Genomic DNA, 72,089 nt, shown 5'->3' with positions numbered 1-72,089 from the left:
GATACCCGCAGGCTCGACACATCACACGCGCGGATATACACAGGTTTGGCATAGTGCAGGTGCGGATACTCGCAGGCTCGACACAGCGCTAGCATGGATATACGTGGGTTTGACATAGCTCAGGTGTGGATACCCGCAGGCTCGACACAGCGGAGGCGCAGATACCCACAGGTTAAGGAAGTGAATACTGCATACGTACGTAGGTTTCTATTGGTGAAGTTGCGAACTTTTCTTGAAATATGTTTTAGCTGCTTTTGTCTATTACTGCAGTGTTTAGGGTTCTGAATTGGTGTCTGCTTACTGGTACTGTGTTCTGAGAAGTTATTGATTCAGTATTTGTACAAGGAAGTTGGTCGATTGCAGATCTATTTGATGTTTGATTGATATTCATGGATCCAGTTTGAAAATTTATGAAACGTGGTCCCTGGAAGAAAAGATAAGTCTTCTGTAGGTCAGCACCTACGTAATAGTACCTCAGCTAGTACAAGAGCTAAGGGGGTTGTAGCTCCCTTCCCGAAGAGTCTGGAGAACGAGAGAAGGTTGTAGCCTTCTGTAGGTTGAAGCCTGCATACTGGCATAAGACTGCACCAGTACAGAATCATTGTAAAAAGAAGCTTCTAATTGAAAGAAGAGAGAGACATATTGTAGCAGGTGGTTTTCACCCACATTGGGTTTCCACCTTATATCTTGTGTTCTTTTGTGTGACTATCTGCTCTACTTTTATGTTCCTACTTACTGTTATATGGTTCTGACACACAGATTAATGATCAACATCTGAAGAATAAATTAAATTATAAGTCTAGGTGGTATACACAAGTTTCATTAGTCAGATCTACAAATCTTTGTATAAATTGAAAATTAGATAATACTGATTCACCCCCCCTCTTAGTATTAATATCAATAGTTTGAAATGTATAGCCAAGGTGTACTAACTGGTTTTGCATTCTGCATATTAAATATTTCAAACACCTTTTCTATGTACTCACTCTGAGACAATGTTAATTTGCGATTTTTCCTATCTCTAGTTATTCTCACACCAAGAATTTCTTTTGCGGTACCCAAATCCTTCATTACAAATTAATTTTCCAATTTTCCTTTGAGCACATTTATTTCCTACATGTTGGACCCTGCAACAGGCATTTCATATATATACAGTAGCAATATAATAAATCTTCCATCATTTTGTTTCTTAAGATAAACACAATGGTTAGAGTGACATCTAGTATAACCTTGTTTAGATGTAAATCTATCAAATTTTAGATACCATTGCCTTGGAGCTTTTTTTAAGCCATACAATCTCTTCTTCAATTTTCACACTAACTTCTCCTTCCATTTGACCTCATACCCTTGTGGCTATTTCATATATATTTCTTCCTTCAAATCCCCATGGAGAAAGGTTGTCGTTACATCTAACTGCTTAAGATGGAAATATTTTGCTACCACTAGACTTAAAATAGTTCTGATTGAAGTCATTTTAACAACAAGAGAAAAAAAATTCATCAAAGTCTATACCTTTATTTTCTACAAACCCCTTCACCACAAGTCTAGCCTTATACTTCTATTTACCTCCATTTTCTTCCTTCAACTTGTAAACCAATTTATTTTGCAATGTTGTTTTACCTGCTGGAAACTTGACTAAGTACTACGTCTAGTTATGCATCAAGGAGTCCATCTCTTCTTCCATGGCTTGCTCCCAATTCTTCCTAGTTTCTATCTACATTGCTTCTTCATATCTTTTCGATTCACTGGAATCAGTCAAAAATACATTATATAATACTTATTCTGGTAGATCTTCTAGCACCACTTTCAAGTGTTTGAGGTGCATGTGGTTGTTTTTGTTGTTGTTGTTGTGGTTGTTGATCATTATGATTTTCAGACACCTTTATATTTTCTGTGATCTCATCAAGCACTGTGTATTCTTTGTTTTGGTTTTCTTGTTTCTTTCCTTGCATTTGATCCTTATACAAGACCTTTTCATTGAATATGACATCTATGGTCCTAATGATTTTGTGGTTTTCATAATCATATAAGCGATAACCAAAATCATTAACACTGTATCCAATAAAGGTACATTTCTTTTATTTTGATTCAAGCTTTGTTCTATTTTCTTTATTAATGTGAACAAAGGCTTCACAACCAAAAGTATTTAAAATTGAGTAGTTTACATTTTTACCTGTCCATGCATCCTTTGGAATACCACCATCCAAGGAACTTGAAGGCCCTCTATAATTAGATAAACAATAGTATCTACAACATCTACCCAAAATTATATGGGAAATCCTGCATGGGATCTCATGCACCTTGCACACTCCATGATTATTTTGTTCATCCTTTCTGACACACCATTTTCATGTGGTGTTCCTAGAACTATCTTCTCCCCACAAATTCCATTCTCTAAACAATACTTATAAAACCCTTTGTTATAGTATTCACCTCCATTATCTAATTTGAGACACTTCAACTACTTTCTTGTCTCATTCTCAACCAAAGCTTTCCATTTCTTGAAAGTATCAAATACATCAAGTTTATTTTGAATACAATAAATCCAAGTTTTCCTAATTGCATCAATAAAAGTAACATAATAGCGAGAGCCACCAATAGATGATACCTAAGTAGGTCCCCATACATTTGTATGCACAAGATATAATTTTTTGCTCTTATTTTCCTTGCCAACTCTAATAAATCTGACTCTCTTCTGTTTTCCATAAACACAATTTTCACATAAATCCAAATCAACATGCGTCAAACCTCGCAAAAAAATTCTTGAGTGAAGAATTTGCATCCCCTTCTCACTCATGTGTCTGAGCCTATGATGCTAGAGTGACATATCTTCTACTGTGGATGTTAAAGAAATAACAAAATTAGAAATACTATTGCATAAATACAATGTACCAACCTTTTCTCCTTTTTCTATTACCATGGATCCTTTAGTAACCTCCCAGGTTTTGTTTTTGAATGTAGTTGCACAACCTTCACCACCTAACTGCCCTGTTGAAATTAGATTTTTCTTCATATCTAAAACATGCCTTACCTCCTTCAATAGCAATTGGTTTCTATTCTATTTCTTTATAAAAACCTTACCCATTCCAAGGATTTTACTGGATTTATCATCACCCAGACGAACCTGTCCAAAATATCCTTGAACATAGTAATGAAAATGTTTCCTATCAGGTGTGGCATGGAATGAGGCACCTTAACCTACCACCCAATCATAATTAATATTCTCTAATGACATAATAAAATCATATTGCAACACATCACCTGTCACAATCTCTTCATGATTGTTCTCTTGTTTTCCATCTCCTTCTTTTCTCTTCCAAGATTTACATTCTTTCTTCAAGTGTCATTTCTTCCTACATTTCTAGCACACTATCCCCGATTTAGATTTGGATCTACCTTTTGTTGACTTACTACGATTTCCTGGGCTCCTTCCTCTTTCCATTTTTATTCCCCTAGTATTTGCAGTCAAAGCATTACCTGATGTCTCACCTGATATTTTTCATCGCATTTCCTCACTAAGGATAAAACCAACAACATAAACAAACTTTAAATTACTATATCTAGAGATAGAGTTACTGATATCCATAAATAATCCATTCCAACTTTCTGACAATGAACACAGAAACAATAGAGCCCTAACTTCACCATCAAAATTTACCCCTACAAAACTTAACTGACTGGTAACCGTGTTAAATTCATTTAAATGATCAACAACAATCCACCTTCTAACATATTCATATTAAATATATGCTTCATAAGAAATACCTTATTTGAGGCAGAGGGTATTTCATATAGTTTTTCCAATGTCATCATTAAAATTGTTGTTTTCGTTTCCTTTGAAATGTTGAATGCCACCAACGCTTCAAGACATAGTCGTGTTGTTCCCAATTCCTTTCTGTCAAGAATCTCCCATTCTGCATCTGTCATACTCACTGGATTCTTTGTTTTTCTACTCAATGGTAGGTACAAATATTTCTTATACAAATAATCTTCCATCTAGATCTTCCATAGCTGGTATTTTTGGTTGTTAAATTTCTTGACCCTAAACCTACCGTCTTCTGTCATTGCTCCCACTCGAACTAGGAACTATCCAAAATGTTTATTAGCCAAATAGACCTTTGGCTCTAATAACATTTGTTAGAAATTAATTAATGGAGCAATGAAATATAAAAAATATTGCGGAAACACAAATACAGAAATGTATAAAACAAGAGAGACACATATATATATGGTTCACCCAATTTGGGATACGTCCACAGAGAAAAAATCAATCCTTCTTTTATATTGTTCATCAAAATGAAGAGATAAAACCTATAGTAGATCCAATATAATTTCCTCTTCATTCTCACACAGCGACCTCTCTCTCTCTCACTTGGAATAATCATACACAGCTATAATACAATTCCCTCATATAAACTGAATGGGTGTCTTATAGGGAAAACAACCCTAAATTAACATAACTTCTACCGTAATATCATTCGCATAATGAACAACCCAGATTTACTACGAAATTACAATATTTTACAAGTCAAAATTTCATCTATTTTTAGCTTCGGGAGCACTATCCCTGAACCCCCGCTAGGGGGGGGCTCATAAAATTCATCGTCGATCCCCTTGGACGCCCCTAACGACAATCAAATGGGCGGCGTTACCACCTTGTTATGAATAGGTATCCAACACGATCGAAACAAAAACCTTTGAACAATCAGGAAGATAATCAGGCTCCACACCCAACAAAATTTACAAAAAAGAACCTTTGGAGTTTTCTTTTATGCCTCTTTTTCAAACTCCTTAAACACAAAAAAGGAGTCAAGTTACACCTTTTCTAGACTCATAAAAGCATAAAAAAATGATGGAATCATCAAACATGACAAGACCAAATGACTCCTTCTTAATTTTTGTTAAAAATACTGAGAAGGATTCATACGAAGGATGAACTTATAGATCAAGTATATGTTATCCTCCTCAAGCTTGTCAAAAATAAAGAGGTACTAACCATAAATGGTTGGGGAAATTGGGAAAATAGGGTTCTTCACCTATTAATGTCGTTGAGTCACTCTTGAACACGACACTCTTCCAATTCATCTCTGTGGTTGTTGGGTTGGGAAATCTACTTTCCTTTTTGGTTCAACATACCATGTTAAAAGCCTCTGCATTTGGTTTTGGTTCAATGCTTCCAACTCCATTAAGTGTCAATTGTATGCTCAAGAGAAGTCCCTAAGTTTATATCTCCTATGATACTCCTAAGCCTTCATTCATGTCTATTGTTCCTAAACCAGTTCCACATCAACATTATTCTGTCTCAAATCTTGATACCCATTTCATTTCATTGATGGGGGATGCATCAAGGCCCTCCTAGGATGGTTTGCTTCCTATCGACATCAGCTCATTATCCAGGAGGTTGACTTAGAAACACCCTTTGGTACCTTGGAGCTTGCATACAACAATGTCAATTTTCCTCGCTCTCAGCAACAGTTCCTCATCATTGGCCTCCGAACAGAAGATTCTGAGTGGTGCTTGACTTTAGCACATCCATTCACACCACATAGATTGTACTAAAGTACCTTGAGATCCATTAACATCATCAGTGGTTTCTCTCGCATCTAATAATGAATTACATCTTTGGTCAATAATCAGATGGTGTCTACCATGTTCAAATTTAGCTCATTTATTCGCATGGTTAGACTCATACTATAGAACGATCGAGTGAACGATATAGAAGACCCTAGATCTAGTTTCATCCATCTGGGTTGCATTTTTAAGATTCATACCAGATCACAAAGTATGATGTCTATGCTCATACAAAATATTATCCAAGCATGTGTCCACAATTTGTCATCGGTCATCAGCGACTACTTCTGACTTTGTACTTTAAGGGGAAATCTATCAGAGGCCATTTTCTCGCATTTGGTCAATATGCCTACAAACTAGATCAATCAACATCCTTGAACATTTTGTTATCATCCCTTCAAAAATCCCTAAGCATCACTTCTCCAAAAAGTCTTAGTTTCTGGGACAAATTGCTCAAAAAAATTATTTTTAGCCCCAACGCACATTGCTTGCTTGGTCAACTGCATTCAACACATGTTGCATGCTTGGTCAGAACATGTTGCTCCCTTCTATAGGTGTGCTAATTCTAGAAATTCAGGAAAATAAAAAATATCTCTGAAGCTTCCTCTTTTAGAAGCTTCCAAGATATTTTTAACTATTTACCATGGATAGAGAGCTCGAATTCCTGTTTGAACCTATCTTGAAGACCTCATCTCCTATCCCTTGAGCTCATCCTTCCATCATATGTGGATCTTAAGCCCAAAATGGTAAATCCTAAACTACCACATTCATCCTATAAATTTACTACCTCCCATGAGGTCTAGGTTGGCTTTTGGAGATTTCTAGTGCCCTCATGTTGTTGTTTTGAACCTAAAGGAGTCATCACATTCATGCATTAGGGTTGGTGTTGAGGTGTGCTTTCTGACAAGGAAGGACAAGTCAACTTGAGGAGAAATCTACAAAGTCAGCTTCTATTTATGGTTGTAAAATCTCTCCTATATTTGTCAATACAAAGAGTATCTTTTTTTTCTATGTCTCTTCTGTTATGTTTGCACTCATGAATTTCAATGCCATGTTGATTTATTGAATAGGGATTTTATATTATGCTACATGGATGTTATTTCTTTGCTTGTTTTAGTTGTGTGTGCAGGTTGTAATTATAGCACTTGGAGCTAAAGTTGGAGCTTACAAGCAAGGAGGAAAGGAAGGCTTGCTATTGATTCTAGGTGGTATTCTTTCACATACTCTAATTTCTCTTAAGGAAAACTTTGAGTTTTTTTCTTTCTGTTGTTCTAGATCAGACCACTAGATCTAGGGAATGCACCTTTGTCCACAATAGTGAAAATTCCATATAACAGAAGTAACTGAAGACTTATTTAATGCTTCACTTTATTCATGGAAATGTCCATGGTTGCTTTATTTAGGAGCAAATTTCCACATGAATTTTAGAAGATATTTCTTTGAAGAATTCACTCTAGCCATTAAGGGTTGGCACCATCAGGCTCAAACTTCCTGGTATTCTAGACTTTCTTCTACATGATGTTCTATACCTCCCGAAGTTTAGGATAAACTTGTTTTTTTGGTCCACATCTTCCAGCGAGGACACTCCATTCCCATATTTTATGGAAAATTTGAGTTCCGAAAAGCATTGGAGAACTCACTTGTCATGACTAGGATAGAAGAATAAAGACTATTAGAGTTTCAAGGAACCTCTGCTCATGCACATAAATTTTCATAAAATTATATATATGATTAATATACACTTCCATCTAGTCTTTTATGACATGTTATATTTGGATATTTGAACTATGACAACCTTTGTTTGTTGAAGAAAAATGGTGTTACTTGTTTTCCTACCATTCCTAAGCAACTTAAGCAATATGATTCTTGTATCTTAGGAAAGCACAACAAACAATGTTTTCATGATTCTCATTCCAGAGCACATATAAATCTTGAACTCATTCATTTAGACTTGTATGGATCTATGCCTATTCCTTTTGCAAACGGTAATAAATACATGATGACATTTATTGATGATTAACAATAACATGTTCAGTATATGTATTGAAGAACACATCTAAATCTTTTAAAACTTTCAAGAACTTTCATGTACGGATTGAAAATGATACACAATCTCATATTGGCTCTATTCATACTGATAATGGAAAAGAATATACTACAAATGAATTTGAAAACTATCTTCAACGACATGGGAACAAACAATCGTGCCTTATAATCCTCAATAGAATGGTGTAGTTGAAAGAATGAACAAGTCAACCTTAAATATGGTACGTTTAATGATGTTTTTCAAGAATGTTAAGTTGATGTTTTGGGATGATGCAATTATATGTGCTATTTATATTAAGAATAGGTATCCATCTCATGATCTAAAAAAGAAGACTTCAATGAAATGTGATATGGTCACATTCTTTTGGTGAGGCATCACAAGTTTTTTGGTTCCACCTGTTATTCCTTGATACCTAAGGAAAAAAGAAACAAAATTGGTGCAAGGAGTTAGAAACATATATTTTTGGGGTACTCAAATACCTCTAAAGCATACCATCTCTATGATGAATTAAATAAGAATTTTATAGTATCTGTAGATGTGATCTTTCTTGAATCTTCCAAGACTGACAATGTTATTGAGCAACAACTTGATCATTTGGACAGATTCAAGCATGAAAAGTATTTTCAAGAGTTTGGCGATGAGATTCCACATATTGAAGGGGGATCCCTATACTAGAAAAATATGTGGAATCTCCCTATGAAGTTCTCTCCCCTCCCTCATGAAGCTCCAACCATTTGCCCATAAGACACTTTAAGTGATGTGATTAAGAGAATTGGAAGGGAAAATATTGATTCAGCCCCATATTAGTAAATTGAGCAGCTTGGGTCATCTTAGAAAGGTCCTCCAAAATGGCTCACAAAGACACTTGAAATTGTTCATCCTGATGAGGTCAAAAAGATAGGGACAAGAAGCTATGCTACACAAAACAGAGGTGATGTAGACGATTTTGATTCACTTGTTAATATGGATGTTTCTTATGATTGTGAACTAAATTTTTCTACAAATTTTGAACTAACTTCCTTTAAATAAGTCACTTACCATGATGAATGGAAAGAAGTGATGTAGGAAGAATGTGATGCTTTGATAAAGAATGGCACCTAGAAGCTAGTTGATCTTCCGTTAGGAACCAAACTAATTGGTTTCAAATGGGTCTTCAAAAACAAGTTAAAGCGGATGGCTCACTTCACAAGCATAAATATAGGCTCATGGAAAAGGGTTTTGCACATAAAGAAGGGGCTGATTATGAGAAAAAAAATTCCCCCACAGAAAAATGGACTACCACCCAAACTCTCTTTGCCTTGGCAACTCTGAATGGTTGGAAAGTCCATCAAATGGATGTAAAAACTACTTTCTTGAATGGAGATTTGAAAGAGAATGCTTTTGTGTCACAAATGGAAGGATTTGTTTTGAAGGTTCATGAACAAAAAGTATGCAAGGTTGTAAAATCCTTGTATGGCCTTAAACAAGCAACGCGAGCCTGCTACGAGAAACTGACTAGGCATCTTCTAAAACTAAATTCAAACACTAAGATCTTGATGATGCAACTTTATTTGTTAATAAATATAGAAAAATAGTTGTATATCTTGTGGTGTATGTAGATGATCTTCTGATGATAGGGAACAATGAGAATTACATTGCATTCATGAAGAAATAATTGAGGAAAGGTTTTGAAATGACAGATTTGGGATATGTTCAATACTATCTTGGTATTGAAGTAACTCAACATCGAAAGTTTATATTCCTCCCTCGGAAGAAGTACATTGGAGATCTATCGAATAGGTATCTCACGTCTGAGTGCAACCATTTGACCAATCCAATGGAATAGAATTTAAAGCTCACATGTACTGAAGGAAAAGAATTTAAGGATGCAACAAAGTACAAACAACTCATACAAAATATCAACAACTTGACTACTACCAAATCAAACATTTCATTTGTTATTGGAATCCTCTCCAAGTTTATTCAAAATCCTTTTGATGGTCATTGGTCCGCTGAAAAATGAGTTCTAAAGTACTTGAAGGGAACTCAAGACTTTGGACTCAAGTATAAACAGGTGGATGACTATAGTGTGATTGGATACTCTAATTCAGGTTTTGATGGAGATAAAGAAATTAGAATATATACTTCTTGTTATGTTATGAGTCTTGGATCAGGATCTGTCTCCTAGAGGTCATGCAAACAGTTAGTTCCAATAAATTCCACTGAGGTAGAATATGTGGCAGCAGCTAAAGTAACCAAGGAAATTTTGTGGATTAAGAAAATTCTCAAATATTTGCAAGAGAAACAAGTGCATTCAACTCCTCTTTTGATTGAAAACACTTTTTCAATAAATTTGGCCAAGAATCCAAAGTTCCATGATTGAACCAAGAACATCAATACAAAGAATCATCTAATTCTACATCATGTTGAATTCAAGACTATCCACCTACAACATTGTTCCACAAATGAGTAGATTGCAGACATCTTCACCAAAGCGCTAGGAAGAGAAAAGTTTGAAAGATTCAGAATGATGCTTGGAATCACCAACATCCCTTCAGATTAAGGGGAAGAATGTTGACACCTAATCCTAAGGGATTGGGAAATTAGTGTAAATATTGTAAATGGTAAAATAAAGAGACATTGGATGATGAATCCCAATAGTCTGTCTCTCCTTGTATATATTTATGTATTCTCTTGATGAAAATCATCAATTTCATTCGAAGTTACAAACCTAGCTTCTCAATCTCATAGATAATAGTGTTACCAATAATATTATGCTTTTATACATTATTGGAGCAATTGGTCCGAAATTTACTAAATATTATCATATAAGGGAATGTATTTGTGTAATTTATTCATGAAACATACCAACATGTAGTGAAACCAAATATTTTTGCACATAATTAAGTTCAACGCCTCATATTACATTTTTTTACTATAATTGTAGTCGATTTACCTGTAGCATACAATCTGGTATTAGGAAGAGAATGGACTTTCCCCTTAGGATATATAATGAACAATGGTAGTTGCATAATGATCCCAAATAAATAAGGTTGAATAACAAAGGTTTTGTATGAACAAAGGAATCCATATTTTTTGAGAAGTTGAATGAGTTTCCAATTACATTGACACTAGTCATGGTAATAATGTTGTCTAAAATGATGTAAATTTTGTAAATAATAGTGATCAAAATTCATTTAGAGGTTTTTAGTAAATGTTATTTGATGGTGCTTATTCAAGTGGTGAATCAGGAGCTGGTGTAATATTAAAAAATCCTCTAGGGAGAATGGTTTCCAAATGTATTTCAACTACACTTTGATTGTACTAAAAATGAAGTTGAATATGAAGCATTGATTCAAGGTTTGCTCCTTTCCCATCAAATGGAAATCAAAGATATTATTGTTATGGGAGATTCAAAATTGACTGTCAATTAGATTAAAAAAAAGTAAATACAAAGACTAATAAATTACAATCTTATGTTGAAATAAAGTTTGGGAATTGATCCAAATTTTGATTCCTTCAACATATTGTTCATTCCAAGGGAAAAAAAAATCAAAATGTTGATTCTTTGGTAGTAGCATCTTCAATATTCAATTTGAAGCCCATTCATAAATTGTTTCACATTGAAGTAATATTTTGTCCATATGTTCCAGATAATGAATATTTTGGGTAGATATTTGAAAAATTAAGAGCATATCATTGAATTTATTGATAAAGAAAATGATGAAGAAGAATGATTATAAGAAAACCATAATAACCAAATATCTATGTATTTTGAATATTTATTCACTCGATATGATAAAGTTCAAACCAATAAATTATTGGAAGAATAATGAGTTAAGAAGATCCAAGAAGTTTAGAAGGTGGATATTGGAAATCCACAAAATCCAAAGCTAGTAAATTTAAGAAATACATGTGTTCAGGGGGGAGTAGACCAATATATCAATCTCTTTAAGGATTTCCAAGATATTTTTACTTGGACTTATCACGAAATGAAAGAACACGAAAGACGAATGCAAGTCAGCCAGATACAGTCCAAGGATAATCAATCCCAAGTTAAAACCACTAGTCAAATTAGAAATTGATAAAATGAAAAAAAATTGGCATTATATTTGCAATTAAACATTTTTATTAAATTTTAAACATGGTTATAGTCAGAAAGAAAAGTATACAAATCTAATCATGTATTGATTATTAATACCTCAACAAGGATTCTCTCATAGATAACTATCATTTACCAAACATGGAGGTGTTGTTACAATAAGTGATAGGTTTCGTACTAATGTCTATGCTTGATAGATTTTTAGGACATAATCAAATATTCGTATCTAATTAATATAGACATAAAAAAATGTTCACCACACCATGGGTGTAATGTCCCCATCCACTTAGGAGATATAAGGAAGGGGGTTTTCTAGCCTAATACGGTTCTCATAGGCTAGGACAAGGAAATTTAATCAAGGGAACATGATTCGCCTAGGAGAAAACATTACAAAAACAAAATTGGTCATAAAGGGGGACATGGGTCCTAGTATAATAAAAAGTCACTTATAATTTATAAAGTTAGAAAACCCACTAAAATGACTTTATTAAATTAAAAGGTTAAAAAGGTGGAAAAAGTGGCAAATGAATTATTAAAGAGGGCAAATGAGGAGTCTCTCCTCATTTTTTCATTTACTCACTTGAGAAAAACAAGTTGGAGATTTCTTGAGGAAGAGTCTAGAGATTTTAGAAACCCTCGTAATCATTCCTAGTTTCGGTGTTGAAACTATACACCCTAGCTAGTTTTGGAGCATGATCACTCAGATTTCGACATTGTTCTTCAATGGAGAAGAAGATATTAGCAGAGGAGGTAAGTTAGTGGTGTTATTAGTTGATTTTAAATACTTGCTTTTGGTATTCTATATATCTCTTACAGGTTTAGTTACCAAGCTAAATCTGTTGGACGAGTTGCGAATGAAGGGGACGATTTTTACTTACACTAGAGGTTGATTTCTTCTTAGTATTGTTGGTCGAGTTTCCTTCATTGATAGAGGCAAAGATTTCCCTCTTTTCTCAGGTTGAGATCACTATTCAAAGAGGGTAGTGATCATTCTCCTTTCTAGTCTATTTAATATCAGTCTATCCTCTATTTTGGACCAAGTTACCTCCCAATATTGGTGGCTAAGAACCTATGTTTACTTAATCCTGTCATTTTTTAGGGCTTAATATATTACAGTCAAAAGGTTGATTTTGTCACGTGTAAAGGTTGAATCTTTAATGGGTTGAGTTACTGTCCTAAAGGAGATTGAATCCCTTCTCTTTGGGAACTCAATTGATCTGACAAAGGGAAATGTTGATCTCTGGTTGTGGACATATTATAAGCTAAGGGATTTTGTCATTTTCTATACTATCTCATATTTATGGACTTATATTCCATATTTGTATTTCAAGTTACTATCTCACAACCAATTTTTGGCACTAGTATGCTGGTATTTTTATTATTATTATCTCTCTTTATATTGTTGTAGAATGCTCCAATAGTGGTATGTACCTTCTCTTATACTAATGCAAATTATACATTGTTGTCTTGAAGTAATTTTATGATTTTAATTTGGTACTGGGCATATCCTATTTGAATTAAATATATAAAAGCTCACCTACATCCATGTACACACTAACAGTTTGATGAAATACCACCAAGACAAACTCAAACCAAACTCATAAATTTAATGGGTATTTTGAGGTATTCCTAAGGGGTATCTTACATTGGTATCAGAGCATGGTCTTAGACAATTGTGTGGTTTCAGCGGCAGAATTTAATAGTGGTGTGATGGGTTATGAAGAATATCTCTTTAGTGATGTCACCTATAAGAGAAATCATCGAGGTGGTGAACCCACTCCACTCTGGGAAGAAGAAGAAGCAACTCCAGAAAATGGGAAAAATGAAGAATTTCCATCTGAAAAGGAAGAGACAGATATGGGAGACAAGGAGAATTAAGAGTTTAACAATTTACTTAGCATTCTGAATGATTTGGCTAAGGTCCAAAAGGTGATGGGAAAGTTAGCTAACAAGGGAGGTTCCATCGAGATTCTAATGGGGGAGAAGCCTATTAAGGAGCCCATTAATGGAAAGGGATTTAATAGTGGAGATGGAAGCCATGCACACATAACCATTCAAAGCCACCCATACCTATATCGCAAGACAACCAAACCCAATATACCATAATTTTTAAATGAGACAACAACAATCCAGACGGAGCATGTGGATCAGGATATACCTTTTGGGGAGTATTTAGAGGAGTATAGGAGGTTGGGACAAAATTTTCAGGCTACCATGTGTTTCACATATCTCTACAACCTCTAGATGAAAAAAAAGCCCAAAGGAGCTTAGAAGGTTATGAGGCAAAACCATGAGCTTTAAAAGGCACTAGGAAAAGTGTTCATCCCATGTTTTAATGGATCATCAAAATGTTCAACTAAATCAAGGGTTCTGAAGCTGGACACATACTTCCAAATACTTCATATGACAGAGAAGGATGTCGTTAAATTGGCTACGTTGCATTTGGATGGTGAGGCCCATGAGTGGTGGTTCCATGGGTTATTGACTTTGGGTCATGTCAACATAACTTCATATTTTGAGTTTACTTAGAGACTCGTGGAATGCTTTGAAAAGAAGGAACCAAAGATTCATTTTAAAGAGTTGGCACAGTTCAAGAAGATTGGCAGTCTAGAGGCATATATCTTAGAGTTTCAGAGCTTGCCAATTATGGCCACTACCATATCTCATGCACGGTTGGTGATGTTATTTATTGAGGGGTTATCTGAGCATCTACATGTTTGGGTTAAGGGTTATTAACCTGCCACTCTATGGGATGAAGTTAGTAGAGTCAGATATATGTAAGATGTTGTTCTTAAGAGCATATTTCCTCCCAACCACCCTTCCCACAAAAGGGTAAAGAGGCTAAACCCTTTCAAAGGGATTACATCCAGAAATCAAAGCTAGATGAGGAGACTTGGAAGGAGTTGAGGAAGAAGATTTTTTAGCTATCAGGAGCCTTTGATGCCAGGACACAAATGTACAGGAAAGGACAAGTCGGGAAAATCACACTATATTTAGGTATACTCAAATAGTGATGAGTAGGATGATGATTTAGGTCAGGGAAAAATATAGGAGCATGGACATCTGACAACAGGTCAAGGGTCATCACAGGATGGGGATAAAATACCTATTATTGCATCTATGTTAGGACTTCCTAGGAACCATGTATTCATATTTAGGGGGGTCATGTTGGGACATAAAGTGAGAATGTTGGATGATGGTGGAGCACGTGATAAATTTATAGATGTAATGAAGGTGGATCAGAGGGAGATTAAAACAAAGAAGTTTGATGGATTCACAGTGGTCATATAGGGTGGCCATCAGCTGGAGTGCACTAGATGGATTTCTAAACTAAAAATAACCATGGGGAACCACACATTAACAAATGACTTCATTGTGGTGGGCGTACCAGATACCAATTTCATACTCATTTTTTAGTGGCTTTACTTCATCAAGAGATACACTACTGATCAAAGGAGGATGGAGATGGAATTTGTAGATCTTGATGGCGAGAAGCTTGTCTTGCGGGTCATGCACTGGTATCCACACAAGGTAGTATCATGTCAGAGTATGGAGGAAGTGTTGTAGCTTGAAGACATAAATTAGGCAGTAGAGTGCTACATCTCTAACAAAAAACATCAGGAGTAGCCTCAATAGTATCCATATGACATTTAGGTATTACTCTGCAAACATCAAAAATAATTTGCTAACATTCCTCTAGGTAGACCTATAGATAGGGGATTTGAGTATGTGATAGAGTTTGAAGAGGGGGTGTAGACAACTATAACCTGCCCTTATTGTCATCCCAAGATTTATAAGGATTAAATTGAAAATGATATTATAGATTTGTTGATATTGGGGTGCATTTTTTCTAGTTCTAGCCCCTTTGCTTATTCATTGGTGATGGCCAAGAAAAAGGATGGCACCTTGAGGATGTGAATTTATTTTCGTGTGCTTAATAAAAGAAAAATAAAAAATCGGTACCCCATTCCAAGGATTAAGGAGATGATGGACGAACTGAGGGGAGAAACATTTGTTTTGAAGATAGATCTTCACTCAGGCTAGCATCAGATCTGAGTTTTGGAGTATGATGTCCCAAAAGTTGCTTTCAGGTGCCACTATGGGCACTATGAGTTTCTAGTTATGCAATTTGGGCTAACCAATCCACTCGCAAAATTTTAGTTTTGCCTGAATCATGTGTTCAAAAATAGTTGTGGTAGTATTTTCTAGTTTTATATGACAACATTCTTAACTACAACAAAACTTTGGAGGATCACCTTAGGCATTTGGATGAAGTGTTGAGAATTTTGGAGGAACAAGAGTTCTATGCAAAAGAGTCCAAGTGTGAGCTCCATATGACTGGGATGATTTATTTAGGGCATGTGATTGGGGAGAATGGGGTTCAGGTGCACTAGGAGAAGATAGAGGTAATCATTGAGTGGCCTACCCCAAAGAATGTGATTCAGCTAAAGAGATTTTTAGGCCTTTGCACATATTATAGGAAGTTTGTTAAGGGATTCTCACAGTTGACAACACCTCTTATATTCCTAAAAAAGAAGGGAGATCTCAGTTGGTCTAATAATACATATGCAACCTTCAAGAGAATGAAGCAGGTAATGATTTCATGCCTTGTGCTTTCACTAATAGACTTCACTCAACCACTTGTGCTTGAGTGTGATGCTTTGGGGACAATGACAGGAGCAGTGTTAATGAAAAACCACAACCCCATTGTGTTTGAGAGCCACAAACTCAAGGATTATGAGTGGCATTACTCTATATATGATAAATAATTGTTGGCCATTATGAATGCACTGGCCAAGCTTAGACAATACCTAGTGGGGAACGGGTTTAAAGTGAAGACTATCATAACAGCTTATGGATCCTCATGGAGTTGAATAATTTGAGTAAGAGGCAACAAAAGTGGTTCAACAAACTCTAGGAATACAATTTTGAGATTGAGTATGTGATGGGAAAGAACAATGTTGTAGCATATGCTTTTTCCAGAATGCCATCCACCCTCTCTCTCATGGAGATTACAGGTTAGTGGAAATCTCTACTATTGGTGGAGTATTCCAAAAACAAATTTTCTTTCTATATCCTTGATGGGTGAATCCAACATGATAGGTGTCATATCATGGATGACATTATTTACTACAAAGACCGGATTTACCTGGTATCAGAGTCTCAACTCAAGAAAATGATCATGCAAACTGTTAGCGCTTGAGATTTCACCCTAGGCTGAGGAAGGTAAACCTTCAAGGCAACATCAAACCATTTCACCTCGTAGCTAGCCCTACGGGGTATGAGAAGGCTCTCTCTGGTCAAACTCGGTGGATTTTTCAATAGGATGAGCTGACCAATCAAAGGTAACACTGATATTAGGCTAGTAAACTGATAAGGAGGGTTGATTTAAAGTTTTTGGGGTTTTTTGGTGGCAATTGGAGGGAGTGCAATTCAGGGTGCGGGGATTGAGCTCAGTTTTTTGCAGGTGGATCTTTGGGGCAAGGTAGGAGTTTGTGCTGATGCCTTTAGCTGAGATGGATGATCAAGGAAGAAAAAAGAGAAGCTAAAGAGGGCAAACAATGACTTTGAATCCTCTCTAGACAGTGGAAAACATAAACATTAAACAAATTTGAAAGCTGAGCATGGCAGGCATGAATTCAAACTTTATCACTTCATTTGTTCAATAAGCTGCAGTAAAGAAAGAGATGGAACACATAAACACACTTACAATTACAATAAGAGAACACACCATCAACACAAGAGTCCACAAGAATCCCAATGATGTCTGCAAAACCCTGGTCTTCCTTTTCCTCAAATTGCAGAGATACAAGTAAAATATACAATAGGAGCTTCTCCCTCAAGAGTCCAACCATGAAAATGAGCAAGAGAAGGCATAATATAGATGATCTAACTCCTTTCCCCACCTTCTAGGGGTCGAGCTCAGCTTCCTAGGAGCTGTTTCAACTAATTCCAAACTAAGCACTAGATAATAGGCAGTCAAAACAACTTGCCTCTAAAACTTAGGAAACCTATCCATGCATTAAATATTCACTATTTACATCAAAGAAACTTCTAGAAGTGTCAAAGGAGAGTAAATGTGTCCAAGTGCTATGAGAATTACACAAAAATCCATCATTTACATGCCTCAAAAGTCAACCAAAGTAAAAACAGTGTTTTGCTGGCCGAACTGGTCAAAACAGTGAAATTTCCCTGAGTGGTCGCGCCCCTCACTTTGACTGGTCGCGCGCATTGACAGCTCTGTTTGAGGGCCTTTCTAGTGTCAAAATCAGGTGCAAGATAGCTCATTGGAAAGGTCTATGAGTCTACTTTCCAACCCCACTGGAATTTCTAAATTTGGAGTTGATTTGACCCCTCAAAAGTCATTTCTCCCAAGGAAGCTTTCTGCAACTCAAAAAAGGGGCAGAAAGTCAAAACTTGCATGTATTTTGAGCTTTTGGAAGCCCAAATCTTCATAAAATCTGAAACCCATCCATAGAAAAGTGTATTTTTGCATGACAATTCCAAAAATGTAGAGTTTTCCCCGTTCTGAGCTGTCCCCATGACTGGTCGCGCGCGGGGTGAGACCACTCAAATGGCCAAAACCTGTAAAATTCTCAAAAATGCCAAAAATGCCTCAAAACTCTCAAAATTTCTTGGGTTTGCTGCTAGGAGGAGGCTAATGAGTATCATGGTGAGTGAGAGAGGCCTCAGCCAAGATACGGAGCGGGTTGGTCTTCTTCTTCCTCTTGCGGGCCTTGGACAACTTCCTTTGGAGTATCTTCATCTTTGCTTTGCAAACATGCATTCTCGCCCAATAATGATTTTTCATGTTCCGTAGCAGCCTCTTGTCCTGGTTGGCTTTCTCCAACAGTCTCTCCAAGTGAGCATTTGCCTGAATGAGCAAAGACTCCCGGTCAGCAGGCAATGGGTCCCCGGGCCTCCTACGGTTCAAACCTCGATTACCGCGAATCCTCCATAGCTCATCAAGTTCTTTCTCCTCCTCCAACTGTCTGTTGTGCTGCTCCAGATAAGTGATGGTCCATTGAGCCATTTCGAGCTTCTGCTGCAACACGAGGTTCTCCTCCTCTCTCTGTCTGATAAGCTCATAAAAATCTGAAGAAGGAGAGTGAGCGTCAAGGTCAATGAAATCATGATGTGTATCGCCAACTCTCTCATCCTCGACCATGGGCTGCTTGCCCTCCCGTACTGCCTCTGCTGATGAAGAATGCGAGGCCCCTTCCACTTGATGTGGAGATAACACTCGCTGACCTGTAGATGATGATGGCGAGACCCCTTCCACCTGCTGTGGAGAAAACACTCGTCGAGCTGCTGCAAACAAGGTCCTGTGACCTCTCTGGTAGGCGACCTGAGGTGAGGAAGCAACCTGTCTCGGAAAAATGATCTCGGGCTGGTGAGATGGACCTCCCTCCTCATAAATGACCTCTGGCTCTGGGTGTGGCTGTGGTCGCACTGTAAAGAACTCATGAGAAATGAAGTCTGCCCATGGAATGCCCTGCTGACTCAACTGATGAGAAACAATGAGCTGGATGAGACCATGATGGCACAAACTCCTATGCTGCTGAGCTGGGGACTGCCTCTGAAACACGGACACCATCCTCTGAATGTCCTGGAAGAAGAAAACCGGGATGTTCATCATCCTCACTCGGGTAAAGTGCATCAACAGGCGAATGTGACAAGAGAAGACCTGTGAAAATCTTCCCTCGCATGTGAAGTAATGCATGATAAGCCGCATGATCGGAGCATACTCCCCCCGGAGGAATCTGAAGGGAAAGACCCCTGACAAGTGACTCATGAATGCTGGCCTGACATATGGCTCAAAATAAACATAATCCAGCATTTTGCGCTTGTGCCACACCTCACCCACATTTGGTATCCCGGTAGCCTCTGAAATCACCTCCGGAGATAGTACAAAATTCACCCCTACAAGAGTGACCTGCCCATCATGAAGGTGCAAAACAAATAAGCGGGCCAACTCCCTGTGGTGCTGAATCTGGGCAAGCCTCTCACAGAACTGAAAACATGACATATAACGGAAACAATTCACTGCCATAGGACAGGCCTGCAATTCTACCAAAGAGGTGGGTTCCTCTCTCCGATGATGACCACCTTTGCCACCTTTACGAGGCCTCTGATGTACCTCGATCTCTGTGGAAGAAGACCGGTCATCACCTTGCTCATAGGTTTCAGTGGTTGACATGGTGCTTTTGAGCAAAGTGAAGCAAATAGATAGAGTAAACTGCTGCCCTTGCCTGCAAAATGCTGAGAAGTATGCTGTTTTCAAGGGGAAAAAATCATAAGGGAAATGTTAGGGGAGGGATTTTTAATAAGGAATGGGAAAATATGTAAAAACAGGGATTTTTAAGGGATAATTCACAAAATGTCAAACATATCATCTCATCTTCCATCATTAGGAAATCATTTGCAAAGAAATACTTTATTAGGGAAAATACGTATGATAGTCATCAAGGGAAAGGACATGCATTTGCAACAGGAGTATAGGACAGCATAGATAGCTTGCTCCTTTGAGTTTTTGTTTTTTCAATGTACATCATAAGGTAAACAGTGTTTTTCAAAGGATTTTATGTACATTTAGTCATAGGGGAACAAGGCTTCTTTTACATCTCGTCATAAGGGAAAAGGGATCTTAATTGAACAGGATTTTAGGGAAGGGGTAGAGAGGAAAATAGGGCTTGGTTTTGGGGAGACACAACAATATTCTTTTGCAAACAATATTTACAGCAATATGTCCATTTTATACATATACACAGCTGCATTTTTCTTGTTTTTGCTATGGATATGCAACAGCAGTGTGTCTTCTATTTTCCAATGACTATGCACAGCAATAACTTTTTTTTTTTTTTTTTTATTTGGTCATTTTTCCATATTATTGCTCTTTTTCTCTTTTTACATAACATTTTTTATCCTTGCTGTTGTTCATTTATTTTCCTTGCCGTGTGGAGGGTATGAGGGTTTTGGGTAGAATACATGAAAGGGCATTAGGGTTTTGTAAAGGGATTTGGGGGAGGGATAGGGTTTTAGGAATTTGGGATGAGAGATTTAGTATTTATTGCAAATGAGATAAGATATATATGACATTTGTGAATTTAATAGGAAACAAGGAGGGAATAAATAGGGATTTAAAGCCTTGAAAAAACATCAACCCTAGCATAATGCCTACATGAACAAGCAATCACCCAAATCCATTTCTCCTTACATTTCTTGGTGATAAACATATATATGCAAGCCCATCATTTCATGTTTCAAGCATTCAGACGCACTAGAAGACCCTACCTCGATTAGTTGAGCACGCAAGAGGGCGATTTAGTCGATTTGGAGTGGTTCTGTAGAAGACAGCTTGAGTGGTCGCGCCCCTGCTCTGAGTGGTCGCGCCCTGCCTGAGTGGTTGCGCCCTTTAGAAAAATACACTGCAGAGGGGTCGTTGAGTGGTCGCGCCCCACCCAACTGGTCGCGCACTGAGCCTAAGTGGTTGCGCCCCTGAGAATGACTCCAACTTTCTGCAAATCGCCTCTTTTGACCTCTCACTCGTTTTTGCAAGCTCTCAAATGCATAATGAGGCTGTTTAGAGGGAAATTTACTCTTTATAGGCCCAATTTGAAAAAATTAACTTACCAAACCCACTTTCTAATGTTTTTGTTTTGGCATTCACTTTTAACACTGTTTTGAGTTCACTTTGTCCTGAATTTGATCTTTTGAGTGCTTTAACTCCGTTCTTTTTGTAGGTTGACCATCTGATGGACTCTGGCGAGGAGACCAGGGTTATTGCCGGCATTTTGAAGAATTTTGAAAATTTTCCTTATTTTTTACAAATTTCACATGACCTTGGGTTTAAAAACAGGGTTTTTAAATCCAAGGTATAAATGAGCTGTACCTGATGAAAAATATCAATGGAACATATTTACATACCTCCTTCCGGCTTGCTGGGGACTATTAGACCTCTGACTCATGACCTTGTAGTGATTTTTGACCAAAACCCTAGACCTAAGACTTGGGAATTCAAGACAAAAATAAAACAAGTGTAACACAAGCTCATTAAATGATATGACCTGATCCAGCAAAGCCAAGAAGGGAACAAGGACAAGCTCCTCCATCAGTTTTATGGCATGCCTAACGGGATGCAAAACTGATACTGATGAGACACCTACCTATGCACATGCAAAGAGCTTTTGATCACCGATGGAGGGCTCAAGACCGACACTAACACAAACAACACACAGCTCGCCCCTAATAGGGCACTCTAGGTACTTGAAGACCTATAGGAAGATCAAGGATAGGTTCACATGCAAAGGAATCAAGACAAATGTGTTGAGTTTTTTGAGAGAATGCAATTTCTTCCAACAAAACAAAGTAAAGCATACTCATCCAACAGGGTTGCTTCAACCGCTTCCCATCTCGGAACAAGAATGGGAGATAATTTCCATGCATTTCATCAAGGAATTACCCCAAGTGCAGGGGAATTATTGTATTTATGTGGTGGTGGACATGCTAACAAAATTTTCACACATATTCACCATACCTTCCAAATATTCAGCAACACATGGAAGAGTTCTTCTTCATAGAGGTTTTTCAAATTGCATGGGCTATCAAAGACCATTGTGAGTGATAGGGATTAAAGGTTCATGGGAATATTTTGGTAGGAGTTTTTCAGGTTGGTTGGGATGGAGCTAATTCCTAGTACTATATACCACCCATAGACTAATAGAAAAATGAAGATATTTGACAAATGGTTGAGTTGTCTCAGAAACTATGTATCTAGCCAATAGAAAGACTCGGTAAAGTGGTTACATTTAGGAGAGAATTGTTATAACACCACTTATCACATGTCAACTGGAATCAAATCCTGCAAGGCCCTTTATGTATATAAAGCTCCAACATTTGTGGATCGGGTATTTTGGGATAGTCTAACCCCTCTAGCTAAGGATTTGGTTTAAGAGTGCCATGACATACTCAAGGTCCTCAAATATAATTTGGAAATGGATCAGAACCAATAGAAAATATATGCAGACAAACATCAGGTAAATTGTAGCTTTGAGGTTAGGGACCTAGCGTATCTTCATCTGCATCCATACAGGCATTCATCACTCAAAATGAAAGGAGCAGAGAAGCTAAAACTAATATGCAATGGGCCCTACAGTATTGTGTTTCATGTAGGGGAGGTGGCCTATGAGATAGATATTTTGGATGGGGTGTAATATTCACAATGTTTTCTAGGAATATTCCCTCAAAAATGCACCAAGACAACATGTAGTCACTTCTACAGAGCTTCCACCACTAGACGAGGAAGGGTAGTTGATTCTAGTTCCAAAATAAAATATGGGGGTAAGGGATCAAAAACTGAGAAGAAAGATTATAAAGGAGTACCTGGTGAAGTGGAAATATTTTCCTGTTGAGGATGCCACATCAAAAGTGGAGTGGGTGCTCCAACATCCAAGACTAAACTTGCTTGAGGACAAGCAATCTTGGGCAGGGAGGATTATAATGCCACCATCTGCTTAAGAGACATAAGGAAGGGGGTCCACTATCCTAATAAGGTTTCCGTAGGCTAGGATGGGAAAAAAATCAATCAAACATGATTCACTTAGGAAAAAACATTACAAAAGCTAAAGTGGCAAAAAGGGGGACATGGGCCCTAGGTTAATGGAAAGTCACTTTTAATTTATAAAGAGAGAAAACCCACTAAAGTGACTTTATTAAAATAAAAGGGTAAAAAGGTGGCAAAAGTGGTGAATGAATTATAAAAAAGGGAAAATGAGGAGTCTCTCCTCATTCTTTCATTTGCTCACTTCAGAAAAATAAATTTGGAGATTTCTTGAGGAAGAGTCTAGGTTTTTTGGAAACCCTCATTCTGGTTTCTATTTTTGGTGTTGAAACTATACACCCTAGCTAGTTTGGGAGCAGGGTCACTTAGATTTCACCATTTTTATTTAGTGGAGAAGAAGATATTAGAAGAGGAGGTAAGTCAGTGGTGTTATCAGTTTATTTTAAATACTGACTTTTGGTATTCTATATAAATATTATAGGTTCATTTACCAAGCTAAATTTGTGGGATGAGTTATGGAAGAAGGGGTTGAGTTTTACTTGCACTAGAGGTCAATTTATTCTTAGTAATGTTGGTCAAGTTTCCTACATTGATAGAGGCAGATATTTCCCTCTTTTCTCAGGTAAATATCACTATTTAAAGAAGGTTTTTCTCATTCTCCTTGTTGGTCGATTTCTTATCAGTCTACCTATGTTGTGGGTCGAGTTACCTCCCATTATTGTTGGTTGAGAACCTTTGTTTGCTAATGGTGCAAGAATTAAACTTTTGATTTTTTTATATATGGTGGGCTATGTCCAAAACTTTCATTACAACCCCAAAAATCCAAATCCAAAACCATCACGGCTAAGAACTATTTAACAATAGCCACCTTGTTGAGAAATCGATAGGGCTACAATTGAAGTGATTTTTTTTAGACTTGATAACAACTTGTGATGTTCTTTTACTTTTCTTTATTATTAGCTTCTTCTTTTATTATTATTATATTTTTATTATCACCAAACAACTACCAAAACATGAATATCAATAGTACAAAAGGAAACAAGATGTAGGCTACCAGTCAGACCCAAAACCTCTCCTCTTGAGAGGAAAACCCACAAATATCTTCTCTTCTTATAGATTCTTCAAATGACAAATTCCAATACCTCTAAACCAAGACCAAGTCATACCTTATTCATGATTTTATTCTTCTATCTAAGTCAAACCAAGTCAAATATCTTCTAGTTTCACAACTTCAACCTCCAACTTCAAATTTTTCGAGCAAGTTCGGGACAGCAAGATCTTCTGGATCTTGATGGAAATGAACATCAAGATGGCTATCAATCGCAAGCCATGATTGTCACCCATGGCATATTCTAACCTACAAAGCTAAGGTCGAGGCGACCATCCAGAGCAAGAAGAGCATACAGGTCATGGAGGAGGCATGCAGAATGGTCCCAAAGTTGGCCATTCTGAAGGAGGAGCCAATCGAGATCTGCATTTGCAAATTGGCCACAACGGTGTGTGACACTCAGATAGAGATGGTGTGAGTTTAATTGGATCTGAACCTACAGATTATAGATCTCCAGTTGAGGGCCCAACCTTCAACACCATCAGAGGCTAAGGAACAGCGGGCGACCGCTGTCACAGAAGTAGTCGCTGCGGTGGAGAGTGCAGTAGTAGACTGCACACAGTTGTTCGAGCAATCATTTGAGGTCCTGACCAGCTTGCAGGAGGACCCAAACATCCAGAGGCTAGAGACGGAAGCACGCAAACTCCAACAGTGTTATGACGATGTTAAAGGCACAGTGTGAACTATCGCTCCGACACAGTGGTTAGACAAGCTCCAAGAAGCCAAGCAACTGAAGGAACAGGTTGATGCAGCGCTGCACAAGGAAGAAGTGTTTAAGGCACGACTAAAGCCCTTGCTAGAGGAAGCTTACGCAGTCACAGAAAACATTGAAGGCAAGCTTGCGACTCTGCAAGTGACGCAACAACAGCTTCAAGCTGACAGCGCAGGAGCAGTAACTAAGAAGACAATTAAAGATGTGAAGCAGGTAGTAGCTCAACGCATAGCCGAAGTTGCGGTCATCTGGGTCAAGCTAGATAGGCTTCGCACAAAGATCTCTGCGTCTACCAAGTGACTTGAGGGAGAGTCACGATGTTTGTGTTGGGGGCCTGTTGGGAGCGGGATCCCCCAAGGGCAGTTTTGGGGCTAAAATCCCATGTTAAGTCAATTTTTGTAATATAATTGTAAAGACTCCGCATTTTGTGGTCATGGAGCGTGAAGGTGTTATGTGTCAAAAGGGGTAATCCTCCCTTAGTTTTGTAAAGTAAAGTCGGCGGTAAGATTGTATAAAAAAGAGCTAAGCTCTAATTATTTTAGGGAGGAATAGAATGGCAGATCATGTAATAGAGTGATAGCTCTAAAGAAGAAGTCTAACTCTTGGGTCGTATCGTAGATAGAGGCTCTGGAGCTGAGTGCGCAGAGGCCTAGAGTAGAAGTCTGCAGATGAGTATGTGGACCCCTGCAGCTGTGTGCGCAGGGTGGACAAAGTTTGTAAAAACCTGGAAGATATTAATAAAAGGAGTTATTCTGCAATTTCTGTGTCTTTATTCTGTTGATGTGTTTGGATATTTTATCTATGAATTTCCTTTATTATGCTTATATGATGTGAAAATGAATGCAATTACATCAAATAATTGAACGCAATTACGAATATCTACTTACGCGGTGTTAACTTTAAGTATTTTACGAGATAATCAAATCACTTAGAATAATTGAGGAGTCTACACGGCACGCTGCCATAGCAATGTGAAAGTACCTGAGCCACAGGTTAGGGTTGCGCGAAGGTTGATCATATACTTTTGCGAAGGTATTGAAGGCCAGAGTAGAGGGTTTGTCTTGTAAGACCTAGAGTGAAGCCACCTACACGAAGGCAGGGATAGAAGAAATCAAACGACATCACAACCATCTCAGGGTGCGGAAACTTGGTTCCAACATCCCCCCATACTGATTCGGGTGAGACTTTGGTCCGCGCTCTGCGGGCTGATGCTGAAATGGTTAGTAGTGTGGGGATTTGTTTGGCTAATTAACGTTGAACCTGGTTTAGGCCCCCTCAAGCGAAAAAATGGTTCTGTTGTTGGGATCGAAATCTGCATAAGGGATGTGTGATGTCGTATCACTGGAATCCAACTAAGAAGGAGATTGGAGACTGGTTGGATAGAAAGATCCATGAATTCATGGCACAGGAGAACAAAAACCAGCGACTGAAAAAGGAAAAATGGTTGGACAAATACCTATATACAGCGATCCACGAGATCTTTTTCTGCTCCTTCCCTATTGAGCTATATGAGTGGATTGCGAAGCTCGCAGATAGCCAAGGAAGGTGGAAACTTGACGGTCCTATTGTGTGGACCCCGGAGCTAGTGTGAAGGTTAGAAGCATCAAAGGATAAGATCATCCCTGCTATCGATCATTGGCTCGATCATGTCATAGGAGGATTTGTGACTAAATTCGCGATCGACACCTCAGTCAACTACAACAAGGTGGAGCGGCACTTTTTCAAAGGACTATGAGGTAAGTACATAAAATATTTGAATACCTGGATTGAAATTCTATTGTGCGAAAAACAGGTCATGCAACTACCTTGATGTTTGGAACTACGTGAAGCAAAAAAACTTACATGAACGAAGGAAAAAAAAGGTCTGGATTATAGTCCCTTGATTTCACATCTACGAGGTGACGAAGAAGGGATAGCAAAGGTTTCTCTGTGAAGTGCTATTCAGTTAATAAGACAAAGATTCCTACGAATACCACCTCTGCCCATACTACCTCCACCTCCACCGCGGTTTAGTATGGAAAATACAGTGAAGTTGACTTTGTTCAAAGGCTTGGGAAATGAGGACCCGAACCAATTCTGGTTCGTTGTGAGGGTTGTATGGGAAGCTCAACGTGTTACAGATGATCATATAAAGAAGGTGACACTAGTTAATGCTCTACAAGATCGCACGCTAACCTGGTATATTAAGTACTCTAACGATAACCCGAATGCTGGAGTGGCAGACATCTAGGCAGCACTAAATAGGGAATTTAGTAGGCCTAAATCTGAGGCGCAGTTGATTGTGGGATTCAAAGAGATCGCAATGAAACCAGGCGAGACGCCTTGGGAACTAGATCAGAGGCTGAAATATACAATCCGTGAAGCCAACATGAATTTGACAGAAGGACAGCATCGCGAGTGGTTTTTGGCTTCGCTACTACCACACTTAAGGAGTGCGTTGTCGCAATAGAAGATAAGCACTCAAGAAGAGGCCTTGGAGATTTCCATGAGACTACATGAAACTCTAATGCAAGACCCAAATCTAGGAGTTCAATAGATCCATGCGCAGCTGAAGAATATGTGCCTTGAGATGCAAAGTCTAAAGCAGGATAGGACGGTTCGACGAGAGGTACGCGAGGAGGTATGGTGCTTGAAATACAAGAGTCGGGGTCATGACAAAGACCATTGCCCAGTCTTTGCAAACTATATTGCAGGAGGAGGACTGATGCCTTTAAGGCCAGAAGCTCAAGCAGGACCTAGCGCGGGGCCTACATTATGGTGCACTATCTGTCAGGTAGCCGAAAAACATGCCACAAATAACTATCACTTGCTACAGAAGTTTGTACAGACACCGCAGCAACTGTTCTACAACTTTTGTAGGTCGGTAGGGCATGATGAGCGTACTTGCAGGAGATATGAACTAATGATGGATAGAACTCCTGCCTATAGGGTTCAGGCTGAAATGTAGCCCCTTGACCATAGCGCAGGGATGGCACGGACAGGATTTCAGGGGCATAAAAGAGGTCGAGGTGGACGAGGACCTTATAGAGGTCGAGGACAGTTGATTTGCTACAATTGCGAAAGAAAAAGACACTATGCCCATGATTGCACTAATCCAACGCGTCTGTCATGCAAGTATTTCACACTAATTGATCATGAAATGGAAGACTCTCCTATGCTAATATCTAGGATACGTGACAAAGGGGTGCTACCACCTCCACCGACCCAGAACCTGCAAATAATAAGGTCTGAGCCGCACAAAGAAGATCCAAACATAAATATAGTGCTCAGAAGTGGAATCGCGATGACAAGGGGAAATAGCCAGAAGATAGTACATGGGTTCGCAAAGCCCCGACAAAGGAGGCTGAGTTTGATTTGGAGCGCGCACGTGAAACCTTCATGGAAGCTAAGAAGGGCTTCGCTAAGGCCTCCACCCCAGGAAGCAAGGATAAGCCTGAGCAGGAGATGGACCCCTAGGCTCACAACTTTCCTGGAGACCTGTATGAAGTTACTGCATGACATTAAGGCTGTGAAAGGGTTAGAAGAACTCATCAATAGATGGGCTAGAACCACGCCAGGTGAGCCACGCGTAGTAAGAAATATTGGCAAGCATAAAACAAAGACGAGACGGGAGGTGAGACTGACCACACAGATACGAGAGTATGAAATGTATTAGGTCATTTTGGACCTAGGTTCAGATGCGAATGTCCTACCAAAGCAGACTTGGGAGTGAATGGGGAGACCTACCCTACAATGGTCTCTCATTTAGCTAAGGATGGTGAATCAATAGAAGATCATCCCCATGGGGCGGCTGTAAGGGGTGACCGTGGATATTGAGGGAGCGAGCACACTGGATGATTTTGAAGTAATAGAGATATTGGATGATAGCAATCCCTATCCTTCGCTCCTAGGAATTGAATGGGCTACTGATATGAATGGGGTAATCAATCTGAAGAAGCAAAAGATGATCTTTGAGAAGAAATTGATGCGCGTAATAGTACCCCTCGATCTTGCTGAAGGATGGCACTATATTGAACCTGTCCATGATTATAAGATAACATCGCGAGACCAAGATTGGGTGAATCCCACCATGGATGGATGGATAACATGGGATCGCAAGGGTTCCTGCACTTCGGACTCCGATGAAGAAATAGAACGTTGACAGAATCGTTACATGAAGTAACTACGTTGAATTGCAACATGATGACCCGGTCGTTGCACTATGTGTCTTCAGAGGTAAGAAATCTTCCTACTTATGATGGTCTAAATGAGGTAGATATCTTTTTGGGTGCATTTGAAAGAGAGGTACCAGAAAAGCAGTGCTTCCAGGCATTAGACTAGGCACTCTACACTACACCTGTAAGATGGTTGGGTACGCACAAGGGAAGCTTTGATGATTGGTGCGAATGTAGGAGGATGATGAGAACATGATTTGGGAAGCCTAATATGTGACTAACAGACAAGTATGATGGGCAGAATGATCTGCGCGCACATCTGGCCAAATGGACCTAGGCTTATGGAGAAAAGCCCCAACCTGAGTGGGTGCACTTGTTCTGTCATACCCTGGATGTTATCCCAATGAATTGGTATATAGAGACTAAGCTCTGCCATGGGACAAGCAAATGGGATATCCTGTGTGAAGGATTCATGATGACATTCAGTTTTGAGGATGGGTTTGATAGTATTGATGAAGCGCTACAAGAGGTGAAAGCAGCAATCTTTAGGATACCGCAGGATCCTTTAGACCTAATTCAGCCTAAATGGACTACTCAGCTGAGTCGCACGCTAGAATGTTATAATGTAATTGCCAAAGAAGAGGACGAGGATCCGTGGAAGATTAACATTCTGGAAACAAAAGGTCACCGCGAGGTTCAGGGACTGCAGATTAAGAACCCTGATATAACCACGTCGTTAAAAATGAAACAAGTGAACATTGGTACGAAGGCAGAACACAAATTCATGAATATTGGAGACTACTAGGACGACGCGACGGTGGATAAGGTCATTAAATTGCTCCGCGAATACCAAGACTTATTCCCTACTAAGTTTACGGATCTGAAGGAATAATTGGGGACCTAGGAATGATGAAGATCACATTAAAGCCCAACGCAAGGCTAGTTAAGCAAAGGCCTTACCATCTCAATCCAAAGTATAAGGAGAAGGTCAGCTTAGAGCTATACAAGATGCTCGCGGCTGGCATCATTGAGCCTGTGGAAGAATCTGATTGGGTAAGCCCAATGGTGGTACAAGAGAAGAAGTAAAAGGATGAGATCAGGATATGCATGGGTCTCAGAAAACTGAATGACTCTTGTGTGCATGATCCTTTCCCGACTCCGTTCACTGATGAAGTGTTAGATAATGTAGGCGGCTAGGAAGCATATCCCTTCACTGATGGGTTCTCTAGGTACCACCAAATCAAAATTGCACTGGAGGATAGGAGCAAGACAACCTTCGAAACTGAGTGGGGTTGTTTTCAGTACACTGTAATGTCATTTGGATTGAAGAATGCACTTGCGATCTTCTCGTGCGTAGTTGTTGCAACATTCAAGGAATTTATTCATAAGTTCATGGAGGTATATTTTGATGACTAGACTATATTTGGGCTGGTTAAGCACCATGTAGAAAGCTTGCCCCTAATGTTGGATACTTGTCGAAGATACCAAATCGCACTCAATCTCAAGAAGTGTTTGTTTTGTGTTCCTTTTGGGAACCTGTTGGGGCATGTGGTTCGCAGAGAGGGACTGATGGTAGACCCTGCGAATATCGTGGTGATATTGAACTTGGAAGCATCGAGGATTGTGAAACATTTGTGCGCTACTCTGGGACATACGGGATATTACAGAAAGTTTATCAAAGGCTATGCCCAGATCACCATTCCTATGGAGAAATTTTTGAAGAAGGACATCATGTTTTGCTGGAACAATGACTGTAAGAAGAGCTTGGATATATTGAAAGAAAAGATGGTTACCACGCTGAATTTAGTCTTCCCGGATTGGAAGAAAGAGTTTCATGTACATGTCAACGTGTCATGTATAGTGCTGGGAACAATACTAACACAAGTTGGCAAAGAAGGCTTGTACCATCCTATCGCGTTCGCAAGCCGAAGATTATCCAAAGCAGATAAGAACTATTCCACCACTGAGCATGAGGGGCTAGCTATGGTGTATGCGCTCCAGAAGTATAGGCACTACTTGCTGGGAGGCCATTTTAGGATGTATATGGATCACTCCGCGCTAAAGTACCTGGTCAATAAGCCTATGTTGGGGGGGAAAATCTGCAAATGGCTTTTATTGTTCCAGGAGTACGATTTTGAAGTTCTTGTGAATCCTAGACGATTGAACGCAGGACCAGACCATCTGTTGTGCATCGAAACGGGGGAGGAACCTACTAACTTGGAAGAAGGATTTCCTGATGCACAACTATTTGAAGTGCATGTCATAGATGGTCATTTTGAGAATATAATACACTTCCTAACAACAGGAGCTGCTCCGAAAGGATACACTATCCAGCAAAAGAAGGAATTAGTGGTGTGCGCAACAGATTTCTTTGTCATTGTTGGGCATCTATACAAGATGGGGACTGATGAGATATTGCGACAGTATGTACCTAAGTATGAACCTACTCTTGGTGCCACACTATAAGCGCACCCCCGTGACAGTGTTGGTCATCAAGAAGTTGTTGTGCTTGGTGCATGATGGGTGTCTGTGGCTAGAGGAGCCGATACCCATCACTGATATGTTGATTCATATAATAACGTTCCTATTGTATATAGGCAAAAATCTAGCAATGATCTTTGGCGGCAAAGGTGGCGAGCAGGCGCTCGCAAAATCAATGAAGGAGAAGTTCAAACTAGTGAAGAAGTCATACAGGTACGCTATCTCTAGCATCTGTGACCCCACTGTGAAGGTATCAATGCAAATCCTTGCAGGGAAGGTGATGCGGAAGTTTCGTGCCAATGAGCTATCGACACATATCGTCGCACTCGCACAGTAGTGCGTGGAAGGAGTCCAGTTTAGCTGGTCGGACTACCTTCGTGGAGAGTTCCTGGTGAACTACCGCGAAGCACAAGAGAAAATCAATACCTTCCACTACGCGTGGCTTTTGTTGTCGATCATGCTAGTAGCATGGGAGCTACAAGAGGAGAGCCAGTTCCCCTCGGTCGTGCTAGAATTTCTTAACGCAGTGAAGTACGCTTTGTTGTGGGCGACCAAGGACGCGGAGTGAGTTTGGGACAGCAAGATCTTCTGGATCTTGATGGAAATGAACATCAAGATGGCCATCAATCGCAAGCCATGATTTTTACCCATGGTATACGCTAACCTGCAACGCTAAGGCCGAGGTGACCAGCCAGAGAAAGAATATCATACAAGTCATGGAGGAGGCATGCAGAATGGTCCCAGAGTTGGCCATTCCATAGGAGGAGCCAGTCGAGGTCCGCATCCGAAAATTGGCCACAGGGGTGTGCGACACTCGAATAAAAATGGCACAGGTTCAGTTGGAGTTGAACCTACATATTACAGAGCTCCAGTTGAGGACTCAGCCTTCAACACCGCCAGAGGTCAAGGAACAGTGGGTGGCCGCTGTCAAAGAAGCATTCACGACAATGGAGAATGAAGTAGCAAATTGTACATAGTTTTTCAAGCAATCATTGAGGTCCTGACCAGCTTGCAGCAGGACCCAAACATCCAGGGCCTAGACACAGAAGCACACGAACTCCAACAACGCTTTGACAAAGTTAAGGGCACAACACAAACCGTCGCGCTGACACAGAGGTTAGCCAAGCTACAAGAAGCCAAGCAGCTGAAGGAACAGGTGGATGCAGTGTTGCACAAGGAACCAGTGTTGAAGGCGCAACTAAATCCCTGGTTTGAGGAAGCTTACATAGTCACAGGAAACATTGAAGGAAATATTGTGACTCTGCAATCGACGCAACAACAGCTTCAAGTTGACAGCGCAAGAGAAGTAACCGTGAATACAGTTGAAGATGCGAAGTAGGCAGCAACTCAGCGCATGGCCGAAGTTGCAGTCATCCAAGTCGAGCTGGATGGGCTTCACGAAAAGATCTTCGTACCTACCGAGTGACTTGAGGGCAAGTCACGATGTTTGTGTTGGGGGCCTGTTGAGAGCAGGATCCCCCAAGGGAAATTTTAAGGCTAAAATCCCATGTTAAGTCAATTTTTGTAATATAATTTTAAAGACTCTACATTTTGTGGTCGCAAAGCGTGAAGGTGTTATGTGTCAAAAGGGGTAGTCTGCCCTTAGTTTTGTAAAGTAAAGTTAGCTGTAAGAGACCTACCCATGGTCTGTGGACCATGGGATTGTATAAAAAAGAGCTAAGCTCTAAGTAGTTTAGGGAGGAATAGAATGGCAAATCATATAATAGAGTGATAGCTCTAAAGAAGAAGTCTAAGTCTTGGGTCGTAGTGTAGATAGAGGCTCTGCAGCTGAGTGCGCAGAGGCCTAGGGTAGAAGTCCACAGTTGAGTGTGAGGACCCCTGTAGTTGTGTGCGCAGGGTGGACAGAGTCTATAAACACCTGGAAGATATTAATAAAAGGAGTTATTCTGTAATTTTTATGTCTTTGTTATGTTGATGTGTTTTGATATTTTATATATGAATTTCTTTATTATGCTTATATGATGCGCAAATGAATGCAATTACATAGAATAATTGAACGCAATTATAAATATCTGCTTACGCGATGTTAACTTTAAGTATTTGACGAGATAAGCAAAGCACTTAGAATAATTGAGGAGTCTACAAGGCATGCTGCCATAGCAACGCGAAAGTACCTGAGCCACAGGTTAGGGTTGCGTGAAGGTCGATCATATACTTTTGCCAAGGTATTGAAGGCCAGAGTAGAGGGTTTGTCTTGCAAGCCCTAGAGTGAAGCCACTTGCGGGAAGGTAGGGATAGAATAAATCAAACGACATCACAACCATCTCAGGGTGCGGAAACTTGGTTCCAGCATTCCCCCCATACTGCTTCGGTGAGACTTCAGTCTGCACTCCGCGGGCTGATGCCGAAAGGGTTAGTAGTGTAGGGATTTGTTTGGTTAATTAACGTTGAACTTGGGTCAAGCCCCTCAAGCCCACACGAGGGTTGTCATAGGTTTGCAATCCATCATGCCAAATATTTTTAGCATCTTTATTACATACTTTCCTTGACTTAGATATATTTCACCAAGTTTTTACCAAAATTCCAACCCCAAGTAATAGAGCATCAACCCTAGATCCTTCATATCGAATTTTGCTGCCAACTATCTCTTGCATTATTGAATACAACCTTCCATGCCTATTATCCGAAGATCATACACATATAGAAGAATGATCATTGTTTCATACTTCACTACTTTGATATAAATATTTTGATCAACATAACCCTTTGAAAATCCCAATCTTTGTATATATTCTTCCATTCTAGCATACCAAGCCCTTGGAGCTTGCGTAATGCCATAAATTTCCTTCCTCAACCTGCAGAGATGAGTTTCTCTATTCTGTAATTAAAATCCCAACGGTTGTTCAATATACACATCTTCATCAATGGTACCATTTAGGAATGTTGTTTTGACATCCATTTGATGGATGTTCCAACCCATAGTTTTTGACAAAGAGACCAATGATCTTATCTTTGTGTATCTAGTTGTAAGTACAAATGTTTCTTCATAATTAATGCCTTCTTGTTGAGAGAAACCCATAGCCACAAATCTTGCTTTGTACTTCTCAATGCTTCCATATGTTGCATGCTTAATCTTGTAGATCCATCTGGAAGTTACCACAAATTTGTCATTTGACCTAAGAACGATTTCCCAAACTCCGTTTTCCATTAGAGGTTGACATTATTCATTCGTATCATCTTTCCATTCTTGATGATTGACAACTTCTTCAAAGGTGGATGATTGTGCTTTAATTAACTTTGACATATAGGTTGCATACCCTGAATACCTTTTAGTCTTCTTGCTTTCCCTGAAGGTACATTTGGCTACGGTATGTCCTTCTACTTTTTGAAGAGTAGATTTTAACCAATTTGATCTATTTCGCTTTTCACGGATTATGACTTGTTGTACATGTTCACTACGACCTTATTCTTCATGAATGGAATATTATTCTTCCCTTATACATTCTTCAAATATAGGTAGTTCTTCATCATCGAAATCAATCGGGAGATATTTAGACTTCTTATATGAAATGCTTTCATAAAAAATCACATCTATTCTTACTTCAATTCAGTTCCCTTCCTTTATGTAGATCATATATGCCTTTGATGAGTTACTACAGCCAAAAAATATGCCCTTCAATCTTCTAGGATCCAATTTCTTCCTTTTATCTTTTGGAATGTGAATGTAGACAAGGCAACCAAATATTCAGAGATGATCTACACATGGTATATTCCCAGTAAATGCTTCTTCAGGAATCATGTTGTCAAGATTCCTCTGGGGACTTCGATTTTGAATATAGACTGTTGTTTTGGATGCCTCACCCCACAGGAATTGAGGTAAGTATTTATCATGTAACATATCTCTATCACCTTCTTCAATTGTATGATTCTTCCTTTCTTCTACTCCATTTTGTTTTGGATTATATGGAACTATCAACTCCCTCTTATTCTAGCCTCCTTATTGAAGGTTATGAGTTCCTTTGATATGTATTCTCCTCCATTATTAGATATTAATACCTTTATCTTTATTTTTGTAAGATTCTCTACTTTTTCTTTGAATTCTTGAAATTTTTTAAATACTTCATCCTTATACTTAAGTAAATAAATCCAAGTCTTTCTTGTGTGGTCATCAATGAAAGTCACTTAGAATAAATGACCTCTAAGATATTTTGCAGACATGGGACCATAGACATCAGAGTGAATGAGATCAAGGATTTATTTATCTCTTGAAGCATTGCTTCCAAATGGTTCCTTTACATTTTTATCTATCTACATCCCTTACAAATTCCTTCATGATCCTCCTTTAGTTCGGGGATGCCATTCACCATTGAATTTAAAGTTGGTAAGATTTTGTAATGAAGGTTTCCAAACCTCCTATGCCAAATCTCACATGGGATGAATTAAATGTGAACCAAGGCTTGAGAGAGAGTTGGAACTAGTTATAGAGCCTTCTCTCATGAATCCCAATAACTTTTGTATTATCGATGTTAGAGCCCCTATCCCACACCATAAATTTTCCATCTATAAAAGCAAGTATATCTCTTTTATCTTATAAACATGTAATGAAAAGTAATTTTTTCTTCAAACCTGGAATGAATATAATGTTGTTGAGATGTATGTTTCAACCATCCTCTAGCTCTAATGAAGTTGATCCAATTCCTCTTATTGAATAACTCTTTTTGTCTCCAAGTTCGACTAAATAAGAAGTTTTCCCTTTTGATAGGGTTTTTAGTTGTCTATACTCACATGTCATATTACTACATGCTCCACAATCAATTACCCATATATTTTCATCTTCAAAAGTACCTATAAATGCTGAGAATAATCCTTCGTCCTTTTTAGTGGAGGTATTGGTCATATAGTTCTTGATAGACAATAGGAGACCCTTAAATTATTTGATTCCTTCTTTGAGGTGACTTGCTATCATATAAAATTGCTTCAATGAGATCTTAAATGACTTCTTCAAGGATTTATGGATCTTCATCATGCTCTTTGTCAACCTTAGCTCTGATATTATGTTGAGAAATAAATAGGGCTACAATTGAGGTGATTTCTCTTAGACTTCATAATTTCTTGTGATGTTATTTTACTTTTATTGATTATTGGCTTCTTCTTTTCTTATTATTATGTTGTTCTTATCATCAAACAAATACCAAATAATTAATATCAATAGTACACAAGGACACAAGATGTAGGTTGCTATCTAGGGCCAAAACCTCTCCTCTTGAGAAGGAAACCCACAAATCTCTTCTCTTCTTCTAGATTCTTCAAATGATGAATTCTAATACCTCTAGACCAAGACCAAGTAAAAAATTCGTGATGATGTTCTTCTTCTATCCAAGTCAACCAAGTCAAATAATTTCCAGCTACATAACTTCAACCCCTAGCTTCAAATTTTTGACCCCCATTACAAGTCTAAAATTTTTGGCGCCCTACAACTAGCTGCAATTTCACACATGTGGGAGAATTAGGGTTTATAGAGCTTCTTCATTCTCTTCTTCTTCAAAGCCTTATGAGAGATCAAATTTCCTCTTTTTCCTTAGATTTTGACCCTCCTTGACTTCTTGAAAACTTTTACCTAGTAGGTGCAAAACCCTAGCCTTCCTTTCGCACATGTCAGAAGTAGAGAGAGGGAGAGATCAAAAATATTTTCTTCCTTCTACCTTCAAGTCCTTTGCTTTCCTTGTTCCTTATCTTTCTTGCTTTCTTGAGTGAATGAGTGAGTGAGTCCATAGGAGGTCGAATGCTCTCTTATATATAGGCTTCCAAGGAGAATGACATGCCCTAATTAGGCTGAATTCTCTTTTCTCAGGTCGACTTGCTCTTAGAGGGGTAATTTGACTCTTTTGACTCAAAAATAATTATTTTGACATGTTACAAGATGGTCAATGGGGTCTTTTACATATGACAAAGACTCTTTCACTTCTTGATTCAATTACAAAACCTGGAAGCACTCAATGGGTTCTTTGACCTAAAATAAAATGTCCTTGAACATGAAACCCATGCCACAAATATAATAAAAATAATTTTCATTTTCATTTTACAAAATACAAGAATCAAGAGTACATATGAAGACCAAACCTAGTTACATATTTCAATACCTCTTACCTATGGAGGTATTCATAATGGTGCAAGGGCATTCTCATATTGAAGAGATATCATAAGAAAATTCGGATTGGTAACTCATCTCATAAGTTATATTATCAGCTTATATCAGTGCATCTTGTAAAAATTCCCACTTGTGGATCACCTGATAATGCAATATACTAAAGCAAAATACTTGATCTACTTCTACAACCAATTTAGTAGAAGCTTAATCAAACATGAGCAACATCAATAAGAACACATATAACTGATATGGAGAAATAAATCACACATAACACAGAAGAAATATCTAGGGGAAATCACCAGCCTAAAAACCCATCTCTGTATTATCATACAAGTGGAAATATAACTAGTATTACAAAAAGAATCAGCTCAAAAGCTATCCTTCTCTCTCTGCAATACCTTTGTTGCTCATAGATAGTCAAAGACCTCTCTCAAACCTTATCCTCTGCCCTCCAAACCTCCTATTTCTTTGCGCAATTTTGATTGGGGTCCAGTGTAGCCACTTGTGTGACTTGGCCTCTTCACACACTCACTAACGTCTAATCCAACTACGCAGTCCTGAAGGAGATAAATCCTCATCATGGATGAGCTTCCTTTATAGGGAAAATATTCATCCAACTGACAGTACATTGTCCCTTCTCTGGTCTCAACTGGGTCTATGTCTGAACTAAAATGCATGAGTTATCCATGAGTGAATACTCAGTTATCTGAATTACAGTAGTTACATGCATGCAAGCATTAACTAACTGAACTCTCAGTAATTTAACAAACTGTTAAATTAATATAACTAGACTTGACTTAGTTAACTAAGCCAACTAATTACAACTCATCCTTATCTCTTTAACTGATGGATAAATTCCTCAATTAATAGATAAATTGTTGCATGTCCTCACATAGACTTCAAGTTTGCTTTTCCTTAACTAATTAACTCAATATGAATTAATTAATTAATTTGCAAACTGTTGTTAATATCAAATTCAAATTTTACTTCCTATTTTTAGTCCAGGGATTGACTAAAATAGGAATCCATCCTGAACTGCTAAAAATAGCAATTCTATTTTTAGCACTTCCATTTTTCATTCCCTGTTGCTCAATCCAGCACTGATACCCACACTATTATTTATAGCAATGCTATTTATAGCACTTCTATTTTTAGCATTTCTTGTTGCCATTTTCAAGACTCTCTCTCAACAAGAAAGGCTTCCTCTCGAACCCGATCTTGTACCTTCGGAGTGTTCTACATGCAACACTTCTACCAAGTGTGGTTGCTCCAGCAACTCTTGGAACAAAAAAAACTCCCAACTGACCTCTCTGTTAGACTAGAAACATACTCTGATGCTGAAAATCCACCTGCTGCTGACAAGTGCTCCCTCTTTGACCTCTGTGCTACTGCAACATCTCCATGCATCTCGCATCATTGCACACCTCTCTGTGTCATCCTGCACTAGTGCAACACACTTGTGCCTCTCACATTACTACAACCTGCTAGCTCTGCGTTGTCTTGGGATTCCTACACTGTAGCTCTCTCTGCCACTCCATATGCATTTGTCTCTACCCAATCAGTCAGTCCTGCTACTCCTCATCGGGGCTCCTGTAGCAAAGTCGTCAAAGAGGTTTGGTACCTCAAAGATCCTACCCCTCCTCCTTGGGATGATCACTCCACATCGCCCCACCTCCCACCTGGAGGTATGGTTGCATGTGATCCCTCAGCCCACCTGGCTCAAAGTTTCCCCCTACTGGAGGTCTCTGCATGAGTAGATGTCTTTACTCAATCTCCTCTCAGCTTCTCTAGTTGTGGATGCTCCACAACCTCCTGAAGCTGGCTCACCGATCGTGGCTCCTCCACAATCGTCTAAGACTTCTTCTGGCACTACATGTTGAGAGGTAATATACTCTCCCTCTCAACCACCAATTCTCCATCAGTTGCCTTGCTACTCAAGGCTTTGCATGCATCTTGAACCTTAAGAGCATACAGGTTCTTGACCCGTGAACCGATCTGCTTCACTTGTCTAGTGATGATGTGTCTAAAGAAAACCTTTCCCTTACTGAAGACTACATCATAGCCTCTGTCTTCCAGCATCGTGATCGACACCAAGTTTCTCTTTAGTCCTGGTACATACTTGACATCAGTCAAGGTAAAGCGAGCTCCATGCTCCCTCTGAAAAATAACCGTGCCTACACCTGAGACACTATAATTTTCATCATTACCCATCGCTATGTTTTTCTAGAGATCTTTCTCCTCCAAAGTACTGAACGAACTCTTGTCGCCAGTCATGTGGAAAGAAGCTCCACTGTCAAGAAACCAACCACTTCCCCCCATGGATGAAACCATGCATGCGAAGAGTGTGAAATCCAACTCGAACTGTGAAGCAAGTTCCTTACCTTTAGGTCCTTCCCCGAATCCCTTCTTGGATTTCCTCTATGGACAATTTGTAGCAAAATGGCCCACCTCATGACAATGAAAGCATCACACTTTCAGTTTGTCAACCTTCTTCCCTCCATGGGAAGAACTGGATTCAGAAAGAGAAACCTTCTCCTTCCCCTTCTTCACCTTACTCGCTGAGGCACAGTTTTATTCATCCTCCATAGATGAAGAACCATCTCTGGTGCTTCTTCTTATCTCCTCCTACATCGAATTCGACCAAATTCGTTCCCAATCTGGCAGTTTCTCTCTTCCATTAATCAAGTCCTAGTAGCTATGCCAGCTCTTAGGAAGACCAAGGAGTGCAAGACTCACAATGTCATCATCAGCTGTCACGATCCTTACACTTCCAAGCTCATCCCTGCATGTGGTGAGCTTGTCCAAATACATAGAGATCGTGTCACCCTTTTCACACTTGATCTTTTGAAGTTTGTCCTTCAGTTCCAGCTTCCTCTGATCACTGCTATTTTGATATAGATCTTTCAATGTTTTCCACATTGAAAATGGTGTCTCATTCCCATGGAGATTCGAGACTATGTGATCTCAAACTCCCTCCAAAAGGATTCTCCTTTCTCTAGCCACACATTTCTTCCATTCAGCCAACTCAGCAGCACTAGTCGGATTGAGGACTTCTTGATCAATGAAGTCCTTTAGACCATTATCCTCTAGTACTGCTTCCATGCGATCCTTCCCGTCTATATAATTCGAACTACCATCAAGGGCATATTCGAGTCTCAAACCATAGAACGCCATAGGTGAAATAGATATGTGATAAGAACTTGATTTCTATATTTAGGAATCACAAACTTCAACTTCTCCCTTCTTGTATATTATTCTTCCTTGATCACCTGTGCTCTAATACCATGTAGAAATTTTTCTACAAAACCTCGCTCTGATACCATGTAGAAATTCCCATCTACTATAGATCACCTGATAATGGAATATACTAAAGCAAAATACTTGATCTACTTCTAGAACCAATTTAGCGGAAGCTTAATCGAACATGAGCAACATCAATAAAAACACATATAACTTGTATGGAGAAATCAATCACACATAACACAGAAAAAATATCCAGGGGAAAGCACCAGCCTAAAACCCCATCTCTGTATTATCATACAAGTGGAAATATAACTAGTATTACAAAAAGAATCAGCTTAAAAACTATCCTGCTCTCTCTGCAATACCTCTGCTGCTCATAGATAGTCAAAGGCCTCTCTCAAACATTATCCTCTGCCCTCCAAGCCTCCTATTTCTCTGCACAATTCTGATTGGGGTCCAGTGTAGCCACTTGTGTGAATTGGCCTCTTCACACACTCACTAACCTCTGATCCAACTACGCAATCCTGAAGGAGATAAATCCTCATCATGGATGAGCTTCCTTTATAGGAAAAATACTCATCCAATTGGTAGTACATTTTCCCTTCTCTGATCTCAACTGGGTCTCTGTCTGAACTGACATGCCTGAGTTATCCATGAGTGAATACTTAGTTATTTGAAATACAATAGTTACATGCATGCAAGCATTAACTAATTGAACTCTCATTAATTTAACAAATTGTTAAATTAATCTAATTGGACTTGACTCAGTTAACTGAGCCAACTAATTACAGCTCATCCTTATCTCTTTAACTGATGGATAAATTTCTCAATTAATAGATACACTATTGCATGTCCTCACATAGACTTCAAGTTTGTTTTTCCTTAACTAATTAACTCAATATGAATTAATTAATTAATTTTCAAACTACTGTTAATATCAAATTCGAATTTTACTTCCTATTTTTAGTCCAGGGACTTACTAAAATAGGAATCCATCCTGAACTGCTAAAAATAGCAATTCTATTTTTATCACTTCCATTTTTCATTCCCTGTTGCTCAAGCCAGCACTGATACCCAAACTGCTATTTATAGCAGTGCTATTTTTAGCACTTCTATTTTTAGCATTTCTTGTTGCCATTTTCAAAAAATCTTATCATACCAACCAACATTGTCAGATAGCAAGGCCTTGACTAATAGATTTTTTCTCCACAAGATTAGAGCACAATGTTGGGGAGACAATGAATTATAAACACCATCATCATTGTCTCTCAAGGAACATACCCCATCTAGATGTTCACAAGGTATGTCCTTTTAGGACCATTCCTGTCTTGGATTAACACATCCTCAAGGAATTTCCTCTTCGACTAATCTTACCTATTGGATTCCCTACCCCATCCTCAAAGAGTATCAAAATTAGATGCTTACCCAATCCTCCATTCTTTCTTCACAAAGTGAAGACAATAATGATGTTTCTATCTCTCCCTCTCAACTAGGGATGAGATATCAATTAATCCAAGCTTGTTTCTCAAATACACAAGCTTCTTATTAGGAATATATTTTCTCAAATATCAGCTACCTGCTCATCGGTGGAGATATATTGTAGCTGCAACACCCCATATTGCACCAAATTTTGTATGTAATAATATTTGTTGTTTATGTGCTTCGTATTTCGATGAAATATGGGGTATTCAGACAATATTATGAAATTGGTGTTGTCACCATGTATAATTGTAGGGTCCATCGGTCCTTCAAACAAATGAGATAATAGCTTCCTCAACCAGACAAGTTCTCTACTAACTTCAAATGTTGCAATGTGTTGAACTTCAACACTAATCAAAGCAATTGATTATTTCTTTCTACTCATCCATGATAGCATAACGGATCCCAAGCTAAAAAATCTTTTGGTAGTGTTTCTTCCATATGTTTCATTGCCTCCCCAATCAGAATCTATATATCCTACCAATTGGATTCTATTATTTCTATCATACTTCAGGCAGTAATGTATTGTTCCTTGCAGATATCGCAATATATGCTTGGTTGCTATCATGTGGGCATGTCTAGGCTCTATCTTGAACTAGCTGAGAATATTCACTTGAAAGAAAATGTCTATTTGAGTGTTCACAAGATACATCAGAGAGCTAACCAATTTCTTATAACTTGTAGGATCCATAAGGCTTGAATCGGAACTTCTTAACCTCTTCAAATTTGTGATCATGGGTGTTGTCTTAGGCTTGTAGTCCATCATGCCAAACCTTTTTAGCGTCTTTATTACATACTTGCATTGACCTAGATATATTTCACCAGGTTTTTATCAAACTTCCAACCCCAAGTAATAACGCATCACCCTAGATCCTTATATTGAATTATGTTGCCAACTATCTCTTGCATTATTGAATATGGCCTTCCACACATGTTATGAGAAGACCATCCACATATAGAAGAATGATCATTGTTCCATCCTTCACTACTTTGATATAAATATTTGGATCAGCAGAACTCTTTGAAAAGCTCAATATTTGTAGTATGCGTTCATTCTAGCATACCAAGCCCTTGGAGCTTTCTTAAGGCCATAAAGTGCCTTCTTCAACCTGCAGACGTGAGTTTCTCTATTATGTACTTAAAATCCCAAGATTTTTTTAGTATAAACTTCTTCATCAATGGTACCATTTAGGAATGTTGTTTTGACATCCATTTGATGGATGTTCCATCCCATAATTGTTTTCAAAGAGACCAACAATCTTATGGTTGTGTATATAGTTGTAGGTGAAAATGTTTCTTCATAATCGATGCCTTATTGTTGAAAGAAACCCCTAGCCACAAATATTTCTTTGTACTTGTAAATGCTTCATCTCTTGCATGCTTAATCTTTTAGATCCATTTGGAATTTACCACATATTTTTCATTCAGCCTAGGAATGATTTCCCAAACTCCATTTTTCATCATAAATTGATATTCTTTATTCGTAGAATCTTTCCATTCTTGATTATTGACAACTTATTCAAAGTGGATGGTTCTGCTTCAATTAACTTTGTCATATATGCTTCATATCCTGAATACCTTTTAGGCTTCTTGCTTTCCCTAAATATACCTTTGGCTGTAGTATGTCCTTCTACTTCTTGAAGAATAGATTTTAATTTGATCTCTTCCGATTTTCAGGGATTATGACTTGTTGTACAGGTTCACTGGGACCTTCTTCTTCATGATTGGAATCTTCTTCTTTCCATGGACATTCTTCAAATATAGGTATTTATTCATCATTGGAATCAATAGGGAGATCTTTAGACTTCTTATATGCAATGCTTTCATCAAAAATCACATCTCTGCTTACTTCAATTCAATACCCTTCCTTTATGTTGATCTTATATGCCTTTGATGATTTACTATAGCCAAAAAAATATTCCCTTCAAGCTTGTAGGCTCCAATTTCTTCCTTTTATCTTTTGGAATGTGAATGTATACTAGGAAACCAAGTATTCATAGATGATCTACACATGGTCTCTTTCCAGTAAATTCTTCTTCAAGAGTCATGTTTTCAAGAATCATGTGAGGACTTCAATTTTGAATATAGATAGTTGTTTTGAATGCATCACCCCATATGAATTGAGGTAAGTCTTGATCATATAACATAAGTCTAACACTTTCTTCAATTGTACAATTCTTCATTTTTGCTACTCCATTTTGTTCTGCATTATATGGAACTATCATCTCCCTCTTAATTCCATCCTCCTTACAAAAAGTTATGAGTTCCTTTTGTGTGTATTCTCCTCCATTATCATATATTAGTACCTTTATCTTTATTTCTATAAGGTTCTCTACTTTTTCTTTTAATTTTTGACATTTTTAAAGTACTTCATCATTAGACTTTAGTAAATAATCCAAGTCTTTCTTGAGTGCTCATCAATGAAAGTCACATAGTATAGATGACCTCTAAGATATTTTTTAGACATAGTACCACGGACATCAAATTGAATGTGATCCATAATTTCCTTTTCTCTTAAAGAATTGCTTAAAAATGGTTTCTTTACATTTTAACCTAATGCACATCCCTTAAAAATTCCTTCATGATCTTCCTTTAGTTCATGGATTCCATTGACCATTGAATTTAAAGTTGGTAATATTTTGTAATGAAGGTTTCCAAACCTTCTATGTCAAAGTTAAGATGGGTTGACTTCAATGTGAACCAAGGCTTAAGAGAGAGGAGTAAGTATTATTTATATCCTTCCCCCACAAATCCCAGTAAGTATTATTTAGCTCCAATGAAGTTGATCCAATTCCTCTTACTACATAACTCTTTTTGTCTCCATGTTTGACTAAATAAGAAGTTTTTCCTTTTGATAGGGTATTTAGTTGTCTATGTTAACATGTCATATTTCTGGATGCTCCACTTTCAATTACCCACATATTTTCATCTTCAAAAGTACATATAAGTGCTAAGAATGATCTTTCATACTTTTGGAGGTCTTGGTCATATAGTTATTGATAGATGATAAGAGATCCTTAAATGATTTTATGACTTGCCATCATAGAAAACTACTTCAATGAGAAATTCAATGACTTTTTCAAGGATGTAGTGATCATCATCATCCTATTTGTCAACCTTATCTCTGAGACTATGTTGAGAAATCAATCGGGATACAATTGAGGTGATTTCTCTTAGACTTGATAACTGATTGTGATGTTCTTTTACTTTTCTTGATCATTAGCTTCTTCTTTTCTTATTATTATGTTTTTATTATCATTAAACAACTAACAAAACATGAAGATCAATTGTACACAAGGACATAAGATGTAGGCTTCTAGCAAAGGCCAAAACCTCTCCTCTTGAGAGGAAAACCCACAAATCTCCTCTTATTATAAATTATTCAACTGATGAATTCCAAGACCTCTAGACCAAGACCAAGACCCTTCCAAGATCAAGTCGGGCCTTCTTGATTATCTGCTTCTTCTATCCAAGTAAAGCCAAATCAAATATCTTCTATATACACAACTTTGACCCCTAACTTCATATTTTCATCCCCCACTACAGGTCTAAAATTTTCAACCCCCTGCAACTAGTTACAACTTTGCATGTGTGGGAGAATTAGGGCTTCTAGAGATTCCTCCTTCCTTCGCTTGGACTGCTTCTTCTTCAATTCCTTATGAGAGATCAAATTGCCTTTTTTTCTTAGATTTTGACCCTCCTTGACTTCTTGAAAACTTTGACCCAATAGTTGCAAAACCCTAGCCTTCCTTTCACACGTGTGAGAAGTATAGAGAGAGAGAGAGAGAGAGAGAGATTAAAAATATTATCTTCTTTCTTCCTTCAAGTCCTTCACTTGCCTTCTTCCTTGTCTTTCTTGCTTTCTTGAGTGAATGAATGAGTGATTCCATAGGAGGTTGAATTCTCTCTTATATATAGTCTCCCAAGGAGGAAAACATGCCCTAATTAGGCCAACTTCTCTTCTTCCAGGTCAACTTGGTCTTCGAGGGGTAATTTGACTCTTTTGACTCAAAAATAATCTTTTGACATGTTACAAGATGCCCAATGGGGTCTTTTACATATGACAATGACTCTTTGACTTCTTGACCCAGTGATAAAACATAGAATCCCTTTATGGGTGCTTTGACTTAAAATAAAATGACCTTGAGCATGAAACCCATGCTAAAAAAATAACAATAATAATTTCCTTTTTAATTTTACAACATACAACTATCAAGAGTACATCTGAAAACCAAACCTAGTTACATATTTCAACACACCAGAGCCAAAATATTTATATACTCAAAAGGAGTAAGGGCTTACCTTTTAACAAAAAAAAACTAAACTCAAGCCTATTTTCAATAGCCACCAAAACCAGGGGTATATTATATATACCAGTGGCCCACTTATTAGCTCCCGGCGCTTTACACTTCCTCCTGCTTCTCGCAATGCGACACACCACAAGACTTGGCTCCCTACTCTTTTTATTTGTCATATTTAAACATCATCTTTAGACTGTATGTTATGCATAGTTATTTATCCGTTGGGACATGTCATCCTAGGCTTACGTCACCTTGGGTTGTCCCATTACGCACAATCAGGGGTTAAATTTGACGGGTGACCCTACCCATCAAGGAATTTTTTTATGACGTTTTTATTTTTAAACTGCCCATCATATGACTTTTAAAATTTATTTGTACAAGTTTCATCTGTGCTCTGTGAACTGGTTTGTTAAGAATAGAATCAAGCATAGCATATTTTTTTAATGGATTATTTATTTATTTTTAAACTGCTTCATACTCATATACTATATCCTAATGGATTATTTATTTTTTTAATGGATTATTTATTTATTTTTAAACTGCTTATTACCGTCCATTTATATCCTAATTCATACTCATATACTATAAAATAATATTGCTGTTAATTTATACCCTAATTCATATGTTATAAAATAAAAATCAAAACCATCAAAAGTAATAACTCGTATTACAAAATAACTCGTATTACAAAACCATCGATAAGCTTTCACTCTATCATCCTTGGGTTCGACGCTTACCTGGTAAAGCACTTTGATCGTTCTGCTTCTTCCCAATCTGCAGCTCTGATTTCAACAATGCTCTTCTTGCAGTCACCCATGTCAAAATGCCTCAAGCTCTTCAAGACCTCTTCTTCCTCTTCCTCCCTCGAACTCCAAGTGGAAACACTCTTATCAACTGAATTGAACTGAATACCCAATGGCAAGCCCTGAAGCTCTAAATTGGCAAAATGGCACTTTTCCAGTTCACCAATGTCGATGCCAGCGTTGTTTATCAGTGCAGATCTACTGGCAGGAGTATTATGCCTAGCAGGAGAACCAGCTTTAACAGGAGTATGGCAACGAGAAGTGCGAGAACTTCCGAGGGGTGGCATATCTGTTCCCATATCCCGGTGCTGAACTGCTGGGATGACCTCGGTACAGGCATCTTTCATGGACTGAAAACCTTCATGCTTACCATAATGTTGTATCTTCCCAGGCTCTGAGACCTTATATCTGGGAGTTGGTTCAACTTTATCAGTAAATTTATCTGCAAGCATGCAATACCAATAAACACTGTAAATACATAGAAACAAATAGGCAATTCAATGCGCCAAACTAGTGTACAACTCAACAGACCTTTCATAAAGACATCGGATGGCAAAGCTGCAAATGCCCCATGATCTGAGGACCCAGAGCCTAAGCTGGATGATAGGTTAATATCTGTGGATAAAACAGAGCTTGAAACATCACCCATAACTAACCCTCCTCCAAGATATTTGTCGCCCATATTGCTTCTATCATCCGATCCTGCCCTCAGCTTGACATCCTCAGTACCAACCTTTTGACCCATAATTTCGCCATGCCTGAGCGCCATTGCATTCATCTCATTCCCAGAAACTGGGTTCACTGCATTTGTTTCACAAGCCTGAGATTGGAAGCCAAGGGCAAGGGTCCTGCAAGTATTAGTATTAGTCTTGATAAAACGACCGAAAGGATTATTACTATTACTATTATTATGAGATAATGAATCGTTGCAGGAAGAATTTATCAGCCATTTCTCCGCATCATCCCACTTTGAAGGAAAAGCCCTCCTTGAAAACCCCCCCATGGCCGTCATATATTTCACTGGAAGAGGATTCTCTGCGGGTCTTGGAGGGGTACCTAGGCAATCTAACCTTTTGGGCACACTGAGACGATTGCCTTCTCTTATTCTGTGGACCTTCAATTCTGAATTAGGCCTACTTTCAATATCCCCAGCAGCCCATTTCTCTGTAAAAGGATTATTATTATTACTCACATTCTTCTTCACCATGGGGAAAGACTTAACAAACTCGGATGTTTCTCTGAGATTGATTTTACACAGCGGATCAAGCTGATGATGGGTATGGAAGTTTTCTGAAAATGGGTTCTCCACACCGTACTTGGGCAATTTAACCACCACTTCCTGGCAGACAAACAGAGATTTTTGAATATTCTACAGTCAGTAACCAAGACATATGGACCCATTATTCTAACATAGCAAACCAGCATTTTGAAAAAATATAGACATGGGATACCAATAATGTACCTTGGATGGCTTATTGGATTCAAATGAAGATTGGACAGGCAAGACTCTGTGCTCCATGCTTCCTGAGTTTGAAGATGGCTGGCTTCTAAAAGGTGGATTGATCACTGATTTCGGACTGATATCTCTGGTTTTCTTCAGAAGAACATTTCCTGTGCAGATTTGATCCTCAATATGGTGGACCATTGCCATATTTCTCTATCTTCTGACACTGAGTGTTGCCCAACCTTTGGGTAAGTGTCATCTGACCACATGAACACTTGCATGCATGCATTTACAGATGAAGGGGAAGATACTTGCAGTTTCTCTGGCTGCAAAATCAAAACCCACAGAGACCACTCCAGAATAAGTGAGTCAGTGCTTCAGTGCTTCTTCTAAAAATCTTTTAATCAATATTTTTATGAACCAAACAATTCAAAAACAAATTTTTCATCAAATCACTCAAGCTAAGATCTTTTGATCAATATTTTTCTTTAATCAATATTTTTAGAAACCTGTATAAGTTTGAATTTCAGCATCAGATTTCAACAGTGTATTTTGGTATAAAGAATTATCAGACTGCAACCATTGATTTCACTTACATCAGATTGCAACAGTGTATTTTGGTATAAAGAATATCAGACTGCAACCATTGATTTCACTTATAAAATAGAAACAAGGGTGTTATTGGATTTCAAACCTGAGCTGAGGAAGCTTGCACGAAGCCAAAAGAAGAAGAAAAGGAGCAAGCATGAGAATTTGAATCGCAGCAGCATTTTATAAAAATATATCTTCCTGCCCATTATAATGCCCCCTCCAATTATGCAGGTGCAAAGAACTTTGACTGAATCTATTCGTCTTGCCTCCCAAAAAAATCTCGTGGGAAAGTGAAGTGGTGTAAGTCTACCATGTTAATCCCATTAAAAGAACAATAGTTGTGAAATAATTTTCAAACCAAAAACATAATGTGCATGAACTATGTAAATGTTCAAAAAGTAGATTCAATATCACGATTCACCATGTACACAAACTAAATTTTGGACAGTTTCACCAAAAGAGGTAATTGTCAAAACACCACTATTACAAACATAAAAATAAAAGCAAAAACTTTAAATATTTAAGATTCTCCTTTCTTTAGCATCTTTCCAGATGTCAAATACCCTATCCCATTCCACCATCGATGAATCAAGCCCTGTTAGAGACACCCGCATCAAGGCATCCAATGCAACTAATGATAGCTTTGTTCTTCGGACATCCTTTATTATGTTTTGTCTTGAGAATCCTCTCTCACAAGCAACTGTACTTGCAGGAATAGTAAGTATCGCCTGCCATAATTTTGACATGTTAGGAAAATTTGTATGCAACCCTATAACATAAAAAATCCTCCATGCATCTTTCATGGATGATCCCTCGCAATTAACACGAAGAGTGTCAACAAATGGATGCAACTCTTTCAAACAAGCCTCAAAATCAAATGTAGTTTTGTTTTCTTCACTTTGATAATAAGGATGTTGTAAGTGTTGAAAAATCTTTTCGAGCCAACGCTTTGAATTTCGTTCTCTGCCATGAACATCCTCTAAATAATGGCAAGGGCTAAACAACTTTGCTGAGTTGAAAAATGCAAGATCAGGGAATCTTCCGTTCAAATTCTCTACAAGAGCTTGAACATAATCTTTTGCAAGTTGTTTGCAACTTTCTATTGAACCTTCAATACACGGTTTCCATGATTGTTTTTGTATATCAACACAATCATCATATGCATGTGGAATTGATACAAATCGTAATTCATGCTTGTGAACAAGCCCCTCCTTATCACAAATTTCTAAAAAGCCAAATTTAGAGGCATCTATAAATTTAGATAAATAACATGTGCCATCTGCAAATGTGTCGCTTCTTAAAAACCACCTTTTCAAAGTGTTTACCGTGACATCTATGGCTGCCCCTAAAGAGCTGACATCAATGTACTCTTCTTGGAATTGCTTGTTCAACTTGTTTAATTCACACATTATATCTGCAAGCATATGTAAACAAAATTGTACTGAAAAGATTCTTGCCTTATCATACCATGAGTCTTTTCTTTCATTTTTCCACAATGTTAATATGGGAGGCATAAGTGCAACAAGTCTTTCAATGACTTGTCCCCTTGAAAGCCATCTAACTCCATGGATTTGAAGAGCTTGAAGAGTTTCAAGTTGCATAAGTTCCTGTAGAGCAATAAGTTGACTATTTCTTTTCGTAGAATTTTGCAGCCAAGAATATACCTTATTTGCTAATTTCTCAACAAATAATAATTCAGGTATATTTTTTGAAGCATCTGATGCAGCTAAGGCTTCACGATGAGCAATGCAATGAACACCTACAAGATTAGGTACATCTTTCTTCAAGAAAGTGATAAAACCATTTTCATTACCAACCATTGAAGAAGCGCCATCTGTGGAAACTCCTATCAATCTTTCTGTTGAAAGGCCCCTTGATTCCATTAAATGTTTGATTGCATCATAAGTTGTTTTCCCTCTTCCATCGCAAACATTTATGAGCTTTAAAAACTGTGAAATTGGAGGACCCAATCCTTTTGAGTTTAAAAACGTGGCATAAACCACAAGATGTTTTTCTAAACTATGGTCTGTACTTTCATCTAACATCAATGAAAAAAAAGGGCTATCTAGCATTTTGGAAGTTTGTAGCTCTTCAAGGTACTGAGATATAGCAAAAAGGAATTCTTTTGCAGCCATGTGATTTGTATATGATGTGTACTTTTTGTTCTTTGGCATATTAGGCGTGTGTAAAGACATTGTAAACAAACAAAGAGATTCATATTTTGAAAGTGGTAGATCCTCTTGTACCATCCAATATACTAATTTCATAGTAGTGATGACTCTTTCTTTGTTCATATCATCAATGCATGCAATGTGTTCTGTAATAGACTTCGCCTTCTTCTCATTTCCACATATCCACTTTGCCTGTGAGAGTTTATGAATGCTTGAATTAGCATGAACAATTATAGAATCATGCTGCAATGTAGCGCAACCAGTCCCAATTCCCCATGGCCCCATTGCCTTATGCATTTCACAATATATGCATTTCATAACTATTTTTCCTTCATGCTTTGCCTCTCTCAACCACTTATACTTAGTTTTCCACTGATCACGAAACTCTCTTTTTACTTTCATTTTTCTTTTTTTTTGGGTGGTAGGTTCTCCGTGGTGAAATTCTTCATCACTTTTTTCATTATGCTCCAAGATATCATATTCTTCATTACGCCCCAAGACATTTAAATCTTCATTTAGATCAAAATCATGATCTTCTTTATCAGGCAATGAAGCTTGAGATGTATTAGACCATCCAAAAAAAATTTTGATAGAAAGTTGATTTCCTTTTTTTGAAGACATTTTTGATATATAATACCTATATAAAAAAAATAAAGTATTTAGTATATATGAATTTCATTTCATCAACTAAAACCATATTAAAAAAATAATATTGCACTGTTACGCTACTGAAAATCCCAAACACTAAAAATAAATCTAAATAAATCATTTAATAAAACTATAAAAATACATCTTTAACAAATTCAATTAACTAATCCAACAAATGAAATTTTACAACAAAAATCCAAAACTAAACAATATAACAGTTGTTACAAGGAGAGGTCATTTATAAGTTTTTATTGTAGGGGGCCAGTGCCAGTGAAACAAAACAGTGAATTAGGGCCCAGGGGAATTACCAACAAAAAGGTCATGCGTCTGAGGACAGAGCTTACCTATAATAATAATAAATGTGACAAAATATTAATGTGTTGAGAAGATTTCTGCAAGCATGCAATCTCTGTAATAATAACAAATTGTTTTAATTCCAGACAACAAAATTGATGATCGTTTAAGATGGTAATCAAAATGCAGATTGATCGCCTGACAGAGCCACATAATATTGCAGGGAATTAGAACCAGGTTCTATTCCTGGACAGTTTTGGCAAATTAGGTGACTATGGGGTGTGCCTCTGTTTGGAGTTATCTTAACCCTACTTAATCCTATATTTTATAATGCCTGTTATTTTATGGAGATGTTGTTTACTTAAGGTTATTATGAGTTAAGTGTATCAGTATTCAGAATATATTAATTTAAGATAAGTTATGATAATTTGGTGTAATTGTTTATAAATTTTGCCATAGTCTACCTAGGTCTCATTGTTCTACTACTGGGTGGTTTTCTAGTATAAATTTGTTGACATTCCAAATTTGATTTCTGAATTTTGTATGTATTATATGCTTTAGGTTTTTCAAAAACTAAATTCATTTTTATATGAAAAATAAATCTTAAGCAACCAAGAAAAACATAACTTTAATTGGTGAGTACTGCTTTTAAAGTTTTATGGCATCGTTTTCTCTCTTTGGTAGGCTCACTAGGCTGAGTTGGGGCAGGGGCTAGCCTCATAAATTTGCTGTATATTAATTGAAGCTAATAACTATTTTAAATTTAGGAATATTTCAAAAAAATGATAAAGCTAACTGAAATAAGTTATTGAGAGAATTGATTTCCATTATATTTTTGAAATTTTCCAAAATCTACAATTGGTTTGGGTTTGTATTTGTTGGCAGGATGGAGATGGATCAGTGCCATTATTTTGGGGGACAGCGGCTGATGGGTCGCTCGTTTTCTCTGACGAACCAACCATCTTACAGGAAGGATGCGGGAAGTCCTTTGCTCCTTTCCCAACAGGTAGGATACATGGATTGAGGTTTGTACTGGTTTTTTTATATATTAAATCTAGGAGCGGTTAAAAAAAAATCAAACTTAGTAGATATTTATAATGAAAACTGTTACAAACCTAAACACTAATAGTTGGCATTCCGGGGCAAAATTTTGCAAATTTTTCACTTCTAATAAGAATAAAATACCCATTAAATGTATACTGAAATTGTGGACTTTCAGGATGCATGTTTTTGGAATGGTGTAATTGTTATTGTTATTTGTACAGAGAGAGAGGGAGGGATTTCAAAAACCTGGCAACGCTGGCGAATCGGCGATGTATATAAACTGATGACAGAAGCTGAAAACCCAACAGAAATCGCACCAGACACACGACCAGAACTCTGTTGGGGACCAGGGTTGATGTTGGTTTTCACTGTGTCAGTGTGTAGCATCTATGATCTCTGGTGCAAAAGTATAGTTGAACTGTTGACAACTCAGCCTCGCAGTCGCCGCTCGAGCATACATTCCATTTCCGATTCACCTTGTAAGATGCTTGTAACTTGTTAATTAAGTTCCATGTTTCCATATCTTTCCATATCTTGAGACTTGAACACGCCGACGCGGGCCGCGGTAATTTGGTACTTGGTAAGTTGGTATTTGGTAAGTTTACAGTGGAAGTTTGGAACAGTCACCAGTGGTAAATGCTCCAGGCTCAGAATTTATTTCCATTCGTGAAAGTTGGTGGACGCGTGACGCGTCACGCATTTGTAGTATTTGGAGTCTGGGTAACGGCAGTTGCAACTTGCCCCCGCCGCGCGCGGGCTGCCAACTTACAGCCTACAGCGAGTGAGCCACAGACTACAGTCACTTCAGTCTTCACTATTTATACCGAGTCCCGACTTGGATGTTAAATATATATATATATATATATCAAAAAATTATTAAAAAAAACTTAAAACTTTTCATTTTCAAACATGCCCGTCATATTGACGTTATTAAAAATTAATAGCAAGTTACCGCTGACGTGGATATTTGAAATTAGAACGTATTTTACGTGTAAAAGACCTAAAAACGGGCAGACAGGCGTCAAATTTAACCCCTGCGCACAATGGAATGCTCCGGGAGACGTACTCAAGGGAACGAGAATTATTCATGTCATTTATTGTTCCTAACTCTTCTCAACTACTTTCCTTGGTCCTTTTTCAAACACGTGCAAGTATTTTCCTTGCAAGAGGAGTCAGCAATATTGTGGTCCCACTTTTCTACACTTGTTCCACACAACAAGATTCCACGTCGCATTGGCACTCTCTATATTGATCATCCTTCACAGGTCATCCAAGCACTCGGTAGTCCCAGTTGTTCCTTTATGTGCTCTCCTTTCTACATTCTACGTAATACCCTCTGACACAGGTATCCCTAACTCATATTATCTTGATAGAACTTTAATCCCATCTCCTGGCCTTCGTCAAATGACTGACTTTTCTTGACTTAAAAAAAATTAATCGTTGAATGATCCACTTTTATACTCTTATTTGCTCTGGTTACTACTATTGCCTCTCCACCATTTGTCAACTCACACAAGTATTAAGTGATGACTAACTTGTCTCTCTCTTTTTATGGGAATTCAAACAAATTTTAAGTCGTACCATAGACCCCTACAACACTTATAATACAAATATGTGATCAATAGAATGAAACGATTGCGTAAGGAATGGTTACAACATTTGTCTAGAAAATTCACTCTCACCATTGCACACTCTGATCTATTTTTATTAAATCAATCAATAAATAAATACATAAATGCAAGTCACTCTAGATCCATGGAAATAGGATCGAATGGACGAATTCAAGGAAAATGAACCAAATCTCAATAATTATCTTATTTGAATGAATTATATGGCAATCATAACCATCTATATCCTAAAAAACCCACTCGTTGAGGAACCAACTCCTCTGGAAAATAGTTTTGACCTCTCGATCAATCAAATTTTATAGACGCCCCTGCATCATACTCCCAAAGAACATAGAATTCATGAGATCCTCTACCCATGAGGTCTTCAATAGTTATTCCACTTTTCTGTAATAATGTGGAAATCATCCAAGTTGCATCAACTATTGGATGGTCCTTCCACTTGACCAAATACTCATATTATTCCTTGCCCTTGGTCTTCTTAATCAACCTTTTGTCTAAAATCCTCTCTGGTTGTAAAGGCTCTACTGCTAGTAATTGTTTTTCCACTAAATTTATTGTTTTCCAGTGTCATCTATTTTTTGCACCTCTTATACTAGTTGGTAATTATATAGGTCTACAACAATGAAGATGGGAGAGATGCCAAATATCCCTGGTGGCAATCTCATATGCATTTTCTCAAAATTTTCTAAGGATCTTATGAGGACCAATTTTATTTAATTTTAATTTATTGTATTCTCCTTTAGGAAATGTTTCATTTCTCATATGTTCCAATATTAAGTCTCCCACTTCAAATCTCTATTCTCTCCTCTTGAGATATGAGGTGGTCTTATATTTGAGGTTTCTTTCTTATAATATTTGGTTCACTTGCTCATGGGTCTCTAGCAAGTTGTAACAAAGTATTATCCTATTGTACTTATTTTTTCTTCTCTTCCAAAGTTTCTGAGTTGATATGCTCCTCTTGGATGCATCCCATACATAATATTAAAATAACTTTGGCCAGTGATTTTCTTTGGAAAATCATTATAGGCAAATCTAGCCTGGGCAAGCACCTAATCCCACTGCTTGAGATGGTCTCCAACAAAGCTTATCAAGATATTCCCCAAACTTCTATTAACCACTTCAGTCTACCCATCATTCTAATGGTGATAAGCTAAACTAAAGCTCAATTCAATTATAAGCTTCTTCCATAAAGTCCTCCAAAAATGCCCCAAGAATCTAGTATCCCTATCTAACACAATGCTCTTGGGCACTCCATGTAATCTCACTGCTTCTCTAAAGAACAAGTTAGCAACATGCGTAAAATAATTGGTTTTAAAACAAGGGATGAAATGGGCTACTTTTTAAAATCTTTCTGCTACAACAAAAATTTCATCATTTCCCTTTTGAGTTTTTGGAAAACCCAACACAAATTCCATGCTTACTAAATCCCATGGTCTATCTAGAATTGGTAATGATGTATACAACCTTGTATTATGGATCTTCCCTTTTGCATGTTAGCAAATTATACAACTTCTCACAAACTTCTACACATCTGTCCTCATATTTGGCCAATAGTAAAAATGCTTCAGTTGCTCATAAGTTGTATCATGGCCAAAGTGTCATGCAAGACCTCCATTGTGCTTTTCTTTGATCAAATTATTCCTCATCAAACATTTTGGAACACATAGTTGATTGTTTTTTAACAATAATCCTTCTTGAAGCATGTAATCAAGCCACAAACTCCTATCTTGGATTGCTGAGTTTTTACAAGCTTTGTAGGTCTCCTTAAAATATGCATCTTCCTCATATAGCTCCATGAAGTCGAACCCCATGATCTGGACTTGACTTTCCTGCATAGTTAAATTCCTCCTACTAAAAGAATCAATAATTTTATTAGCTTGACCACTAATGTGCTTCAAAACAAAAATGTAATTTTAGAGATATTCAATGCAATTAACGTGATTTTGGCTCAATTTTGGCTACTCCATAATGTATTATAAGGCATGATCATCTATCTACAAAAAAAACTCTTTAGACAATAAATAATGCCTCCATTTCTTTATAGATTTTACCACAACGTAAACTCCTTGCCACAAGAAGTATACTTCCTCCTTCACTCATTTAAATTCTCGCTAAAATATGCTATGGCTTTATCCTCCTGACTTAATATAACACCAATTGCTTCTCCAATGGCATCACACTTTGCTTGGAAAGATTTTTTAAAATCTAGCAAGATCAACACATGTTGTTTTGTGATCTTCTTCAATAGTTGAAAACCATTTTCTACTTCAATAGCCCATTGGAATGGATGTGTGTTTCTTTATGGTCTCCACAATTGGAGCACTCATCTTGCTGACATTCCTGATGAACTTCCTATAAAAACTAGCCAAACTATGAAAACTTATAACTTCAAAAATGATTTTAAGAGAGGGCCAATCAACAATAGCTCCTACGTTCTTGGGATCCATATTCAAACTATCCTTGGATATGAAAAATCCAAAGTACACCAGATTTGTCTTCAAGAATGAACATTTCTTCAAATTAATGAACAATATTTCTTGTTGCAGCTTCTCTAATGCATACCTCAAATACCTCAATTTCTCTTCTTTAGACTAGTTGTAAACCAATCATCTAAATATACAATCACAATCTTCACTATGAATTCCTTTAACACCTCATTTATCAATTCCATAAAGGTGCTAGGTGCATTAGACAACCCAAATGGCATGACCATCCATTCATACAACCCATCATTGGTTTTAAAGGTTGTTTTCCACTCATCTCCTTCTCTAATCCTAATCTGATGGTACCCACTCTTCAGATCAATCTTAGAGAAACAACTAGCACCACTCAAATAGTCCAACAAATCATCTATGTGAGGTAAAGGAATCTGTACCTGATTGTAATCTTATTCAATGCTTTGGAATTTGTACACATGTGCCAACCACCATATTTCTTAGGACTCAACACTGTCAGCACTACACATGGACTAAGGCTCTCTCTGATCAGTCCTTTATCTAACAACTCCTGCACTTTCTTTCTAATTTCTTCATTCTCCTAGGGGGTCATTATGTATGCAACTTTATTTGGTAGAATTTTCTTCCAGTATTAAGTCAATATGGTGACTTATACTTCTCAAAGGTATCCACAATTATATCACTATACTCATTCAACATATCTTGAATCTCAAAAAGAAAATCATTTACAGTAGTGGAAGTAAGAATAACCTTGGGCTTACATAACAAAGCAAATCTTACCTCATTCTCTTCCACCTGCTGCAAAAATTCTTTCCCACTAATAACAACAATTCCTTGAAATCATTGGTTTTTGATGTCCCCTCTTCTTGCAAAGGAAACATGGTATGGTTGATGTCATCCTTTTGGAATTTATAGATGTTCTTCTTCCCACCATTCACAACACCTTTGTCAAACTTCCACGGTCTACCCAATAGAATATGGCACACATCCATGGGCATGATATCACATAGGATTTTATCCTTGTAGCTGCCTACATGTAATTCCACTTCACATTGTTCATTCACCAATAATTGATGACCCTTTGAAGCCATGACACCTTATAAGGTGTTGGATGCTTCATGTTTTTCAATTTCAACTTCTCCACCACTTTTTTAGACACCAAGTTGTCTTTGTTGCCACTATTAATCACCATCTTGCAGTGTTTCCCTTGGACTTTGCAAATTCTCATAACCAATTCCTTCCTTTGAGCTAGCTCAACATCTTCCTTATATGGTTTCAACAGCACTTTCTTGAGCAATAGAGACTCTGATGTCTCTGGTATCTTCTCTCCTTCTTGTTCCTTTGGTTCTTATTCTTCTGCTGCGAAAACAACAACACTTCTTTGTCCTGCATCTCTATTTTCTAGACATTCATATGCCATATGTCTAAGCTTACCACACCTATAGAAATAGATATTTCTTCCTTCGCCTCTTCCTCATCATCTGGAAAATGATCTTCAGCCTTTGAAGTCTCCCTCTTGATGTTGTTTTGGACTTGAACTACTAGCTCTTTATTTTTGTGTTGTAGATCTTCCTCTACTTGAATATTGTCCTCTTCCTCTGGTAGTACTTTTTCCTTTTCCATATTGATTCCTTGCAAGATTATCCTCAGCCTTCAAATCTAACACATGATCTTCCTCTATTGTTCTGGGTGATGACACACTAATTTCGTCTTGAATATCCAACCTGGTACCATTAATATATTTGGTTGTATTCTTTGTAGACTCCGCTACATATCCAACCCTCATGTTCACCATATTAAACTCTTTTGTCTACTCTCTCATAGTCATCAATCTTTGTATGAGATTTTACATTTGTCTGAATAAAGTAAGTTGATAATCCTTCGGCAAGAACTTTCCTTTGAGCTTCCCTACCATCCTGTCCCAACCCTTAATATTATGCTTGTTCTTTCTTCTCCTTTCATCCTGTAAGCCATCCCACCATAGAGTTGCATGTCCCTTCAATTTGGTGAAAATAAACTTAACTTTCTTCTCCTCATCCATATCTTCATACTCAAAGAACTTATCCATATCTATAATCTAGTCTATAAGCTCATCTAGATTCATACTTCCACTATAAGAAGGTATATCCGGTTTTTCCTTTGTAACAAATCCTAGAACTACCTTCAATATTTTGGTTTCTACAGGCTCTTATGCTACTTCTTCCTCTTAGGACTCTTCCTCTTCTTCACTTAAATCTATATATTTAAGTTCTCTTTGTTTACTGGTTTCCATGGCTACCATTATTTCTTCCAACTATTGCATAGCTCACATCACTTCAATGTTGGCTACAGGCCTTTGTCCCCTTTGGCATCCTCTGGCACCTCATCCAACTCTATGCACGATGGTCAATTAATTTTTCCTAGAGCAGATGCAAGATCTGCCCAGATACCAACTGGTGCAAACCTTAACCTCTTAAAAAACTTATATATAGTGGTCTAAGTTCAAAATTTTCACTGAAACTCCAAAAATCCCAACCCAGAACAACCATAGTTGAGATTTAATTAACAATAGACAACTGATCCAAAATATGTATACATTCAAAAGGAGGAAGGGCTTACCCTTTTACAAAAAACCATTGGGGTCAAACCTTTTTTAAATATCCATTGATACCAAGCACATATTATATATATCAATGGCCCACCTTATTAGCTCCTCGTGCTTTACACTTTCCTCTCGCTTCTAGCAATGCGACCACACCACAAAACATGGGTCCCTGCTCTTTTTCTTTGTCGAATTTTACACATCATATTGGGTCCTAGGCTTTTGTCACCTCAGTGTATCCTAAAAGTGCGCATAATGGAATTCTCTAGGAGACAGACTCTGGGGAACAAGAATTATTCCTGTCAATTTTTGTTCATGGCTCCTGTCAACTGTTGTCCCCGTCCTTTTTCAAATGCACTCAAGCTTCTGATAAGATTTAGCAATCCTATGGTCCCACTTTACTATTATCATTCCATGCAACAAGCTTCTACGTCGCCTCAACACTCTCCATAATGACCATCCTTCACATGTCAACCTGGTCCCCGGCCATCCTGCTTGTTCCTTTATGCGCTCCCTTTTCGACCTTCTAAGAGAGACCTTGTGGGACACGTCACTCTGGCTCTTGTCAATTGACATGTTTATCTTGACAAAACCTCAATCCCATCTCCCATCCTTCATCAAATGACGGACTTATGTCGACTTAAAAAAACTAAGTGTTGAATGCTCCACCTCTATACTTGGATTCACTCAACTACCATCTCTCCTCCGTTATTTATCAACTCGTGCAGGTATTAAGAGATTAACAACCTACCTCTATCTCCAGTTGTGAGAATTCAAATAGATTTTGGGTTGTAGCACAATCCCATGCAACACATATAATACATATATATGCAATTATTGGAATGAAATGATTGCAAAAGGATTGGTTACAAGATTTTTATAGAAAATTCACTCTCACCACTCCACACTCTGATCTATTTTTATTAAATCAATCAATAAATAAATACATCAATGCAGGACACTTGAGATCCATGAAAATAGGATCAAATGGGCCAATTAAGGGAAAATAAACCAAATCCCAACAATTATGTAATTTGAATGAACTACATGGCAATTCAAACCAACTTTATCCTAACAAACCCACTCATTGAGCAACCAACTCCTCTAGTAAATAGTTTTGACCTCTCAATCAATTAAATCTAACAGATGCCCCTACATAAGTTGAGTGGGGTTGTTTTTGTTGAGGGCTGAAGATATTACAATCAAGAGGCTTAGTTTTTCACTTGTAAAGGTTGAATCTTTAAGGGGTCGAGTTATTGTCCTGAAGGAGGCTGAATCCCCTCTTTGTGGGCACTCATTGAGCTAAAAAGTAAAACGTTCATCTATGGTTGTGGACATATTATAGACTAATGGAGTTCATCATTTTCCATATTATCTCATCTCTGTGGGCTGATATTCCAAATATGTATTTCGAGTTACTATCTGATAGGCAATTGTTGGCACTAGTCTATTGGTATTTTTATTATTATTCTATCTTTGTATTGTTGTAACATGCTCCAACGGTGGTATTTACCTTCTCTAATAGCCATGCAAATTATACATTGTCGTGATGAAGTATTTTTATGATGTTTATTAGATACCAAGCATATCCTATTTGAATTAAATATATACAAGGTGCACCTACAACCATGTACACACTTTGATGAAATACCACCAAGACAATCTCTAACCAAACTCATAAATTTAGTGGGTATTTTGAGGTATTCCTGAGGAAGTATATTACATTGGGTAACTCATGCTTATATTCAAATGTCATTTGGATTGAAAAATGTGGATGCTACAATTTAGAGAGCCATGGATCATTTATTGAAGGAGATGATAGGAAATATCATGGTTGATTACCAAGATGATATGAAAACATCCTCTAAGTTGACAACATATCAATTTTAATATCTACAAAAGGTTTTTGAAATGTGTATATTATATGGAATATCTCTAAATCCAAAGATATGTTTCTTTTAATTCTTGAAGGGAAGTCACTTGGCCAGATTGTAAGCAAAGAATAAATATACATATATCCTAACAGAATCAAAGCCATATCAAAGTTAAAGCCTCCAACAAGATGCAAAGTAGTCCAATCATTTTTGGGGAAGAAAAACTTTGTTAGAAGATTTGTTCTATAATATGCTTCAATTGTTAGACCTATAAACAAGTTGTTAAAGAAAAAATAAAGGGTTTGAATGGAATAAGAATACATACAAGGACATCTTGAACATAAAATTAGTAATTGCTTCAACTCTAATGCGTATTAGCCTAGAATATGAGAAATATTTCATTTTATAAACTTTTGCTTCCTAAGAAACTATAGCCGCAATATTCAAGAGAAGAAGAAATTGAAAGTAGGGCATCCTATCTCACTCATGAGTAATTGTTTGCAGTAATATGGATTAAAATACTCTCCTATTGAAAGAAAGCATACACATTGATTAAAGTTGTCTCATATTTGAGAATCCTTATCTTGACATTCCATGTAATTTCTTATGTACCATATCCACATATTAAAATGATATTAAAAAAGCAACTCAAAGAAGGTAAATGGGCCAACTAGTTGGTCAAATTACAAAAATATGATATTGAAACAAATCCATTAAAAGAAGTAAAAGTACAAGGAGTATGTAAAATTTTTGGTGAAATTGAAGCATCTAATATCGAATCACCTCCCTGCTCTGAAGATGAATCACTATTGAAGTCTTAATGGTACAAAAATATTATGTTTTATTTAAAATAAGGGCAATTTGCAAATGGAATGACAACTAAAGAAATAAAGAAACTAAGAATGAAATCTAATGATTATGTGTTAGTGTATGGAATTTTATTTAGAATAAATCATTATGGGATGTCACTGATATGTATTAGCATTCCTAAAAATGTGGAGTTCATTAAAGCAGTGCATGAAGGTGTTTGTGGAAGGCACTTTTCTCCAACATAAGTCATAACTTATCATAGAATTCTTAGATTTGGATTTTATTGGCCCACGCTTTTCAAATGTGTATTATTTTGTGAAGAAATGTATCCCATGTCAAAAGTTCTCGAAAAAGGAAAATAAAGTTGTTATGCTCCTAAATACAATCATGGTTGAAATTCCTTTTTCTTAGTGGGGATTAGATGTTATTAGTCCTATAAATCACAAAATTAACATGGGACATGCTTATATCATAACAACCACTGATTATTTAACTGAATGGCCTAAAGCTATAGCTCTAAAACAAGCCAGCATAGAACATATCATAAAAAAATTAGAAGAAAACATTCTTGCATTATTTGGTCTGCAAGAATAAGTTATTATAGATAATGAATCAATATTTATTGGTTCAAAATTTACAAGTTTTTGTGGTAACTTTGGAATATTAATGGGGAAATATTTGTGAAAATTCCTACACTCAAGGAACCCCTACTGCAGCAAATCTGAATCTACTTCACCTACTTGAATTTTAACATACAATATCAATTTATTCTTATGAATATTGGAGCAGATTACTTCTACAGCCTACACTAATTAAATGTTTGATCCCATGAAACGAAACAGAGCAAAGAACAAGATACATAGGACACACTTATTTTTAGACACAATAGTCCCTGGAAAAACCCAATGCGAGAAAACCAATCCAGAAGATCTGAGGGTTTATTATTATGCAGGAGAAATATATGAATACAAATCGAGGATTCTCATCTAGAAATACTTTACAGAGAAAATACTGGACAAAAGGCTGGTGAAATGATCTCACCCTGTCACTGGAGAAATAGTGATTGATCCTCAGCTCTAGGAGGCTCTGTGTCACCCTCTAATGGCCTCTACGTCAAACTGCATCACCTCTACTGGGTATTACGTTGCCTCTCTGCTCTGGATCTTATGTTGGCTAAGAATTCGTCTTTCTTGCCTCGAGTGTCACACTCTAGCTCCTGGCAACTGAAAATCGAATTCCCTCTGCAGAATTTCGTATTCCCCTCACTTACTGCGCTGCCTATGCATCAACACTGCTTAGGCCAGCAACATCCCTCCTTTGGACGTCTTTTTTTCCTCTCTCTGCCTTGTATTCTCTGGAAAGTCTTTCTCCCAGATTCTCACTGCCCCTTTGTTGCAGAATGATCACCTAGTTTGAATTTCTCAGCTTCCTAACCCCAGAAATCAAACTCCAGTTCAATTTGTTCTCTCTATGTGTTTTTTCAAATGAATCCCAAGCCTCCATCTTATAATTTTCATGTTGAGTCTTCAATGGCCGATATTAAGTCTCTAATCAAAGAATAAGATTAAAACATGACTTGATCCACCTTCTAGATCATTCTCACCCATATTTTGATACCCATTAATATTTTAACTTCCCTAAGTTTAGACTTAGGAACTTCATTAAAAATATTAATTATTTTAATAAAATACAATCCGGGTGGAATTTCACCAAACGGTTTCTGAGTTCTTTAGAACGCATGTGCCTTAGCCTCTCCACCAACTTTCAAGGCGAGATCACTTCTGATGCTACCTTTTGGGTGCGGGATCCCCCAAGGGAAGTTTGGGGCTTAGAGCCCAGATTTTGGTCAAAAGTTGTAACCCAGATGTAAAGACTCCGCATTTTGTAGGCGCAGAGCGTGTAGTTTGTAAGAGAGTCATAGGGTTGTCCGCCCTCAATTTTGTAATGTAATGTCAGCTGTAGAGATATACCCATCATCCGCAGACCATGGGATTGTAAAAATAGAGCGAGGCTCTAAGTAGCTAAGGGAAAGAGAAATTAGAAGATGGAATAGAAGCTTAGCAAAAGATCTAAGCGTAAAGTGTATTTTTGGGTCGTAGAGTAGGATAAGGCTTTGCAGCTGAGTGCACAGAGGCCTTGTAGTCCGCAGCTGAGTGCGCGGAACCCTGCAGCTAAGTGCGCAGGGCAAGTCGAGTCTGTAACAGTTGGAGCATTAATAAAGAGAATTTTCATATCCATTATGTGTATTTATTTCTTGTTTTATGCATCTTTTACATTGAATATACATTGCACTTTTAATGCTTATATGATGTGCGAATATGTATGAATGTGTTGAATAAGTGAGTGCAAGATAGAATATTGGTTTACACGAAGTTAACTAAGATCTTTAAGAAGATAAGTAAAACACGCAGTGTAATTTGGGGAAATAGTGCAGGACGTTGCCATAGCAACACGGAAACATCTCAGCCCTTGGTTAGGGCTACACGAAAGGCGATTATAACAAATCATAGAGGTATTGAAGGTCAAGACAGTGCGCGAAGTGACCTGCGTGAAGGTAGGCACAGTTGGACTAAATCGACACCTTAGACATCTAAAAGCTACGAAAACTTGGTTCCAGCATCCCCCCATACTGCTTTGAGTGAGACTTCAGTCCTCGCTCCACGGGCTGATGCCAAAAGGGCCAGAAGTGTAGGGATTTGCTTGGCTAATTAACTCCAAACCTAGGTCAAGCCCCCTTCAAGCTAGCAAATCGTTCCATTTCCGGGACCAGAATCTGCATAGAGATGTCTGATGTCATATCATTGGAATCCAACTAAGAAGGAAATTGAAAGCTGGTTGGACAAAAGAATTCACGAGTTCGCGGCGCAGGAGAAAAAGAACATGTTGAATCCTTAAAAATCGTTGCCTCAACATGGGGGAAAACCACCCGATTTGAACCTTGGTTGGCAACTCCTTTTCTGTCTGGAGTAGTGGCTCCGACTGGGGATAATGGGACCAGTTTCCCAATCTATTAAATGCTTGTGCTAATGGGGTGATATGTGAGGTTTTAAAGTAATGTCTAAGCTAAAAGTAATCTAATCTTAACTAACAATCACATGCATTTTATCCTAATTTAAGCACTATCTAACTATAAATATACCCGGGATTTGAATCGATATATGTGATCTACAATAATATCTAAAAGCAATTGGTAATAAAGATCATCCAATTGCGATGAGAAGTGAATCCGTTTTAACAATAATCGTTTCATATAAAAAGTTAGTCGAAATGATTGTGTAAGATATATCGCATAAAGAATTATTCATATATTCAGCATAAAATAAAGATCATCATCATACAGAAGTGCAATAATGGTAATCAAGATTCAAACTTTCATACATAAACAATTCGAGAAGAAATCATTGCTTAGTACATAAGTAAAAGGGATTAAAAGATAAAAAGTACCATTTATAATACGTCCTACTCATGTGTTTCAGCAATTTTGATCTATCTTCAGTCCATTCAACACCATCTAAGAGTACAAAAGTGCAATTTCAGTATAAGATGCTAAATCAGATAGAAAATAAATCATGTTCCATTAATTTCACCAAAACTTCCTCAAAGGGACAAAAGTGCATGTTTCGAAAACTGTTTTTGATAAAATTCTGGACCCCTCTCTAAATGCATGAGAGGGGTTTAAATACTAATCCTATAAAACTAAAAATATATTATTACAAAAATAGTTGAGAAGGTTTAAATGACCTACCTCAATTTGTGCAAAAATAAAATAAAAATGGAAATAAACAAGGTGACTAACTATCCTACATTTGATCTTTCAGATCGTAGATATCCATCATGGACTTGAGCTGTGTTGGTTGGCCAACTTCATCTTTCAACTGTCCAGTGAATATGGCATTGGTCAGTATTGGCACCATTTTCTCCGTAGAAGTGGTTAGGCATCGCAGGGTCATCCATTGGTTGTGAGGCTTTACCAAATGTTGCCAATATGCCTCCTAGTTTAACCTGATCGTTTGCCTTATTACTTCTGCTTTTTCTACCACTGCCTATTTCCATTGTTGTTTACGTTGTTTTGAATTAGGAAGGAAACTCGAAATGGATTATGCCACAAGGTTAGCACTATGTAAATTTTCATTGATGTTTTCTATGACAATGTTTGTTGCCGCCATCACATCTATTGTTGCCTTTTCTACTTCTTTAAGCCGAGAATCCCATCTTGCAAATAGGATTTCCTTATGCGATTCTTCTAGCTTGGGCAGCTCGGCCTTTCTCCCCTCTTCTGTATTTTGCCAAGTGATAAAATCAGAGACCTTTTTAAAGATCTTGTCATATTCAAGTCTCATTTCCACGACTTGACTTGTTAGTTTATCGCTTGTTTCAAAATAAGATTTCCACTGTGAAATATTCTAGCAGAATAATTATTTCTAGTGCATCAGCTGGGAGTTAAGACCAAGTGCTTCGGTAAAAAATTGATCAATTTTTGGATCGTCTTTGTGTATATCATTTATTTCCTACATCTGTGCTTCCTTCTCGACTAAGCTAGTTCGATGTTCTATTTGCATCTATTCAAATACCTGTTGAAGCTTGGCCAACTGTATCTCTGCCTGCTGGTCAAATTTTACTTGTTGTAATTGTTGCTCAAGCGACGTTATTTTATCTTCCTTTTCTCTAAGCAACATTTGTATTTCTGTTGCTTTGTCCATGGTCATTGTTGCATAAGCACCTGCAAACTGTGAGAGTCTAGTAAGGTTGGCAGATGGGTCAGCGGGTGAGTCTTTCCATAGAACATCCATTGGTTTGTTTTTAGGGGTAGTAGTAGTTGTAGAGTCCAATTTCCTTTTCTTTCTTTGTCTTTTCACCACGGCCTTATGTTGTGGGCTATAAAACACATCTAGAGGGGGAATTTCTTCAATTCTCAAAATTATTTCAGAAGTGGGGGTGGCAGGGATGTGCTCTACCTCTTGTGTATTTGCAGTCTCTTCCACTGTAATTTCCAGAGTTTTTTTCTATTGTGGAGTTTGCAACTTTGGTGCCTATTCCTCTGTGTTGAGACTCTTATTAAAATTATCCCACTCTTCCTCTAGATCGATTACTAGGGGTTTTATTGGATGTGCAGAGGTAGTAGGGATTTCAGCCTGTTTGCTAGCTGAAGTTTCTTCAACTATCTTTTGTGTAGATTGGGATGTATCCTTTACTAACTCCATGCTTTTGCTTTTCCCATTTTTCGATGACTGTTGCGATTCCCTGGTAGATTTTTCTTGAGATTTTGCTCCAGAATCGGTCTTAGAATTTTCTTTGGAGTCACATTCTATAGTCACACTGGGAGTAGGCTCCCTTATTGGTTCAATCAATAATTGATCCAATGGGACCTTTGCTAACCTCCTTTCTTTGTAACTGTAAAAAATTTCCATATCTTCACGGTCAAAATGTAGTTGTTCCATATGCTGCACTTCTTTGAAGGTGCTTTTCTACAAAAAGATATCATCAAAGGCATCCGCCTCATTGCTGAATACTTTTATTCTCACCAGAGCGGTGAAATTTTCAACAGTGCCGAACGGGTTGTATTGCCTTCCAAGGAATTTAGGTAATCGCAGAGATAGCATGTTCTCCACTTATTTGAATGCATGCCCTAGGTCGTGTAATGCAAATGCTCCAGACTGTACAAGGAATGTAGACCAGATGGCCTTCTTTGAATCCTTCAATGTCTTGCTCATTCCTCCCTCACTAGTTGTTTGATAGGCTATTTCTCTAGCCATCAATTCATCTGGAACATAGTATGGGAGGACTGTTATAGACATATTTGGGCACTGCAACCCCACTCACATATGTCCATAAACCAAGGGCTTCTAAACTGCTAAAAGTGTTGTTTCATACCCTAAAGGATCAAGGTCAACTGATTACATCATTTCCTAGAAGTTCTCCATGAAAAATTGCTCAGAACTGGTCAAAACTGGACCATACAGACTGCTCCATGCTGAGGGTGTGATGCATCTCACCTGTTACACATGGGGGGTGCGATGCATACTAAAAATCCCTTCTATAGGGTGCAATGAGCGAGAGCATACAAATGGAAAAGGTAGTTTGCTATGTGGAATCTCAAAGAATCTTCTAGAAACTGCTCATATGACACTTGCCTCTCTGAATTCGCCCAGGGATGAGCAAGAGATCATGAAATCTCCAAGTGGAACCAAGAACTATCAGTGAAATGACACTAATCAAAATCCCAAAAGCTGACTCACTCTCCTGCAAACATCTATATACGGATCCCTCATCCTAGAGATCCAAAGGCTAGAATTTTGTAATTTGTAAGGAAGTGTTGTTGGTTTCTCTTTGAAGACATTGTATTGTTGGGTGATCTTGCTTTTTATGAGGTGAAGAGGGCTTTCATGTTGGGAGGATGATGTTGGATCAAACAGCTTGGTTGTAATCCTCTCTTCTACTATTTCTATCAATAAAGATATTTGAGTTTTCCTCCATATACTTGTGTATCTTGAATCTTGTATTTGTATATGCATTTGTATGGTTAATGTACATCTGATCCTACATTGTTTATGGTTATAGATCTCTATGCTTTGAAGGTATTTTGCTGCTCTGACTCTACAGGTGTTCTTTGAAGAGGGACAAGTGAGAAAGGAGTGGCGAGAGCTCTATCAAGGGAGAGAGGAAACAAGCAAGGAAACTAGAAAAAGACTGAGGTTGGTACTCTCTACTTCTCTCTCATCTATCTCTCATAAAGGAAAACATAAGTAACTTTAGTTTGCTTGTTTCTAAGATAGCTACCCGTCTTAGTGGGACTAGTAGCTCTGAATGGATCAAAGTTTCGCATAGGGAAAGCTCCCTAAAAAATGAACCTAATGAGAGACATCCTTATTATACGATTGGCACGAGCAGGTTTATGCAAAGTTCAAGCTCGTTAAAAAATAAACCTAGAAATGAGCAAATGTTCCTCCATATTTCAAGCTCATTAAAAAATGAACCCACCTTGGGTAAATAACCATTGCGATCGCATAATTATCAGCTTTTGAACCTTGGTCATGTTCTTACCATCACCTCCACTCTTTTTTAGCCGATCATGTGCCTCTATTTGATTGCTTACTCTTTTGAGGAACAGCTGCAACGAGTGATTCTATTAGCCACCTTCTTTATGCTGCCATGATTGAAAAAGTTCCAAACCTTACCTGGAACCAGCTGCTACCTAAAAACATCACTCGTTCCTCAAAAAATGAGTCTCCTTTAAGCTCTTTTCATCTGACTCGTAAAATATGAAAAGATTGCCAAGCAATTGGCCTCTCCAGCTCGTTAAAGTCATTGAAATTGCCATCCCTCCTCTATATTTTAATCTTTTTGTACCTGAGGGATCATTACACAAAAAGATCGAGCGCTTATCTTGTTCGGCTCGTTAAAACTATCGAAAATTCATCCCTTTCGTATTATTTTATACTTTTTCGAACTTAAGGGATTATATTACGAAAAAGGACTATTGGAGTTTCCTTTCTGTCTCTTTTTATACTCTCTAAAATTGAAAAGGACCGAGTTATCTTTGTCGTTAAACTCGTTAAAACAATAGTGACAAACTTGTCCATGCAGACAAGAACAAGTTTCACTGTCACTAGGCTTGTTAAAACATAGCGACAGGTTTGCCCAAAGGGAAAATTACAGAACAAGCATATGTTATCCTCCTTAAGCTTGACAAAAATAAAGAGGTATTGGTAAGGAATGACTAGGGGAAAAGGGAAGAAAACTTGAATAACTTCATTGGTAGCAGTTCGCTCTTGAACATGACACTTTCACTCCATCACCATGATTGAGTCGGGTTGGGTATTCCATTCACCGATCATATCACCATTGGTCCTCCGTACCATCCATCTTGGGGTTAACGCTACCAATCCATTTCAGTGTCGTTGATATGTTCAAGAGAAGTCACTCAGAGAATTCACCAACCTAGCTAACGCCTCATCCGCTGCAACACCTTAACGCTCCATTCTTTCATGACCGCCACCCTGAACCCTGTATCATCAAATCGTTTTCACCTCCACAAAATCATTTGCTTTGTTCCATATCGTAGATGTGGGATTCATTAAGGCCCTCCTACGATGGGTCACTTCTTGTCGACATTAGCTCATTATCCAAGAAGTTGACTTAATAACAACCCTTTCAGTACTTTGAAGCTTGCATGCCTCAATGGCAAGTTTCTCACTTCTGGCGACAGGTTTACATCAATGGCCTTTTGCGTGGTGTTCAACATCGACTCATGTATTCACACCACGTGAATTGTACTGCAGTACCTTAAGGGTCATTATCATTATCGGTGATTCCTCTTGCGCCTATTAACATCTTACATCATTGGTTGGTAATCAGGGGATGTCTTTCCATGTTCAACATCAGAACATCTTTCACATGGATCGACTTGTACTTTGGGCAAAGATTGAACAAGTTTGAAGACCCCAGATCTAGTTTCATCCATCTGGGCTGCGATATATTTAGGAAAATAAAGTCAAATGTACATCACATCTCCATAGATAATCATCCAAACTAAGGGATGATGGCTCTACCAAAATCATCAGTCTGCCACACAGATGATTATCTGTCTTATGTACATGAAAATGAATCTATAACGCTAAGCATGGGAATGCACGCCTCAGCTAGATCATGAAAATATTTTGAAGATAATGTATTGTATTGTATCTTATTACAGGTTATCTTCCAGTTCGAAAAACCTCGGATCCTCATGATAAAGCATTTCACCCGACATCAGAAGATTTACAACCTCATGCTTTAGGGGGCAACTGTTATAGACATATTTGGGCACTGCAACCCCAATCACATATGTCCATAAACCAAGGGCTTCTAAACCCCTAAAAGTGTTGTTTCATACCCTAAAGGATCAAGGTCAACTGATTAC

The 72,089-nt window shown here is 37.8% G+C and overlaps 2 protein-coding genes and 1 long non-coding RNA gene across 3 annotated transcripts; 1 reads left to right on the top strand and 2 right to left on the bottom strand.

Moving 5' to 3' along the window:
• Nucleotides 1-47,579: 47,579 nt before the first annotated feature.
• Nucleotides 47,580-48,840, bottom strand: LOC149179188 (uncharacterized). Its single transcript, XM_089423793.1, has 2 exons — nucleotides 48,181-48,840; nucleotides 47,580-48,091 (listed from the first exon to the last, which is right to left on the bottom strand). The coding sequence occupies exons 1-2, from the start codon at nucleotides 48,659-48,661 to the stop codon at nucleotides 47,580-47,582; spliced, it is 993 nt and encodes a 330-aa protein (XP_089279919.1). The 5' UTR covers nucleotides 48,662-48,840.
• On the bottom strand, nucleotides 48,715-49,478 carry LOC149179187 (uncharacterized). Its single transcript, XM_089422375.1, has 3 exons — nucleotides 49,112-49,478; nucleotides 48,842-48,988; nucleotides 48,715-48,744 (listed from the first exon to the last, which is right to left on the bottom strand). The coding sequence occupies exons 1-3, from the start codon at nucleotides 49,298-49,300 to the stop codon at nucleotides 48,715-48,717; spliced, it is 366 nt and encodes a 121-aa protein (XP_089278501.1). The 5' UTR covers nucleotides 49,301-49,478.
• A 3,990-nt stretch (nucleotides 49,479-53,468) lies between these two features.
• On the top strand, nucleotides 53,469-54,198 carry LOC149179186 (uncharacterized). The gene is made up of 2 exons (XR_016258902.1): nucleotides 53,469-53,803; nucleotides 54,063-54,198. It is a non-coding gene; the product is annotated as an uncharacterized LOC149179186 (long non-coding RNA).
• Nucleotides 54,199-72,089: the final 17,891 nt, after the last annotated feature.

Source organism: Pinus tabuliformis, chromosome 4_1 (genome assembly GCF_031772625.1).
Source record: "Pinus tabuliformis cultivar Carrire ecotype Pingquan chromosome 4_1, CPIR1, whole genome shotgun sequence".
Lineage (NCBI taxonomy): Eukaryota > Viridiplantae > Streptophyta > Pinopsida > Pinales > Pinaceae > Pinus > Pinus tabuliformis.
This window is presented reverse-complemented; position numbering and strand designations above follow the sequence as displayed.

Coding starts and splice junctions, on each gene's coding strand:
- LOC149179188 (XM_089423793.1), bottom strand. CDS start 48,661: ATGACGGCCATGGGGGGGTTTTCAAGGAGGGCTTTTCCTTCAAAGTGG. Junction 48,092..48,180: donor ATCCGATGTCTTTATGAAAG/GTCTGTTGAGTT, acceptor GCATGCTTGCAG/ATAAATTTACTGATAAAGTT.
- LOC149179187 (XM_089422375.1), bottom strand. CDS start 49,300: ATGGCAATGGTCCACCATATTGAGGATCAAATCTGCACAGGAAATGTT. Junction 48,989..49,111: donor AATCCAATAAGCCATCCAAG/GTACATTATTGG, acceptor TTTGTCTGCCAG/GAAGTGGTGGTTAAATTGCC. Junction 48,745..48,841: donor TCCCCATGGTGAAGAAGAAT/GTGAGTAATAAT, acceptor GAATAAGAGAAG/GCAATCGTCTCAGTGTGCCC.